The sequence below is a fragment of the Equus przewalskii genome, chromosome 32 (genome assembly GCF_037783145.1).
Source record: "Equus przewalskii isolate Varuska chromosome 32, EquPr2, whole genome shotgun sequence".
NCBI classification, from domain to species: Eukaryota; Metazoa; Chordata; class Mammalia; order Perissodactyla; family Equidae; genus Equus; species Equus przewalskii.
Genome location: NC_091862.1, coordinates 16,461,263 through 16,533,351, shown reverse-complemented (window position 1 = coordinate 16,533,351; position 72,089 = coordinate 16,461,263). Strand labels below are relative to the sequence as shown.

General features: G+C 44.4%; 1 protein-coding gene across 2 annotated transcripts; it reads left to right on the top strand.

Annotated features, from left to right (window-relative positions):
- Window positions 1-30,289: 30,289 nt before the first annotated feature.
- IYD (iodotyrosine deiodinase) lies at window positions 30,290-46,799 on the top strand. 2 transcript variants are annotated; one of them, XM_070602706.1, is made up of 5 exons: window positions 30,290-30,573; window positions 37,888-38,079; window positions 40,694-40,853; window positions 44,422-44,578; window positions 46,348-46,799. In XM_070602706.1, the coding sequence occupies exons 1-5, from the start codon at window positions 30,390-30,392 to the stop codon at window positions 46,528-46,530; spliced, it is 876 nt and encodes a 291-aa protein (XP_070458807.1). In that variant the 5' UTR covers window positions 30,290-30,389; the 3' UTR covers window positions 46,531-46,799. The 2 variants fall into 2 exon arrangements, with proteins under 2 accessions (XP_070458807.1, XP_070458808.1); XM_070602707.1 differs by lacking the exon at window positions 30,290-30,573 and having other exon boundaries at window positions 37,888-38,011.
- The last annotated feature ends 25,290 nt before the right edge of the window (window positions 46,800-72,089 follow it).

The window sequence follows — 72,089 nt, the reverse complement described above, 5'->3', positions numbered from 1 at the left end:
GGCTTTGGGGAGAAAAAGGAAAAAATAAAATCTTTAAAAAAAAATGTTTTCTTCATTGCTTTTTAAAAATTAGGAACATAGTACGTTCTTGTCCTGCTCGCTTTCCCCTGAAAGGGCGCTAGTGGTGAAAGAGTGCACGTTTCTTCCCGTGATTGCTGCTGCTCTGTCCTCACCGTCTGCGACTGGGTCAGGGACACAAATCTCATTTCTTGAAGCGAATCTGCTCGGGGGCCGGAGCTGCCTCGTCTCCCCTTCAGGTCACCGAGCTGCAGATCCACCCAGGGCTGCCCCTGACTGAGGTGGCTGTTTATTGTCCCGTGAGCATTCCAGAAGGACTAGAAGATGCCAGGGGCACTGAGAGTGCCCATCCACGGGGTGGTGGGACCACAGCCGGGCATCGCCTCACCCGGAGCCTGGCACGGGAAATCTCAAGGATGTCAGCGACAGTAACAATTATTCAACCCATTGATCTCAAATGGGGACAAGGCACAAAGTGGAGACAAAGAGATGCTAAGACCGTATGTCATGCTTTCTGTGGTCACCTCTAAGCCTACAACCAGGAGCCATCACAGAACAGTGGAGCTGGCGGCCTCGCCAGTCTTCTGTTAGCCAAGCTCCCTCTCCAGAGCCGTCACAGGCTCTCGGGGTTCTGTTTATGCCCTGTTATGGTGTCCTGCAGTCTTGGGCATAATTGTCCCTTTGCATCATCTCCAAACCTGGCCGATGCCCTGCTGTCTGCTGCTGGCAGGTGGCAGCAGCTTCTGCAGGTGTAGAGCATGCTGAATGACCTCAGAAGAAGTGCGTTCATTCAAGTGAATGAATGAAAGACCGAGAACAAGAGGGACCAATCTCCTCCACATCTCGGCTTCCTTGAGGTGGGTCTCCTTTTAATCTAGCCACGGAGACCCTCTGAACGGAAATGGGGAACAAGGCTGCTCAGTGGTATGCCTAGTGCATGCGAGTCATGTTCCTGTTGTGGAGCCATCCATACGGTACAACCAAGAAACTCAGAACAGAGGGGACCGGAGGTGGACAGGAGACAAGCCTGCCCGCTGGTGAGCAGAGCTGGGCAGAGCGAGAAGGGAGCTGGGGAGAAGGAGAGAGCAGACAGGCTGGGAGCCCCCAGAGCCACACAGACCCCACCGAACTGCCTGCTTAGCTGCAGGCACAGCCCCCTCCCAGGCCTCGTGGCCAAATGATGGCTGGTTCCTGCCACAGGAGGACAAGCCAGTGATGGCCAAACTCAGACTTTCACAGGCGAACCCACGTGATGCTTTGTTCAATAGCTTTCCTCTGAGATTGCAAAGAACGGAAACAGCTTGCCATGCCCAGCCTCTGTTTTAAGGACCCCCTCACTGCTAAATTGCTTCTTGTCACATTTGAAGTGTCCAGAGGAGCAGAGCGTGGCAGCCCCCTCTTCTCCTCCCCTTGCTTGCTGCAGGCCGGGGGCATCCAGGACAGCACAGTGCACGCTGGCCTTCCAGCGGGAAAGCAAAGCAACTCGAAATGTAGGTATTGTTGTGTTTTGAACTCCTTCCAATCTCAAAAATGTATTCACCTTTTCCCACCTACACCGTCTGGTTCCAAGGAACCAGGAACTGTCCCAGGGGGACATGAAAAAAAAGAGTTGACAAAATGCAGAAACATTTCTTGCCCTCATAGAGCTGATGACTTGATGGGAGAGACCAACAATAATGTCACATGGTGACGCGTGCTACAAAAAAGTGAAATACAGCAGGGCTGGCCCAGGGGCATAGTGGTTAAGTTCAGCACACTCTGCTTTGGCGGCCTAGGCTTGGTTCCCAGGCACAGACCTACACCACTTATCAGCCACGCTGTGCTGGTGACTCAAATACAAAAGAGAGGAAGATTGGCCACAGATGTTAGCTCAGGGTGAATCTTCCTCAGCAAAGAAATAAAATACAGCAGAGAAAGGGGTAATGAATTTAAAGAGGTTTGGGGTTGCAGTTCTAAGTAGAGTAGTCAGGCAGGACCTCAGTGAACAGGTGACAATTGGGCAAAGACCTAAGAGTGGTGAGGGAGTGAGCCTGCAGCTGTCTGTGGCAGGGAAAGGTAAACTTCCAGTCAGAGGAAACAGCACGTGCAAAGGCCCTGAGGTAGGAGGGGGTCTGGCATTTTCAGGGACACCCCAAGGAGGCCCAAGCACTGGAGCCAAGTGAGGAGGGGAGAGGAGGAAAGGAGGCAGGTCAGGTGGTGAATGGCCCAGGAAAGAATGTGGGGCCTGTAGGATGCTGGCTTTTGCACCGGGCAAGGTGGGAGGCCATCCAACAGCTGACAGAGTGTCATGATCTAAATCATGTTTTAAAGGGTCATGCTGGCCGGGGTAGTGAGACTAGACTAAGGGCAAGGACAGAAGAAGGAAGAACAGCTAGGAGGCTACTGCCTGTGGATGGTGACTTGGCAAGTTTGGGAAAAAAAAACAGGAGTTCAGCATGATCAGGGTTGGAGATGTCGAGCAGGCCCTGGCAGCGTCTTAGAATATTCTTCCTCTTGATCTGCTAGGAATGACACTCAGAACCAGCACGGAATTCGAGTCCTGCTGTCTTCGCGTAGATTAAGCATAACGATTTCAGCCTGTGTATGTGGAGGTCCAGGAGGAAACCAAACCAAAAAACGCTCTCTGAGGCTCCCTCTGGCTTCTCTCCACCTACCACACTCGGAGTTCAGATGACCCCAGAGGTTCCTTTCCTGGAAGCTTGGATCAGAGTTTGAACCTATGGCAACTCTGGCGTCTCTGTAGTTAAAGAGCTGTGGTGGGGAGGGGCCCCTGGTGGACAAAAGGAAGAGGAGAGAAGTGGCTACTGGAGAAGGGCTGCAATTGGACCAAGAAGTTACTGTGAAATGGGCTAACAGTCCAGTCCATCCTCATCACTCACGGGCTCCACGTTTGCGAGTTTGCCTACTTGCTAAGGTTCATTTGTAGCCCCCAAATCCTTCCTCACGGCGCCTTTGCAGCCACGTAAGGGCTTCTGCAGAGCAGTGAAAGACTTAAGTCCCCTGATGCGCACATTCCCGAACAACGGCAGACAAGGCAACCTCTGCCTTCACGTTCCTGCTCCGGTTCTGAAAACTTGTGTCCTTTTTTGCAATATTTCCTGACTGCTGCACTTTTCGAATTTTGCGTGTTTTTTGGTGATTTCGCTTTTTAAAATGGCCCCAAGCCTGGTGCTGGGGTGCTGTCTGGTGTTCCTAAGTGCAAGGAGGCTCCGATGTGCCTTACGGAGAAAACACACGTCTTAGATCAGTTTCATCCAGATCTGAGTCATAGAGCTGCTGGCCAAGGGTTCAGTGTTAATAAACCAACAGCACACATTCAATGAGGTGTCTTCACACAGAAGCGGGCATGACACATGGCTACATCATGAGTGGCTGATGGAAATCTGAGCCCGACCCACAGGAACCTCCGCCAGCGTGTCCTCCAGGAGCAGTGGCTCAGGATCCGCTAACTCAGCATTCGCGGAGCTTAACACGACGCAGCTCCCACAGAGAATGAGAACGGCCTGTGCTTGTCCTCCCCAACTCCAAAGGTGGTTGTCGAGATCCAATGAGCCGCTAAGTGCACAACCACTTTCTAAAGCATAAGCACCAAGCAGTGCGAGGCAGTCACGCTTGTTAGCAGTTGACTGCATACAAAGTACTTCGACATTCACGATCAGTCGAACGCCCCACATCCCTGTGCTGCAGGGTCCTTTGCGCTTGCTGCTGCGCATGTTCCTAAGACAAGGAAACAGCCGAGAGAAGCGGGGCGCCCACCAGCGGGAGGCGGCGAGCATCAACTACGCGTGAGGCTCCGCGTGAGCCAGGTAAAATAAGGGATGTGGTGTCTTCCTGAACACCTGCGCGTGGCCCTCGTCTTCCTGGAGCATCCACCTCCATCTCATCTGATGCATTTCTTCCAGCCTGGGAGGGTTCGACCGCAAAGAGGAAGCTTTCTATGTGCGTCTCCAGATGTCCCTCCACTCAGCGGTGGCCGCGGGGATTATACTTGAGATGAGCTGAGAAGCACACGGAAGTCACGTGATCCTGCCCTCTGACTAATTTGGGCCCCTGAGAGAGGCTGATGGTAGGCTGCCCTCCCCCAGGCGAGGGGAAGCCGAAGAAAGATAGCCAGGTGTAGTCAAGGGGACGAAGGCTCCCAGGAATGGTTTTACCAGGCTGCCCTGAGTTTCTGAAGTGGCCTTGGAAGGACCCATAAGCAGCTTGAGTCACCCGTAGTTCCTGCCAGAGGAGAGTCTGCACCCCGGGGCGAGGCAGCCTGTGTTAGGTGTGGGGAGTGGCTGCCCTCTGGACCAGCTGGGAGTCTCGCCAGGCCTTGAGGGGTCTCGCGCACTGGGATGTGGGCTGAGGCCTGGCAGGCTGAGGCAGCGGGTGACAGACCTCATTCCAAAGACCTCATGGCCAGATGCCCCCAGGGCAAGAGGAGAGAGGCAGTGGAGGGGACAGCCACCTAAGAGGCCAGCATTTTTATCTCAGAGAGGCTGAACGCTGCCCCCACACGGCCTGTCGCAGAGCCTGTCAAAGGTTAAGGTGCATGGAGGTCACCTCGGGATGTTATAAAATGGGGATTCTGATTCAATAGGCCCAGGTAGGGCCTGAGACTTGCAGGCGCTCCCAGTTGAGGCCAGCGTCACTGGGCTCAGACCACACTCTGGGGAGCACAGCTCTACGTCAATGGATCAGATTACCCTTTTCTTTTTTTTAATTATTTTATTAAGGTCATATTGGCTCATAAAACTATGTAAATTTCAGGTGTACGTCATTATATTTCAGTTTCTGTATAGACTGCGTGTTCGCCACCCACAGGCTAGTTTCCATCAGTCGCCGTACACATGTGCCCCTTTACCCGTTTTGCCCTCCACACACCGTCTTCCCCTGTGGTAACCACCAATCTGTTCTGTTTGTCCGTGTGTTTGTTTATCTTCCACATAGGAATGAAGTCATATGGTGTTTGTGTTTCTCAGTCTGGCTTATTTCACTGAGCATAATACCCTCAAGGTCCATCCATGTTGATGCAAATGGGATGGTTTAATCTTTGTTATGGCTGAGTAGTATTCCGTCGTGTATATACCACATCTTCTTTAGCCGCTCGTCAGTCTATGGGCAGTTACCCTGGAACTGAGCTGCAGTCTTAGCTGTTTCTTCTTCTTCTGAATAAGGACTAAAGGGGATTCAGGAGGAGAGCGAGAGCGTCGCAGAACACGCTAACATTTTCTCCAGCGTGTCTGAGCGGCAGAAGGCCCATCTTCACACTGAAAGCCACAGGGGCCCACACATCGCCCCTGCCTCCAGCTGCCTCTACATCACACACCTCAGAGCCCAGCGCAGCCCTCAACTCCGGGTCCTCTCACGGCCAAGTTCATGTGCCTCTCACTCCCCAAGGGTCCCCAGGGGCCCAGATTCCAAAGCCTGGAGGAGTACCCCACTCCAGTCCTTCCAGAAGGACGCGGCCGGAGGGAAGGACCCAGGGAGAAGTTAGACAGGGGGGCGGTGATGGAGGCAGGATTTGACAGCTGGGACCTGCTTCCTCGTGATGATGAAGACCTCAATTCAAAAAGCTTTCCCCAGCCCCTTTCGGGGCAGGCAAAGTCCCTTCAGTGTCATTGACGCCATCGGGAACACAAGGACGACAAAACAGAGTCCCGTCCCAGGGCTTCCTATCTAGCTGGGAGGATGGGCGCACGAGTATTCACGCTAGCAAGGTTCTTCTTTTTTTATTTAATTTAATTAAATTTTACTTTATGTAAAACTTTGGGATAGGAAGGGTCGTGGTTTAGGTAGCATCTAATCAGACGACGTAAGATCAACTGCCTTAGTAGTCACTGCATTTCAACATTTCAGGAAACGTCCCTGCAGCGTCGGTTCGGTCCCGATTGCACTGCTCCTGCCCCATCTAGTGGCCGTTTCCCTGAATTGCAAGGTCAGCGCCTCGCGCCTCTTTGAAATTGAATCTGCAAATCTACGCGACATGAAACGTTGCTCGTTCCTTCGTGTCTCAGAGAATTCTCTGTTCGCTGTTGAACGGAAAACCTTTCCCGCTGTGGAACCCTGGAAACTCGTCACTGGCATCGTGCGCCCAGCTGTTATTGCATTTGTGAAAAATATGGCCTTTTGGCTCCGGAGGTTTTAGTGAGCTGATTTCTAAAGAGCAGAGGAGAATCTTTCAAAAATGTTTTTCAATCTTGTTTTGATGCACGGAAATAGCCAGAGAGAGGGAGACCTAATGAAATGTGAACAATGAAAGAATTATTTCTGAAAGTGCTAAGTCTTAAATAGCACCGAAGTGAAATATATTGCTCATAAGCATGAAAATGTATATGAGACCTCATTTTTTAACCACCATATATTACTATACATTTTCATAATCAAGATAGATTTATTAGGTGCCTTTTGTTTCTGGCGCTAGGCACTGTAAAGTGAGCTAAGCCGATTGTCGTAACACCGAAGGTTCCAAGTAGCCATACTATTATTAAAAGTTACTGCTATTCCAGAAGGGGGAGAGGACACAGAAAAAATCAGGAGTTTGTTTTTCGGCATAAGTAGAGACAACAAAAGTTCAGATGCGGTTGGTGCCAAGAGGCGGGGAAAGGGACCCATGGCCTTCCGTGTCATAATCTTCACCAGCCCATTTCTCCATTATATGATGTGGACATTTGACGTTTTCTGCACAAAAGCAGCTTCCAACCAGATTGCTATTTCTCTGCTATATAGAATTCTATACAGAATAAGCTTCTTCCACATAGAATAACCCCCTAACTCTCTTCCATATAGAATTTGGGGCCACTACCTCTGAACAGCCAGCCTACCGCTTCCACAGGTCAGCCGAAGGTCTCCTGCATCTGGGTTCATTGATGTCATTGTGGTCTCTGCAGAGTGCCGAGGTTTATGGGTCAGTCATCCGGGTGGGGGACTGCAGAACTTTCCAGCAGGTGGCTGTGGGCACCACTCGACAAGGTGCACATCAGCTGGGCGAGTGAACTGGCTAATGCCACCAGTGTGACTCAAGGGCCTGCGGGTCAGGAAACAAAGCAAGCCACTCAACGTGTTTAACCACGTGAGCTGCCAGACTCAACCCCAGGTTAGTTTCCTGCGGCTGAAAATTGCTTGCAATTCAGACGTCTCATTCCCATGACCCTTAAGACTGCAGGCTAAAGCGAGGTCAAAAAGTATTCCAGATTTCAGGTGGGAATGCCCAATTTTCACTTAGAGTGAGACTCAACAAAAAGAAAAGAAGGAAATTATTCAAATGAGGTGGGCTGACTGTAACACCCACAAATGAATTCAGTGGGAAATTCACAATTTAGCAAGAGGCCCCTGAGTACAAGCCCTCAAGACTGGCGAAGATGGGAGGGTTAGAGAAACATGATCCAGAAGGTCACTTCACCACTTAACAGAAAATATGTGTCTCATTGATAGACAATAGATATAAAAGCTAATTCATATGGGCTCGCAGAGAGCTGAGGAGAAAGGAGGCAATGTAGCTCATTCATTCATTCTTTCAGCATTTATTTATTGAGTTTATTTATTGACTTCCTTCTCCGATTTATTTACTTATTCATTCAGTTCAGCATTTATTTGAGTGCCAGATTCTATGCTCCGGGAGAGTCATCAAGCCAGATAGTCTCTGTGTCTACGGAGCTTACAGCCTAGAGGGGGAGGTAGGCGCATGACTATTAAGTTTCAAGTGGGACAATGGCTACCAGGAGGGGTATACTGTGCCATGAAATATTTTAAAAAGGAACAAACTGGCTCAGAAAGGCTCGTGAGGAGGGACACTTGAGCTGAAAAGGGTTAATTACTAGAGAAGAGGGTAACAGTCTTCCAGGTAGAGTAAACAGCATGTGCAAAGGCCCTGTGGTATGAGGAGCCCAATGAGTACAAAGGACTGTGGAGAGACCAGTGTGGCTGCAGTGCAGGGAGGAGGCAGGTGGTGCAGGCCAGCAGAGGTGGGTAAGAGCTGAGGAATGCAAGGCTCTGGAGGCGATGTTGGGGAGTGGATGGGTAATATGCTATGCTCCCCTGCCCACTTTCAGATGCCTAGAAGACCTCGTGCTCATCCCTCAGGAGAGGAATGTGACAAGGCAGAAAGCAGAAAATAACTGGCAAGACTCTTCCTGCCTTTGGTTTCCATAAAAATGTTGGGGGAATGCAAAGGACTCTGAACTCAGGCAAAATGTTTAGAGAAATATGAGATGAAGAAAATCGCCTTCCCTCAAACTATAAAAAAATTCCCTGGGGCCAAGGAAGGAAGAGAGATGAAGGAAGGCGGCAGGATGATGGGTGCTGAGGATTCTGCCTCGAGGGACTCAGTTTCCCTGCAGAACCCAGGGGTGGGAGCAAGCGAACACCCATGGGATGGGCGGGCAGGTGGGGCCTCGGACCGTCTCGAAGCATGGCCGGGGAGCAGTGGAAAGAGGATGCTGGGCCGGGCAGGCCAGGTGATCCTGCATGGGCAAGATGAGGGACGGCTCAGCCTGGGAGCACCAGTGGCGGGATCGGTGGCCTAGCATCTGTCAGGACCTGTCCTGCACGCACTGTGGGAGTCCCGTGGACTCTAGACCCAGTTCCAGGGAAGGCAGAGTGGGGTGTGGGAAATCTGCAGATTAACTGGCATTCGGTTGCTGCAGATACAAAATAAGATGGAGAGGACAGGAGCGGGGGCGAGGAGAGCTCTACAGTCATGCTTAGGGAATCATAGAAGCCTCTGGAACACCAGGCGAAACTGGTTGGCTGTGGTTGTCTTTGGGGAGAGGACATTCTTCACTTTGTCCTGTTGAATTTTGTGTCATGTGCATCTCTTACCTATTTTAAAACACGTGAATATGTAAAACCCCAGCTCTAGATGGAAATCAATTTGTATATTTTTGTGGGCTACTCTATTTGCTTCACCAGATAAGAAAACTTACAGCCCAGTCTTTTTACCAAAGGGCACCAAGTGGCCTTATTCTGGGGTCTGCTAGTGCAGATTACTTTAGGTCCAATCTGCCCTTTTCTCTCCTTTTGTTTAGTATCTTCTTGTATCTTTGTACTTACGTTGATCCGTAAATTGTCTCACATTCCTTTAGTAGAACATGTAGTACAAAACTGCTATCAAATAAATAATATTATATAAACTTTTTATTTAAAAAGTTCCTTAAGAGTTCTTGAGCCATTCCAGGTAAGTGAAGACATTTATATTCCTGGTAATGATGGGGATATCAGAGGACTTTTTTGGCTCTCGTATAATTCCTACTCCAATTATGGTGGTATTTTCTCATTCTATGCCAGAGTTTGCCTCAAATCCTTGGAAAGTGGTGGAGGATTGTCATTTATATTCATCGTTCTCATTTCTAAATTGAAACCTCCATATCTATGGCATATGCTTTTAAAAAAATATGTATTTATTTACTTTATTTTTATTGTCATTGAAGTATACGGTTTCCAAATTTTCCAGTTAAATTAGAATACACGAAAGCAAATATTGATGGAAAATGCTAGCAAACATCTGTGACATAAGGAGGAGAATTTTGTAGCATTGACCTTTAAAGAAGGTTCTGGAACTTTGGCTGCTTATTCTGGGAGGGACACTTTACCTGCTCTGGAATTAGCAACAGTGATGTTGGAGTGGCTCAATAGATAGTTACTGACTGACTGATGGATGGTGTCTTAGGATGAGATTAGTAGGACTGACTGCCCTTGGGTGGGTCTCAGATGATTTTTTTAGTTGATAGAATGGACCTTTATCTCAGAAGTGACCTCCAGAGTTTAAGTCATTTGCAAGTGATCTGAAAAGCCCGTGATATGTAGCAACATTTAAACCGGCTGAGGCTAGGAATTGGTGTGCTTTACAGCTGGTGGGCAGGAGCAAATCTCTGAGCTAGTGAGCGAGCCTAGTCAACTGCCGGCACCTCCATCTCCTAGGGACCAAACCATTCTCTCTATGTTGCCTCATTTGCCTATTATGGCAAGCCTTGTGCTAGATGATCCCCACTCTCTGCCTTTTTAAAGTATTGGAATAAAAGATAACACACACAATAATACTTCCTTATTATTTTGGAACATGTTTTGAAAATGGAAACTGCTATTGGAACTATTTTACAGAGAGGAAACTGAAATCCAGGGAAGATAATATGTTACAGTAACTGTCCTTTCTCTTCCGTTTTCGGCGAAGATGCAAGCCTGGCTAGAAGGATAAGCTGCAGAAACAATGAAGCAGGAGACCCCGTGAGTGTCCCCCCTCTTTTCTCTTGTATCCTTTGGCAGGTGCTGGCTGACCGGCAGAGGCCATGGAGCTTGAAGGAAGTGGTAAAAGGGAAGTGGCGCCATGTTTCTTTTTAGGAGATTTGACAACAAATCTAATGGAACCAATTCTGATGTGTCTACTGTCCCAGCAGCCTGACAGTCCTAACCCATGTCAAACTCTGCTCATTAAGATATTTAAAGAAAAAGAAAAAAGGCCCCAAGGTGGTTGTGTATTTTTATTAGCATCTTCCTGACGGAGCTCCGGAGCCCTGGAGCCTACCATCCCATCATTCATCAGGAACAGAGGGAAGTCCCGCCCACAGAGGGCAAGTCCTAATAATACCTTCCCTTTGTCAATGTGTCTGCCCATCAGGATCACTTTCTTTACAGATCTCTCTTGAGCTTCACGACCATCCTGAGGCAGGAAGAGAGAAAAGATGTTGTTGTCCTCATTTTACAGATAAGGAAAACAAGAATGGAGAGTTTCAGTGACCTGCCCAAGGTCAAACAGCCTGTAAGTGGTTGAGCAGGAACTGAATCCCAGGTCTTCTGATTCCCAGGCTGAATGGGGAGAACATTCCAGAAAGCTAGTTAATGTTTTAGATCTACAGGTAACTAGTGGTGCAACCCTTGTAAGCCACTTGTCAACTGGAGAGGGAGAGGTTGGGTTACCTGCCGGTTGCCTAAGGTTTGCCATTCTTCATGCTGGTGGGAAGTGGGGCCGTCCACTTTTCTTTTCCACTGATCCCCAATAAATAATTCTCAGGTATGGAAATTAGGAATACAGGATAATACTTTTCAGTGAGATTTCATGTCTTTCCTACAAGTACAGATATGCTGAAAAATTAGTGGGAATTCAGCAAAATCCCTAAGTATCCCCAAACGTCCTTAAGTAATTTGTGCTGCCTTAATCAACAGTTAAGCTCTGGCTTTGTCGTGAGCTGCTGGCAGGCTGCCTGTGTATTTGCAACACGGCAGGAAACTCTGATATGTCTTGCAGAACGACAATTAACTTGACCTGTAATTTTGTCTTAGGATAGCTGTCATTTTACGGTGAGAGCAATGAGAAGGGTTTCAGAGCTTGAATTCTGGATGTTGTGGTTCCTTTGGACTTTGTGTCACAATTCCTTCCATAACCTTCCTGCTGGTGTTTCTGACCCTAAAAACCAATCTTTTTCCTGTCGGTAATGAGATTCAGCTTTCTGAGTATTGTCTTGATTTCTATGCTAACCTCCCCCCTCTCCCAGAAGGGAGACACACAGAAGTATGTTCGCATCCTGTAAGCTCCATCTCAAACACATGTGAGCAAATGGATTTTTTGGGGGGAGGCAGCCCCCACCATCACTCCTGGGATGCCTGGGTCTGCACTTGTGCTCAGCAACACTCCTCTCCTCTCCAGGGGCGATCCTGCTTTTAGCATCTCTCTGTTCTTCCTCGTTTTACCAAGGAGCAGACGTAATTGATGTTGGTGCTCTAGTAAACAGATGAAGCGATGAGCCAGAGCATCTTAGTTAAAAGACCATTCAATTCTATCAGGCTTGTTGAAACACTTTATCCTCTGATTTAATTTTATTCTACTGGGATCCGGGTGGCGGCTCCCGCTTCTCACTCTGTTGTCATTCACACAGGCACACTCTCTAGAAAATAGGCAAGATCGCTCCCTTGCCCTTCTTCCTACTCAGATGAAGGATGTGAGGTGGAGACACAAACAGCATCCATTGAGGGGCCTTGTCTTGTGAGTTCTCTGCTGCCCACAGGCAGATGGGGTGAGCAGCCTTGCTGGCAGGCTACAAGAGAGAAAAGAAATCATTACTGCCTAGTGAAGCTTGAAATGGTGTTGGAAGCTCGGTCTGAGGCTGTGAATGCAAACTTGAGCTTTCTGGGGTTTTCTCTGAAATGCGATCTGAGCCTTTAACCTCTTCCTTTCTGGTCAGACACCTGAATGTAGAATGATAGACACTTATCATATACCAAATACAGTATCCAGACTAAAAAGAAGACGAAGATTACGGTTGGAACAAGTTTTTTTAGAATAGTTTCTTTTAAGTAACACTCAAGGGGAGCGTGTCTCACACCATGGGCCTGGGCCCTCAGGACGCCCTACGTAGACTGTGGCTCTTCAGAGGTCTAGTCGTTTCTGGAAGGCATTGGTTGCTGGCATGGAAGGAGCTGCCTGGTTTGTCCATTTCCTAGGGCTGCCTTAACAAAGTACCACAAACTGGGTGTCTTCAAACAACAGAAATTTGTTGTCTCACCTTTCTGGTGACCAGAAGTCTGAAATCAAGGTGTCGGCAGGGCCGTGCTCCCCTGAGGCTTGTAGCCGAGGACCTTTCCCTGCCTCATCCAGCTTCTGGTGCTTGCTGGCGATCCACGGCAGTCCTTGGCTGGCAGACACATCACTCTAATCTCTCCCTCCATCTTCACAGGCGTGTCACCCTGTGTGTCTATGTCTCTGTGTCTCTCCTCGTATAAGGACACTGGTCATACTGGATTTCGGGTCCACCCTACCCCAGCATCACCTCATCTTAATTTAATTAATTATATCTACGATGACCCTATTTCAAAATAAGGTCACATCCTGAGGTCCTGGAGTTAGACTTCAGCATATCTTTGGGGGGTGGTCGTGCACAATGTAACCCATAACATTAGAGGGTGCAGAATCCAGGGTTTCCCCGACTTAAACACCCAGAGAACTTTTTGATTGAATGGAATACTGCGGAACTCATGACCTGGGGGGCATGTTTGTAAAATGATGCCCTGAGCCCTGCAGGATGCCTGCTCATGGAGGTCTCCAGTTTACCCTGAATGTTACCGTCAATGTCACTTCCATGTCCTTCAGGCTCCGACACCACACTTCTTCCATTTCAGTTTCCCGGAGAAACATGAAACTTGCCGCCACGAGAGGAACAGCTCCTGCATTGGCGTGAGCCTGCACAGCGGGTCTGGCCCTGCCAAGTTCATGTATGGCTCTCCCAAACTGATACTGGACCCTCTCCAAGGGCACGCCTGCCATCTTGTGGTTGGGTCTGCCTCCCCTGGCAGACTTTTATTAAATACGACGAGCGTTTCGCCTCTGTGGAGATTGATCTGCTTCAAAACCCAAACCATCTGAAGCAGCCACTCACTCCAGCTGCTCTCTGCCCTCCTGGGCCAACCCTGGCAGGCTCTGCTCTTGACGCTGGTCTTCGTAAGACTAGACCATGTGGTCTTTTGCCTCTTCTGTCCCTACTGTTTCTCACAGGTGTCTCTGACCCCACTGACATCTATAGGGCATCACAGCCCCTTGTCCCTTCTGCCCTACTCTGAGTTCCTCCTTAAGTCATCTTTTCTGGTCTTGGGTAGTTCACCCAATTTGTAAATATCAACCCACGAGATCAGTGGCTTTAGAACTTCTTTGACCAAGATCCACAGTAAGAAGTTTGCTTTTAATCTTGAGCCAATGCACACATACAAAACCATGTTTAGCTCCATTAAGTATCGTGAAACAGTATTTACTCTTACAGAAAGCCACACACTCAGTTTTCTGTTCCATTTTATTCCATTCAAGCCTAGCTTAGCCTATTTCATTTTAAAATGTGGTTCACAACTATTGAATTGGTTTCACTAGTCACGAATTGGCTCCAACTTGGGTTTTGAGAGGCAGTGACCTACGTTAGGCAAACATCTCTTGAATATTCTCGCTGCTTCTGCAGTCGTGTTCCTCATGACAACGCTGCAGTCGATGAAGGACCACACGTATGACAGTGGTCCCCTAAGATCAGTACCACAGAGCCTAGGTGTGTGGTAGGCTCTGCCATCTAGCTCTGTGGAAGTACACTCTGTGACGTTCACACAACGACGAAATCGCCTAACGACGCATTTCTCAGAACATGTCTCCATCATGAAGTGATGCGTGACTGCAGTCTTACTTCTCTCTAATCTACTTGCCACCCAGCAGCAAGAACAATCTTTCACAAACCTAACTTAGACCAGGTCTCTCTAGTACTTAAAACCCTCCAGGGTCTTTTCATTCACTTGGGATAAAACTCAAACTTCTTGTCACCTAAGTTCCAGTGTGGAAAGGCCCATCTCAACTTCATCTCCTCCCACACTCAACCGGGATCAGCCACTCCAGCTGTGTGGGCTTCTTTCTGTTTTGCAAACACCCACTAATCCTGGCCTTTGACTTCTTGGATGTTTTTTATCTCAGTCCCAGCGTTATCTCCTCGGAGGCCTTTTGTGACCACCTGCCCCTGTCCTGTCACTACATATCAATTTTCTCTCTTTTATGTTCCTCCTAGTACTATCATCTTCTGAAGGTACTGACTGGTTTGCTTGCTGGTCTGCTTTCTGGCTGTCCCACTAGGATATGAGCTCTCGGGAGCAGCACTGTCATGATTCTGAGGCGGAGGTTACCAAACAGGCCTTTACCAGGGAGCCCTTGGCGTCAACGCTGCGGAAGGGGAGGAGACACGCAGGACTGGGCAGAGGGAGACCTTGGACCTCATGCCATCACGACAGGCAGCTCCGCACACCCGACAGGAAGTTCTGAAGATGGGTGACCCTTCAGAACTAACCAGATTTGGACTGGAGGCCCAGGCCTTTGGATCTCTGGGCTATTGATAATTGGATGTGCGCTGTCCCAGGAAGGAGGCGTGATGTTGGGCAAGACCCACTCGGAGTGACGGCTGGACTGAGTGCTGGCAGCACCCCAGACTCCCAAAGAGGAGCTCGGTACATCGTCCGTGATGGGTGCCATCAGCCTTTTCACTCACGGCCACAGCCCAGCACAGGGGACAGTACGGTGCTTAGTCGTCTGTGTTTGGGTGGCTCTTGTTCTCTGATCCCACTCCTACTAGGTTCCCATTACCAGCCTTAAAGTCACTTTGCTCTGATTACGTGATTGTCTCCTTGAATGTGATCTTCCCTTGAATGTGATCCTGCTCCAGAACTTGTGGGATCAGGAGCAGACCTCCCTCCGCCTTCTTTGGACACATCTCAGCATTCCCTGCCTGGCAGCCCACGTAGAACAACCCTTCTCCACTCGCGACAGTGAGGAGAGGCCGTCGACACCCAGATCCTTGTGTTGCCAGCAGATGTCGTCCTCGATCTAAGGGCAAAATGAATCAGAGCATTTCGATAAAAAGCAAAGTGGCTGATTTGGGATCTGCTCTCATTAACACCTCCTCGCCCGTGGTGTTGAATGATAATACTGTGTCGTGATAATATGATGATGATGATCACAGAATGTTCACAGACTGACTGATATGTTCACAGGCTGGGCAGTCACTTGTGACATTTGCAATACTCAAGGAAAAGCAGCGAGAGGAAGCCTTCCTTTATGGGAACGTCACTATTGAGGTTTTTTGGGGGTGGAGAATATTAAAGATGTCAAAGAACTAGAGAAACAGGCCTTGCTTTCAAGGAGTGTGCAATCTAATCAAGGAGACCTCTTTCTTCTTTTTCTATGTAATAATAGCTATTTTTCATAGGGCCTGCTCTGTGCACTTTACATATATTAATTCAGGTAATCCTCACAACAACCCCAGGTTTGGGGACCATTATTGCCCCCGTTTTGCAGAGGAGGAGACTGAGGCACAAAGAGGTTAAGTGACTTGCTCAAGGTCACACTTCCGGTATATGGCAAATCCAGGACTGGAATCCTGGCAGTCTGACCCGGAGTATGTGTACTGGCCACTAGCTGACACTACTTCTCTTTTAAATCATTCTAGACTCTAGAACATCACTAAAGGAATTCTTACGGATTCAAGAGTGTCTTTTTAACCTTTAAAATTTATAGCAAGGGGCCAGCCCGGTGGTGGCGTAGTGGTTCAGTTCATGTGCTCTGCTTCAGAGGCCCTGGGTTCACGGACCGAGCACTGCTGGTCAAGCCATGCTGTGGCTGCATCCCACATAAGATAGAGAAACACTCGCACAGACGTTAGCTCAGGGCCAATCTTCCTCAAGCAAAAAGAGGAAGATTGGCAACAGATGTTAGCTCAGGGCCAATCTTCTGCACGCGCGCGCACACACACACACACACACAAATTTATAGCAATATTACACGCTGGTTCTTGAAAATATGGAAAATGTTGAAAATATAAATAAGAACATTAAAAACCAAGTACCAGAGATCATCAGTTTTACTATTCTGATGCATGTCCTAAATTTTTTCTATGCATATTTCTACTATTAACATGCAGTGTACTTTAAAATTTGATATTATGCTATAGCTTCTATTTAAAGTTTTGTAATATAATTTTTTCACTTAATGTTATTTTCAATTTAATGTTATTTTATTTATATATTTTTAATTCATTTCCCCATATTATTAAATATTCTTAAAACATAATTTTAATTTGTTTTTTAATAGTCTATCACAATTTGTTTAATCACTTGTATATCTTTGCTGTTTATTGTTTTCAATTTTCTCTTATAAATAGTAGTGAAATGAACCTTTTTGTACAATTACTTTTGTATTTCAGATTCTTTGGGGTTGATTCTTAAAAGAGAAATTCCTGGTTAGAATCATTCTTCAAAAGATATTTAACGAATATTGGAAATTTTCTTTTTATATGCCTATTTTGCCATTAGATTATATGAATCTTCATGATTTTCTTGTATCAATTTGTACACACTTTTAATATGTAAAGACTATTTTCTCTTGGTCGTATTTATTATAACTGTGTTCTGATTTGATTGTCTTTTAATTTGCTATTTTGATATATAGATGTTTTAAATTTCCATATAATGCATTTTATCAAACTTTCTTCTCTTGATTTCTTCTGTTACTCTTATAAGTAAAAAGAGCTTCTTGGTCCTGGTGCTCCGAGGAGAGGCGTGCCCACAGCGTGATCATGAAGTGGAACACAGCTCCGACTTCCCCCCTCCAGCCCCCTTCAGGCCTGCCCTCAGTGGTACCCTCAGCAGCCTGTGACTGCTGGGGTTCACCCCTGACAGGACAGCTTGTTGATCAGGAGTGAGATAGTGCCAGTCCAGCTACCTTCTGAGGTTTCTACTTGACTCAGAGGAAACCCACTCACCCCGGCAAGTGTAGGCTGCTCCGTGGGTGTCCCCTAGGAGGACAATGTGGCAGGCTGATGAAGATGTGGATCAAAGGAATCTCTTACCAACAAAGACTCTCTTTTTTTGTTTTTTGTGGGGTTGGTTTTTTTTTTTTTTGGTGAGGAAGATTGGCCCTGAGCTAACATCTGTTGCCAATCTTCCTCTTTTTCTTTTCTCCTGAAATCGCCAGTATAGCCTAGTTGTAAGTCATTCTAGTTCTTCTATGTGGGATGCCACCACAGCATGGCTTGACAAGTGGTGCATAGGTCTGTGCCCAGGATCCAGACTAGCAAATCCTGGGCTGCCAAAGTGGAGCATGCGAACTTAACCACTCAGCCATGGGGTTGGCCCCCAAAGACTCTTCTTGCCCATCCTTGAGTCAGGCTCCTCTGAGCCCTCTCTAGACTAGGTCCAGACCTTGAGTTGTGTCCTTAGCCCTCTTAGTCCAGTAAGAATCTTGATGAGTCAGTTTAGCGAAAATCCCCCACCCTTGCTATCTTCTCCAATTCCTAATCAAATTATTTTAGTCCTCAGTAAGTTTCCCTCCGTTGACCTCACCCTTCTCTTTGTTATCAATCCACACTTGTCCCTGTATTCAGAGTTGAGCTTGATCTCTATCCTTTAGTGCAAAACTCCCGTTGCAATGGTCTCTTGAATAAAGTCTTCTTTACCATCTTTAACAAGTGTCAGAATAAGTTTTTCTTTAGCATTGTACTCTACTAATAAGACTCTAGACTGACAAATGCTCTGGAAGCCTGTCTGGCTTTATTTTGTAAAGCTGGGTGTTTGCCTACCCCATGGCCCAGCAATTCCTTTCCTAGGATACTCTTTCTAAGAGGCACCAGGACCGTTGCAGCCACAGTGTGGAACAGGAGGTTGTGCACTGTGCAATTTCAGGAAGGCGCTGTTCACATCACATGTGCCCAGCAGGTACGAACACGGGGACCTGTCTTGGAGACATAGCCATGCGTGCTCTCTTATGTTGCCTAATCTCCCCAAGCCTCAATTTCTTCTATAAAATAAGGATAATAAAAACGTCTACTGTTGGGGTTTGAGTGTAATCACTTATGGCTTCTCTCTGCTGCTTGGAGTTCAGAGATAGATCCAGGAGTTCGATAGACGGGAACAAAAATGTTCGTTTATTACTGGTAAAACTCAGCTGGAGAATGTAGCACCCATGTTCTGATGACCTAGTGGGTATGTTAAGATGTCTCATTCTTAATATCTTGACCAGAGTTTCCAGAGCAAGAATACTAAAGAGTAAGCTCTCTTTGTCCCCCTCCCTTTCTCCCTCTGTCCTTCCTTCCTTCCGTCTTTAGTATGTTGATTTCTAGTTTTAATGAAATCGCCTCTAGTGTTTATCATTAAAAATGTTGTTGATCCAGTTTAAGATAGATTTTTTTGACCATGTTAAAGAAATGTTCTCAAATTGCTGGCTTCTAAAAAAGTTCCTAAAAATTAGGTTGGGTATTAAATAATGTCAGATACTTTTGGGAAATCTTTAAAGATTATGATATAATTTAAAAATTTGACCAAGTATTGTAATATAATGTATTTATAGATTTTTCTCATATTTAATTATCCTTCATCCCTTGGATAAATCTTATTTGAATATAAAAGCTACATTTAAAATATGTTGATAAATTTATTTATTTTTTAATTGCAGTAACATTGGTTTATAACATTATATAAATTTCAGGTGTACATCATTATATTTCAATTCCTGTGTAGATTGCATCATGTTCACCACCCAAAGACTAATTACAAATGTTGATATTACAAATGTTGATAAATTTAAATTGCTAACTCTTTCTGTAAAATTTACAGGTCAGATTTATAAGTGAGATTGATTTTTTTTCTCTGCTATCTTTGTTGAACTTTGTTGATAACATTATACTACTTTTGCTCAATAAGTTGGGCAGTTTTTCATGCTTACATATATTTTGAAACTTTTTATTTGGCCTAGGTAATATTGTTCTTTGGATGTTTGAAAAGTTCACCATCTGAGCTAGGATAAATTTTTCTTTAAACATAAAATTCTTTGATAATATTTTAGCTTTTTATCAGTCACTGATTGTCACTTTTGGAATCTTGCTTGTTTTTCCCCCAGAAAATTGCCACTGAACTGTGCCTTTAAAGATGGTTAAACTGGTGAATTTCCCATTATGTATATTTTATCACAATAAAGAAAAAAAGAATAGTATGCAATCAGATTTAGGCTTAGTTTAGACTAATTATTTGTTAAAAAAACTGTATCACAACTCACTTAATATATTAAGGGGTGGATGCTGGGTATTTATCCAAAGAACTTGAAAACATGAATGCGTAAAGATACCTGCACCCCTATGTTCATCGCAGCATTATTCACAATAGCCAAGACTTGGAAGCAACCTAGGTGCCCATCAAGGGATGAATGGATAATGAAGATGTGGTATATATACACAATGGAATACTACTCAGCCATAAGAAATGATGAAATCCGGCCATTTGTGACAACATGGATGGACCTTGAGGGTGTTATGCTAAGTGAAATAAGTCAGAGGGAGAAAGTCAAATACGATCAAATATGATCTCACTCATAGGTAGAAGATAAAAACAACGACAAACAAACACATAGCAACAGAGATTGGATTGGTGGTTACCAGAGGGGAAGGAGGGAGGGAGGAGGGAAAAAGGGGTGATTAGGTACATATGTGTAGTGATGGACTGTAATTAGTCTTTGGGTGTTGAACATGGTGTAATCTACACAGAATTAAAAATGTATTATGAAGTACACCTGAAAGTTAGATAATGTTATAATCCAATGTTACTGCAATAAAAAAAATAGTAATAATAATAAAATTAAAAAGAAAAAAATTTAGAAAATATGTATATATATATTAAGGAGTGGAGTAACAGCCCACGCTGATGCTTAACATGAAGTGTTAGAAAGATTTTAAAGGCCGTCATTTTCTAAACAAACACTGGCTAGCTTCCTTTGTCTACAGAAATACTCTTAATATGTTACTATTTCCAAGGAAATATTTAAAATGGGGAGATTATCCCAGATTATCTGGGTGGGCCCAGTGTAATCAGAGGAGCCTGCTTCCCCTCTCCCAGTGGGTCTCCCAGTGGGTCTCCCAGTGGAAGAGGGAGGCGGAGGTGGAGGTCAGAGTCATGTGATACGAGGAGGACTTGACCAGCTGTTGCTTGTGACCGTAGTCACATCACCAAACTAATCAGATTTTAAAATATAAGAAATATTAGAATATATAACCTTTGGACCTCTGGCCTTTCCAGAGTCCAAGGTTGGATCTAGACATACAAAAACTGGGGTCTGGTCTTCTCACATTTGTACTGAGCAATCTAAGTCCCAGCTGGGCAGGCTAGTCATCGACGAGCCTTCATCCCCAGCAGGGAACTGATTCCAAACAAGTCAGCTGAGTGAACACTTTTGTCCTCAAGGAGAGAGAAATGAGTGCAATTTCTTCTGCTCCCCTCGCTTTGCAGTCAGAAAGACTAAAATCCTGGAGACTCTCTATGATTTGATTAATGTCACACGATTAACTTATCCCCATAGGAAATAGGCTGAAGTATCTTTACTTCCGTTTGACCAGGTGTTATGGGTTGAAATGTGTCCCCAGAGAGATGTGTTCATGTCCAACTGGAACCCATGAATGTGACCTTATTTGGAGATAGGGTCTTTACAGATGTAATCATGTTAAGATGAGGTCAAAGTGTCAACGGAAATAACCCATAACCAATCTATAAATGAAAATTGGGGTGAGTTTGTTTTGAGCCAGATCAGAGGACTAGCTTAGCCCAAGGCCTTCCTTCCCCAAGGAAGGAAGGGCACCAAAGAAGTGGGGTGCACAGAGCGGTTATATACCCTCAAAGAGCACGTATCACATATGCTAGGAATGTTCTTTTATGATAGTCACAAGATTGCCCTGTTGGACAGCGATCATTGGACACAGCAGGGTGGCAGGTCTGTTGTCTCCAGCTGGGTCGTCACAGCGTGGGTGCAGCAATCACTTCCTAGCCTAGGGAGAGATGCTTACCCTTAAGGAAATGCCAATGTTGGGGAAGTTACACCTTTATCTTACGGGCCTTTGTTCTCATCTTTGGGACATAGCAAATGCTGAAAGTAGATAGATAATGCATGCTCAACGGCCATGGCAGACCCTTTTGGAAAAACAAGGTCAGGCTAAATTAGGTTTACACTAAATGGCTTCCTCATATACTCCAGTATATCCTATTGCTTGCCATTTGTTTGTCATTAGGATGGGCCCTAATCCAAAATAACCAGTGTCCTCATCAGAAGAGGAGAGAACACAGAGACTGAGACCCACAGAGGGAGGTAAAGTGAAGGGAGAACACGCTGCGCCTGGAGGCAGAGGCTGGAGTGCTGTGTCTACAAGCCAAGGAGCATCCAGGACCGGCGGCATCCACCTGGAGCCAAGAAAAGGGCCTGGAGCAGATGCTCCCTACAGCTGTCAGGGGGAGCACGGCCCTCACAGCACCTTGATTTAGGACCTCCAGCCTCCAGACCTGTAAGACGATACATTTCTCTTGTTTGAAGCCACCCAGTTTGTGGCACTTTCTCACAGCAGCCGCAGGAAACTAGCACCAGGCATCACCTTAAAGGCCAAGCAACCATTGCCTTTCTCAAGAGTGTTCTGTCAAAATCGTGCCTCGTCATTTATTCTTAGAGGAGAAATAAGATTGAGAAACAATCACTAGTTTCGATGATTTTTTTTTATTTTGCAGAAAAGCAATAATGAATCTCTATACGAAGCAAATATAGTATTGGTAAATGCTACATAATATTGCTCTGGAAAATGTCATTTTTCTGTTAAAAATATTTTTGATAATATCACCATAGAGTTTTCATCCTCTTGTCTAGAATGCATGTCATTCTGTTTGTGGCTAAGCTCCTACATATAAAGGCATGGTTTACAAAAGACAACATGATGCAAGGGTTGGAGAATTCTTGTCATTTTTCTCCTGTGGGCCCCAATCCCTGACCTGGCTGTGCCACTTGGATATTGCTTGGGTGAGGAAAATAAACGTTTGGGAAACCGTCAATCTTAGAAGTCCTGTTTTGATAGAGGCAGAGACCGAGACCGTCTCACTTGGCAAATCACATTCCAGAACAATCCCCAGCTTGGTGAGACCCATATTTTCTTTCCAGCTTTTTTCTGGGAGCTCTTTCTAGCCAAGAGCCCTCCAGGGAACCCATCGATGGCCCCACTCAAATGCTCATTGAGTTACATAACACATGAAGCGAAGCCGTGAAATCCCAAACTCTTTCCCCAGGGCAAGCAGGGAGTGAGACAAAATACAGACTGGAGTATGTGATTGGCTTGGAGAAAGGATGCAATTTGCAATGCCCGCTCTACAACCCCCCATGTCTGACCTTCTCACTTCCACCACCTCCAAATTGTATGCAAACATTTCCTCTTCCCCATCCCACAATTTTCTCCCCAGATAAGACTCTGTTAACTCTCACCTGAACTGCCCGATGGTTTTTTGACTGACCTCCCCAGCCGCAGCCTTCATCATTGACACCTGACTCTCTGGCCAGAGGAATCTTCCTTAATATAGTTTTAAAAAGCATCACTTCCATTCTTAAAACTTGGAATTTATATCTACTGGGAGTTTATTACGTGTGAGTTACTGTGCTTTATTGAGACACCATGCAGGAGAGAGTTTCGATGAGCATTTGATACTTACAAGACTTTGCTCTTCTGGATGGAGTAGAGGGTTTCGGCTTGGATCTGAATTTGATTAAATTAGGGAATGTGAGGAGAGAGCCTTCTTCCAGCCCCCTGGTTCTCAAACCTTAGCAAGCACCAGAATCCCCTGGAGAGCTTGTTGAAACACACATTGTGAGGTCCACCCCCACTGTCTCTGATTCACTGGGTCTGGGGTAGGGCCTGAGAATTTCCATTTCTAACCAGTTCCCTGGGGATGCTGGTGGTGGGGATCCACGACCACACTTTGAGGACCCTGTTTTCACTCCTTCACTGTGCCTTAGTCATGGTGTATCAGCTCTTCATTTTCTTTCTTTTCAGGATGGTGGAGTTCGGGGTTTTTTTAATTAAAAAAATTATGGTAAAACACAACATAAAATTCGCTATCTAGCTATTTTTAGGTGTACAGTCCAATGGCATTAAATGCATCCACACTGTAGTGCAACCATCACCACCATCCATCTTCAGAACTCTTTCCATCTTGCAAAACTGAAACTCTGCACCCATTGGACAATAACTCTTCTTCTGCCCCTCCCCTAGCCCCAGTCAACAACCATTCTACTTTCTGTCTTTATGAATTTTGACTACATTAGGTAGATCATATATGTGGAATTACGCAATGTTTTTCTTTTTGTGACTGGCTTATTTCACTTAGCATAATGTCTTCAAAATTCGTCTATACTGTACCATATGTCAGAATTTCCTTCCCTTTTAAGGCTGAATAATATTCCAGTGTTTGTATATACCACATTTTTTTGTTTATCTATTCATCAGTTCACAGACTTGGGTTGCTTCCATTTCTTGCCTATGATGAAAATGCTGCTATGAACATGGGTGTGCAAATATCTCTTTGAGACCCAGCTTTCAATTCTTTTGTGTACAAACCCAGGAGTGGAATTGATACCAACCCTGATATCAGTTTCCCTATATTAAACCCGGCATATATGGGGTTAAAACCAAAACACTCATTCCCTGCTTACTCCCTCACTTCCTGGCTCCAGAATCCACTGTCCTCTGTGGAAAGAGACATCACCAAGGACAAGCACCTGGATTCATTATCTCCTCCCCACAAAGAGATGCAGGCTGGTGGGAAAGCTGCTGACCAGCAAGGTCACAGGCTTCCTCCTCTCTGCAAATAGTCTCAAGGCCAAAGACAGGCTGATAGGAAAGCTCCAACCAGCAAGGCCATATGCTCCCCCACCCCTCCCTAAAACCCCAAATAAAAACCCTTCCTTTTAGCTTTTTGGGGACTTTGGGATTTCAGCGTGAGCTGCCCTCTCTCCTTCCTCAGCATTGCATAATAATAAAATTCCTGCTTTCTTCCACTACCCCTGGTGTCAAAGATTGGCTTGCTGCGCAACAGGTGAGTGAACTCAGTTCAGGCTCGATATCAGAATTGCTGGAGCAGTCAAGTTTCTTATAAAGTGCCTCATCCTGTGGATTAAATGGGGTAACGTAGATAAAGGGTGACACAGTGCTAGCACAGAGTAACATAAATGTCTGCATCATACAGTCCTCTGAGCAACTAAGTATGTAGGTAATAAACACTCTCGGATGGTGTTGACGTTGTTACGGAGCACGGACTATGTATAGGTGAGCCAATTAACTTTAAAAACATTTTTGAATCCTTCTTTTTTCCAACTTCCAACTTGAACCGAGCTAAGGTCATGGAGTACACACGGGCACATCCTATCTAAAGCCTTTCACTTGAACACTCGATGTAGCACTTGCTCAATGAGCACTTGATGGAAAGGCTTGATACTGTTTGCTTGTGTGAACCATTAGAACTGTTACCTCACTAGAGGCCCAAGAAGAATCTTTCCTGGAAAGTTCTTCACATCATTTGGCTTCCCTGCCAATACACTGGCGGGATGTTAGGAAATCAGGAAGGAGGTGGGGAGAGGGGTAATCAGATTTAACATCAGCATTGAAAGCTAAAGATCATACCTGTGACTGGGGAAAATGCATTTTCTGGAATAGTGTTGTTCACGGTGTGACCTGCAGACTGGCCAGTCCATCCCACTTGATTACCAGTCTCAAAATGACATATGGAGCCTGCACTAGAATATAAATTCAGGTCAATCAACCATGTCACCACCCTAGGTCAGCTGACTATTTTTTGGTAACAAGGCTTTCTAGAGGAAGGGACCAGCGCATTGATCCCACTCTGGCACAAGCCCCTTGGGTAGCATGTCACAGAGGATGTTTAGTTTGCAGTGACTCAGCAAAAGCTTTATGTCCTAGTGGAGTCTTGTCCTGTCTCAGACTTAATGGGGGACCCTATGTGCACATCTCATTGCTCTGTTTTGTAATGGTCTTTTAAAAACATCACAAAGTATCTATTTGGTATCTATTTTTTAGTTATAAAAACAGCACACTCTAAGCAGTAAAAAGAAATTCTGATACATGCTAAAACACAGATGAACCTTGAAGACATGATGCTGAGTGAAATAAGCCATCACAAAAGGCAAGCACCGCATGATACCACTTGTATGAGGCATCCAGCAGAGTCAGAACCATAGAGACAGGAAGCAGAATCGAGGTCACCAGGGCGGGGGAGGGGAAGAGGGCAGCTGTGTGTCACAGTTACAGAGTTCCAGCTGGGGAGGATGAAACCGCTGTGCAAATAGTGGTGATGGGTGTACAACATTGTGAATGGACTCGATGCCACTGAACTGTACACTTAAAAAGGGCTAAAATGGTAAATTCTATGTTATATTTTATCACAATGAAAAAATACAAAAAAAATAGTACATGCTCATTGAAAAATATTCAGATAATATAGACTTATATAGGGCAAAAAGTGAGGGACCTGAGATTGTCAATTCTCCCCCAGTCTCCAAATCCACAGGAGAATATCCCAACAGCTCCAAAGGGGCGTGGAGATTGGTTGAGAATGAGCCAATCAGGAGGCCCTGTGATCTCACTTGGGGGAGACAGAGAAGTGGGGAGACTGAGGATGTCTCATGGGAGGCAGCTGGCATGGTGCCTGTCGCCTAAGACTGTGCCCTGCATCAGAATCTAGCAAGAAAGGGGCCCACACCAAGGCCCAGACGCTTCTCCTGGGACATGCCAGGGGTACCGAGGGAAAGGAACGGCAAGAGAGAGCTTTCTAGTTGTCTCCATTGTAAAATCGAAGGGGTCGCATTGTCTTGGTAGCAAAATTAAGTTTTCTGCCATCAGTGGAAATGAATACGATTAAAATGAACAATGAATCTACAGTAACACAAAGTTATAAAGATAAATGATGTAGGAGTATCTCCTACCATCCCTGACAGCATCTACCCTCAGCATGCATTCCCCTCTCCTAACTTGCTGAGGAAAGAGTGTTGGGACAACCATTACCCCAGGATGCTTCAGAACTACTCAGAGTAGAGTGGGGTATTTGGGCCCTTCAAAAATCAGCAATATGGCGTCTCTCTGTCCCCACACCACAAGCTCTGTCTCTAAAGTAAAACTGATGAGAAACCATGGCATGATCAGGAGCCTTTACTAGAACGTTTGGTGGCGACCATGAAGAATTTTGCTGTCTTGACTCTATCATGAGAGGGCGGCCTGGCCCTGGAGTTTGTGTTGTTTGGAGAAAACTGTGAAGACCCACTCGGTCGAGCTCAGATGAGTATAGCAGGAATTCACACGGAGTGAAAGGGGGTGGGCTCATGGAAATCTAATAACAAGAGCCCCGGGAAGGCTGCACTGTGCTGAGACCAGCACCGCAAGGTGCTTTGGGATCGAAGGCCCTTGGGTCCCGAAGCTTGGGAACTGCATCTTCCTCCAGGCATCGCCGTTAACTGACTTGGTTCCTCCCCACTGTTTTCTCCTCTCACTATTGACCTGATAACAACTGCTAATTTCTTTTTCTCTGGGCTGAACAGGTTTTGGATCCTCTGGTCCACATCCCTCCTAAGCTGAGCATGAGCCATGGGAAGATATGTCTTAGCTCAGGCTGCTATAACAAAAACGCCAGGCTGGGTAGCTTAGAAAACAAAATTTGTTTCTCACAGTTCTGGAGGCTGGGAAGTCCAAGATCAAAGTGCTGGTAGATTCAATGTCTGGTGAGAGCCCGACTCCTGGTTCATAGGTGGCCACCTTCACGTGGTGGAGAGAGAGCTAGCTAGCTCTCTGGCCTCTTCTTATAACGGCCCGAATCCCTTTCATGAGGGCTCCACTCTCTTGACCTGAGTACCCCCCAAAGCCCCCACCCCCAAATACACATTAGAATCAGAGCTTCAACATATGAATTTGGAGGACACAAACATTCAGTGCATAGCATCCCACCTTCCACTCCCCGATCAAGCCAGTTTGGCTCCACTGGGTTTTGGGCTAATGGTTCCAGCTTGCTATGAAGAAGTAAACGACATGGGGCCACTTTAGGCTGACACTCAGGGGTTATTTCTGGCCTGTTCATATAACACTGACTTGGCATATTACTTAACCTCCATGTGCTTCATTTTCTTCATTTGTAAAATGAGGATAATTATGGATTATTGTGAGGTATATACCAGTTAACATGTATCAAGTTCTAAGAAGAAAACCTGGCACCACATGGTAAGCACTCAATAAGTGTAGGTTATACTGACCTGTCATCTGCTCCCCACATTCCATTTAGGGTAAAGAAAACAATTTATTAATGTGACATACAAAGACTAGCTTCACTAGCATTTACTTATCTCTTGGCGTCAGCCGGCTCCCCACATCCCCTGGATCTGTCCTCCTCCCAAAGCGCAGGCCTTGCCCACACCTTCCCCTCTGCCTCTAAGGGGCTTTTCTCCTCTCCCTTCTTTTTTTTTTTCTCTCTTCTTCTTGTCTCCAAAGGCCCCAGTACATAATTGTATATTCTAGTTGTAGGTCCTTCTGGTTGTGCTATATCCTCTCTCTTCTTAACTGACTCCCACTCATAGTTCCAACCTCAGCTCAAGCATTTTTCCCCCTGGGAAACCTCCAATCTCACCGACTAGCTCAAATCATGCTCTATTCTCCCTAACTGTTCTTATGGACCTTGAAGTGTGATATTAATTTGTGAGATTTGATCCTGTCTGTCTCCTCCTTTAGCCCAAGGCTCCAGGAGGTCATGTGCCATCTGTTCTGCCCACCATTTTATTTCTAGCACCTAATGCAATGTCTTCCACATTGATCCTCAAAAATATATGTTAAATGAATGAGTGAGTGAATGAATGAATGAATGAGGGAACAAATGATCACTTTACTTTTCTTCTCGGCCTTGAGCCAAACAATTCAGGATAAGAGTCTTTTCTTTTCCCATTGCAAGTTGCCAAATATGATGAAAAGCATCCATCCAGCATGGTGGTCCTTATATTTCTTACCCTCTAGGGTTATTGGTGGTTTCAGGACTCCCCTAAAGACTCATTTTGCTGGACACACGGTCTGAAAACAGGAGATTCAAGCAACACCTTAATCAGCCAACCAACCACTGCACACCATAGACTATTGGTATTCCATCCCGAGATGGAGGGGCTGCCCACACCCAGTGCCCACCAGTGCACTATAATCCGTTCCCATCCCCTCAGTTCCTCTGGGTTTAATCCCATTCGTGGCACTGACTTGAGTTGGGCTCTGTGTTTACAGGACGGAAGATCACTCTGATCCTTTGAGAATAAGGAGCCACGTGGTCTGACACAGAACCAGACCTGGGACCTCCAGGGACTGCAGCGTTCGCAGCCAATGGCCCCTCGCTCTGTCTTTCCTCATGGCTTTTAAGGTGCTTCCTCCCAGGTCTCGCCTCTCTTGCTACTGAGTGCCTTATTTATTCTGTACTTTGGTGCGATGAAACGATGAGCTGGACATAGCATGAGCTGCTGCCTGAAATATGGACTGGCTGTCTTGGGTCAGGTGTGGAGATGGGTCAAATGGGACCAGACATGGCCACCTCTGATGTCGTTTCAGGGGATGATGAGAGGACGCTTCCCTTAGCAGAACTGTGGGCACGGCAGGCAGTGCCACCACAATTACACTGTCTCCTCCAGACTCCAGTTTTTCCATAATAAACTTTGCCTATGATCTTATACAGTTCTCTGCAGTTAGAACCAGTATGACATACTTTAAAAGAAATAGTCATCTATCATAAAGAGAAATGTTAAAATATATAATAAAACAAAAACATAAAAAGGATTATTAAAATAAATAACATTTATTTAATTTTTTGAATAGGCAATATATTGGTAATAGTTAAAAATTAAAAAGTTATGGAATGGTATACAGTAAAATTCTTCCTCCCACCTTGTCCCCCATGTATCCAGTTACCACATGCCCTCCAAATCAAGTAACCACAGTTGTTTTTTAACTTTTTATTTTGAAATAAATACAGACTCACAAGAAGTTGCAAAACTAGTACAGAGAAGTCTCAATATAACCACTGTTTTAAATTTATAGTATAATCTGTCAGGAAATGTTATGAATATAGAAGCACATGTAAATATATGGTCTTTTCCACTCTGTTTTACTCAAATGGTATCATATCATACATAATTTGGTACCTGGCTGCTATGGACTGGACGTTTGTGTCCCCCCAAATTAAGATACTGATGCCCTAACCCCCAATGTGATGGTGTTAGAAGGTGGGGGCCTCTGGGAGGTGATTAGGTCATGAAGGTGGGGCCCTCATGCGTGAAATTAGGGACCTTGAGAGAGAAATACTCTTTCTCTTTCTCCGCCATGTGAGGACACAGCAATCCTCACCAGGAACGAAATCAGCCAGCACTTTGAACTTGGACTTCCCAGCCTCCAGAACTGTGAGAAATAAATTTCTACTATTTAAGCCACCTAGCCTATGACATTCCTCTTATAGCAGCCCAAACTAAGACATTTGGGGGTAAAAAAAAAAGTCCTACTTAAGTTTTTATACAATTAATCAAACTGTCATTTTAAGGTTTTTTGTATCACTTTTCCTAGATCAAAATTTTTCTCTAATGCAAAATATGATCATTTCTTAATGTGTTGGCTCAGCCTTCATTTTTTAAAAAATCAAAACCTCAGGGTAGTGTTTCACAAACAAGCTGTTTGAAAATGCAGATTACAGACCTCTTTCCTGGAAATTCTCTTTCAGCAGATCCGAGTTGCTGTCTGGAAATCTGTTCTTTTAAAAACAAGTATTGTCTAAGAATATATTGACTTAGGACACAATTTAAAAAAGTGAATGCACCTGTGCATTACCAGACCCACAACACTTAGCGAACACACATGGCTTTGATCTTTGCTCCTTTGCAAAGTCCTCGCAGAGTGAGAGAGGTACTTTGCTCCCTCCTCCCTGCACACCTCTCTCTTCCTGCCTCCCATCCCCCAGCATTCCCCACTCCTGTCTCTGTTTGTTTAAATATCGGGCTGGGAAGTGTGTGTACAGTTCAGGGCAGTCTCATGACCATGTTTCTCCTGACTCCAGTCTTGGCAGCAGTTGTCTGCATTTTGATTGTGTGGCTCTTTAAAAATGCTGGTAGAAGCATCGAGAGAAGAAAGGGGGAGCCTACAGGCAGGGCCGAGGCTCGTCCCTGGATGCATGAAGACTTCAAAGACAGCACTGACCTCTGCCAGGTGGAAGAAGGTAAAGGCACTAGGAATGCTGCATAGCTTCCACCTTTGCGTTTTTATGATGAGTGCAACTTATCGGCGGGGCTTATGGAGAGGAAGAAACATACACAGGTCAGTTTCATCATCAGCCTCTATGGTGCAAGCAAATTGGTGAGTGACAGAGACAGATCGTTTCTCTCCGGTGGTTAGTTTGTCACCCGCTGGCACCAACTTCCCTTTATTCCTGGATACTCTGTAAAAAGCTCTTGAGGGGCTAACGTTTTCTCTGGCTCCAATCCTGTTCTGGCTGCTAAAATCTTTCTGAAGGGGCGCATCACAGGCTGGTGGTGACTGTGGGGTAAGTGGTCAGGTTCTGATCAAGCACTTTGAAATTAAACACTGCCATCTTTCTGGGGACTTGCTGCCTTTCATTGTGCCAGGCCCTATGGGTTAGAGACAGGAGTGGCCACTGTCCTCAAAGCTGAGTGTCCAATTCAGTAAACAAGACAATAAACAGGCAGCCAAAAGAGAGAGCAACAAAGAGACGAACCAAGGGGAACTGATCATAAGGAGTTTTGAGAAGGCATCAGGGCATGGCAGGGCAATTAGGAAAGAACAGACCAGGCCTGGCAGATTAATAGGATAGGAACGGCAAGGGTAGGAGGCATCTCCGGTGAGAGGAGCTGGAAGGGTGTAAGTGCAGAGACAGAACCCGTTGGAAAGATGCTGAGAAGATGGGAGGACTGCACTGACCAGGGAAGGGGTGAAAGGAAATGGGGTACCAATGGTGGGCCAGGTCACAGTAGCCTGGGAAAGCAGAGGTGACAAAGGAGGCAGGCAGGAAGGGCAGGTTCTGGAGGAGCCTTGAGTAATCTGTGTTTGAAGTTTGTCTCAGGTGGGTTTGTGGGGTGGGTTTGATTTGCAAGGAGCTCAGTGATGCTCAGCTGGGCTCGTGACGGCCCACCCTCCAACAGAGGCCGCCTGGAAGTACGTGTGCATGCATGTGGGCATGTATGTGTACGTGTGCGCATATGCTTGTGTGTGCACACGTGTCTGCATGTGTGCATGTGTGTGTGTGTGTGTGTGTGTGTGTGTTCTGAGTTGTCCTAATCTCAAGACTGAGGGGTTAGATGCACAGCTGGCATTCAGTGCTGGGAGCCAGCAATGCCGAATGTACCACAGAGGAGTCCAGCCCAGGCGGCCTCTGAGCAGAGCTGCCTCTTACTCTCATACGTAGAAGGACATCCCCCCTGAGTGCCCATTATGCCCAGCTGAGAAGCACTTCCCTTGAACACAGAGATATCCATTATGAAGCGGGGTGATGACGTGTTCTGATAAGGGTGGCCTGGGTGGTGGTGGAAGGGGAATGCAGAGGAAGGAGTGAATCAGGGTGAAGTTAAAGATAGAGTAACAGGCTTGGTAATAAATTGGTTATTGGAAGAAGAAGGAGAGGGCAAGATCTGGGGGCTGGAAAAGGCAGAATGGCACTATCATAAATGGGTGAGGGAAGAGGAACCAGTCAAGGGAGAAGATGTTGAGTGTCATGAAGGACATGTTAGATTTGAGAGGATGGTCACACACCCAAGCAGAAAGGGAGAGAAGAGTCTAGGTGAGTGATCCCGGCCACAGAGACTGAGTGGAGAGTTACCAGCATAGGGGTGACACTTAGAACTTGGAAAACTAATGAAGTCACTAAGGGAGTATTACTAGAAAGGCGGCTCAGGAGAGAACTCGGGTGGCACCTCCAGGTCAGAGGAACTGTGGTGGGAGAAATGGACTACAGAAAAGAAGATGTGGGGAAAGGAGCTCCAGGATCATCATAGTAACAAGTCCTTATGTAGCACTTACTGTATGCAGTGTCATGTTTTACATATAGCGAGTCATTTAGTCTTCATAACAATACAGCGAGGTAGCCGCTATAATCATCCCCATGTTACAGATAAGGAAACCGAGGCTGGAATAGGCTAAGTCACCTGCCCTGGCAGGTCATGGTAGAGCCAGGACCCAGGCAGTCTGGCTCCAGAGTCCAGACAGATAGCCCGTTTACTAGGCTGCCTTTCCAGTAGGAGAATGACCTAGAACCGAGGAGGCAGGAGATGGCCAGCAGGATTAAAAATTCCCTGACAGATCAGAGGTAGTGCGCATTGAGGAAAGGCCGTGAATTTGAAGACCCAAGGGGTTGGGGGATATGAGAGGGATTGATGAGGCTGGTGGGGAATCAGAGACCTGGGGACAGGCCTGAAGGCTGGGGAGAGAGGACAAAGCTGTATGGCCCAGTTCTGGTTATCTGCCTGATGGTTCATTTTTCAAAATCCTGTGCGTTCCTCACACAGAGGAATGAATTGAACACACGGTGGCCTCCTCAGCACCCATGAGCACATCTTCCTGAATACAGAGTTCTCGGTCTCCTGTTGGAATTTTTGTGTCTACATAAGCGATACCTGCTGAGGTCACACAGGTGGTAGGTGAGAATCAACCTTTAAACTCAGGGTCCTCTGCCACCCAAGTCCCAGCTCCCAACCCTGGACGGGTGGACATGATCCAAGGCGGATCCGCTGCTGGTACTGCAGGTTCCAAAGGGGGTGTAATTGGAGAAGAAAAAGGATTCCGTTACCAAGGAAACGTGGAGATGGTTTTGATGACAGCAAGTGGATACTGGATTCAAACCGTTTTGCAAATTAACACTAAGAGACAAAACAGTAACATAAGCATTGTAGGCCATTCTAGCATGAGTTAAGGAAAATATGGGTTCCAATCCAGCCTCCTGCAGCTCTGATTCACAAAGAATTCCTACTGCACATTCACAGATCAGGGGATCAGCATGCGTGGGGTCAAGTCGGGGGATGGTGGGGAGCGCAGAGAGGCCATTCTTATCAGATGTCAGACACTGACTTCCTTCCGACCAAACGTGGTGTCCTATTAACATTTTCAGTTCCTTGTCTGCAGCAGAGGTCTAAGGAAGAGAAGTTGCTGGTGTTTACCCCAAAGTGGAAACCTCAGAGTGTCCCCCTAAATGAACCAAAAATCCTGCACAAACATTTTCTAGTCAGGTCCAGATTCACGGAAGCTCATGGAAATGGAAACAGGAGGCAAAGATATAAGGAACACATCTCATCAAGATGAGTCTGTTTCAACGTTGGCAGGAATTTTTCTTCACTTAGCTTCACTGGCCGTCCGACAGCTATTATTCTAACTGAAAGCTTGATTGTCCCGGGTTGTCCAATCCCTGCTAAGAAAGGCCTGTGTTAAAATTTTTATCTAATGTGGGTAATGCTTGAGAATAAAAATGTTCTCAAAAACTTGGGAAAGGACAGATTTTTATGTACCCGTGGTAACAAGCAGCTGTCAGAACTGGTTTCAAATCCATTGTCTAATGGATCAATGACAACTCACCTGAGTAAAAGCTCCTGAAAGCCAACCAATCAGTGGCAGGCTCTTGTTTCTGAAAACCAGCCAATCAGGGAGGGACTCACTCCTGTCCCCGCCCCTCTGAGTGTCAACCGATCAACAACAGTCTCAACCAAGTACCGCTGTGCCTGCAGATGACATCAATCTGCCTGCACCCCTGGAAGTACACCAATCCCTGAGCTCCATGCTTCCCAACCACGTGGTGTGCCAGGGCCAGCCTCTGGGGCCCGGAAGAGCCAACTGTTAAATATTCTGGCATTCCGTGGGCCTTTTTTTCAATCATCAGTAGCTTGAAGTCAGGCCATGATGGAAATTGGCAAGTGCTATTAGCCAGGGCTCTTTTCTTCTGCCTCAGAGAGCTAGTTAGCCAGCACATCATTGCCAAAAACACTACATAAGGTCTGCATTCTATTGTGTTCACAGAGACTGAGCTCAACCAGCACGTGGCTCTCCTTTGCTGTAGGAAGCAATAAATTCTGCTTTGTCTTTTCATTTCATCATCCTTTGACACACTCACCCATTAATTAATAGGTTTGCATGGCTAATTTTATTTGTTTTTAAGATTGCCACCTGAGCTAACATCTGTTGCCAATCTTTGTTTTTCTTCTTCTTCTCCCCAAAGCCCCCCAGTACATAGTTGTGTATTCTAGTTGTATGGCCTTCTGGTTGTGCTGTGTGGGATGCCACCTCAGTATGGCTGGATGAGTAGGGCTAGGTCTGCGCCCAGAATCCAAACTGGCGAAACCCTGGGCCACCAAAGTGGAGCACACAAACTTAACCACTCAGCCACAGGGCCGACCCCTGCAAGGCTAATTTTAAAAGGTTGGCTTACCAAGACTCTCATAAGACCTTTAGGTTTTAGGTAAGGTCAGAGGAGAGAAGATTAGGAAAGGGAAAAGACGCGGATGGAGACACTGTCCTTGAGAGTGGGTCTGGGCGGATCCTACTAGGCGAGAGTGAAAATCAGCTTGGGGACACTGGGGATGTCACAAGAGATGAAGGGGCTCAGAAACAAGTTCTGTCAACTTCACTCAGGATAGCATTAGTCTATCCAAGTTCTCTGCATCTGGACACCCTCAGATTCTCCAGCCCCCACCCACCTCGGGAGCCGCTAGTGAAACAGTCAATCTATACCAGGGCTAGGAGTTCAATGACTGAGAGGCCCACAGAGAAGTAGAGCCATGGCCGAGGGAGTTGAGAAGGAGGCATTCTCTGGCGGGTGCTGGGCCCTGAAATTGCTCCCGTCCCCACCTTCAGACTCCGTCTACTGCAAGAGCTGCATCCCCCTCAGCCTTATTAATAGTGCTCCTCAAGCCTCTCCCAAAATTGCAGGGAGGGAACAAGGATGACATGACACAAATTGGCCTTTCAGTTTCATAGCTAGAAAATATTTGAAAAGATTTTGAAGTGGAACTGCAAAACACAGAAGCAGTTTACGTAGAGATGCAGCCAGAAAAATACCTTTGTGTTCAACATTAAAGCAAAGATGTGGCCTAGAATTACTTGGCTGTTAAACCTAATTATGGTGCAATTTAAGATTCCTTGGCATTAAAGCAAGGATAAAAGGCAAGTTGTTCTTGGTGTTAATAGCAAACCCCAAGTGTGGCAGCACAAATTTTTTATATATGTGTTACAAAGCAGACCATAGTAGCATGCATTTGTTTTGGAATACATGGGCTTTAGAGCTTGAATGAATTCCCCAAAGTGGCTGGGCTGGTCTAGGGTGGAGACAGGACAACTATGGAGTGCACAGAGGCTGTTCTCTTCCCTCTCGGTGTGGGCCGCATTCCTCCGGGCAGTCAGAAGCTCAAGGGCAAGGCAAGAAGTGGTGCCTTTTGAATTGGTTCACTGCCCTGTGCTTCCCTTGGTGTTTTCTCTCCAAGTCTGGCTCTGCCTACTCCTTTCCCCAAGTAGGATGTACACCTTCTGCCCTGGGAAGACTCCAGGATCAGCAGCCCCCAGTGCGCACAGCTCGGAGAGCGCTCAGGACAATCCAGCCCAGCAGATATTCGGACCATTTGTCTGCCCAGCTCAGAGATAATGGTTTCACTGATAAGGCTCAGGCAGCAGCCCCTCATTCTGCTGGATTAAGAGTGCTTATCCTGGCCTTTAGAAGCTGCAGAGATTGCCAGGTCATGCACCTACGCTGCCTTCGTTTAGGCAAATGCTGAGTGGATCTGAAGAGTTGGTAACTTCCTTTTCAAAAAGTCAAGGAGGCATTTGATGCATTGGCTCATTTACCACGTACTGACTACAGAAGGTGCCAGACTTCTTAACAAACGATGCAGAAAGTATCACTAGAGGTGAAAGTCTTTATTGACACGTTTGATAAAGTTCAGGGTTGATATTGATGACGTCTGGGGTTGGTTCAGAATTGATTGCTAGAAAGGTGAGAGTGTTTGTTGCCACTCTTACCGAACCACGTTTGTTTTTGCTTGTCTCCCCGAGAGCCAAACAGCCAGACGACGAGATTGCAGCAGAGAGGAGGTTTTATCACAAGGCAGCCAAGTGAGGAGACGAGAGAATGAGTCTCAAATCTGCCTCCCCAAAAGTGGGATCTCAGGGATATTTATGGGATGGGGGCAAGGTAGTCTGAAGTGTGGAAATAGATGATTGGAGGTGAGGAGAGGTGCGGTAATTGATGATCTGTGCAAGCGTGGTCAGACGCTATGCCTCTTCATAGGACCCATGTTCACAAGATGGTGGCATGAGCATGATCTGAGGGTAGAGTTTTTAGTCTCTTGACATCAAAAGGTTGCTTCTCAGCCATCCACATGGGCCCAGTTGATGAATTGGTGGTTTCAACCAGACTGACCTGGACAAGGGATTCTAATTCCTGAAAAACAGCTCAAACACCCAATACCATGGTGACTCTTTTTTAAGATTTTCTTGTAAGTTTTTATCTTCTTCTTCACACCAAGTTGCCTGTGGAAATGATTCTTTTCTGTCAGTGATTTCCCTACTTCCCAACCAGTCACTCACCGCATTAGCATTGGGGGCAGCCCTTCCTTCCTTCCAAAGGTCGTTTGATTCTCTGTTGTGTAGGCCTGGCTCTGGGCTTTCCTCCCAAATTCTATTCCCCTCACTTCATCAACCAGGGTAACCTAGCTCCTCTTCCAAAGGTTCACTCCTATGCTCTGAAAAACAGGAGCCATCTACTCCAGGAACTCGGCCACGCAGAAAAACCATTAGGGGGTTAAAAGTGTGCATCCTCTCTTCTTCCCTCCTCAGTCTTGTGAGGAAAAGTGAGCAATGTGGAGATTTATTTCCCACTGATTTGAATTACTCTACTTTTCTCAGAAGGCAAAAGTATCTATAGACAGTTATATTTTTGCTTTCAAGTTCTCATTCATTGTTTCAACTTGAAATCTTTCTTGAAGGCATTGATATTTTAAATATGAAACAGGAATATTTTAAAAATTGGTTCTGCTATTGTACTTTGAAAAATGGCTCACATGGGAAGAAATCCACTACTTGAAATTTTGCTGCACTGGGGAAGTTCAAGTGTCTTTCTTTTTCAGACATTCTTACCTAACAGCTCTAGTCAGTTGATCTGCTTTTGATTTCTTTGGTAATTAAATTCTATGGTCTTCTCTTTAAAAAAAAAATTGTGAAATGTAATATACTTACTGGAAAAGTGTATGATATACGCCTTCTCCATTAACAAGAGTTTCTTGTGGTTTAAAAGCATCCTTCTCTTCCTGGTGCAGAGAGGGACACTCACGAATGGAGATTTCCTTTATAAAAGTAAATGTCACTAACAAAAGGGTGACTTCTACTCAGGTTTTTAGAGCCTCTCCTGTGTCTGCTGTTTCTTAAAAATAGTGAACTCAAAGTAATCCTCATACTAAAGAGGCGTGTTTTGGGATGGCATATTCTGCTCCCCTTCATAACCAAGAGACATCATTTAATTTGCTGCCTTTCTTATTCTTATTTGGAGATGCTGACGAATCGCAAGAGTCAGAGGAAAACGTTGAACACATCGCGTTCTCTCACACCCGGTACCCTGAGAAGGAAATGGTTAAGAGATCCCAGGAATTTTATGAACTTCTCAACAAGAGACGGTCTATCAGATTCATAAGTAATGAGCAAATCCCGATGGAAGTGATTGATAATGTCATCAGAGCAGCAGGTCTGTAATTGCACACTGGGTCTTGGAGAATGTCAGCTGCAAGTGACGATATTGGAGCAACGTCAAAGTTCAAACACAGTGAATAAAGCCTGGAGTGATAGATTTATCTATAAAGTCTTACCCAGGTGTTCACTGACTGCCAGAAACATAATGATTTCCACTTTCTGCAAACTTCTGACTATTACAAACTTCTTGGGAGCAGATGTAACAACAGTTCAAACTTCTGACATTATTTAATATAATAAATTTTTATTGAAAATAAAAATTTCTGAACATAGTATTACACATTGCAAAAGAAACCTTCTCTTACTTTTGTCTCTCCTTAAAACACATGCATATGCACACATTCACTTACTCGTATTTCTCTTTTTGGAACCAAATTTCTTATACACACCATGGTGCTCTAGTACCATATTCTAATGCACCAGCTAAATTTACCCATATGAATTTGCAAAGTAAACCAAAGCAAGGCAAATCCATTTCAATGCAATGTAGTATCTCCACGGAGAGAAAAAATGAGAATGACAGAAAAACAGGGAGGAGACAGAAGAATGTCGATCAGAGAGTCTCCTCTGATGGGAGTCTTCTTTTTTTTTTAGGAGAATCCAATATCATGTTCTTTTTTTTTTTTTTCCTAAAGATTGGCACCTGAGCTAACATCTGCTGCCAATCTTCGTTGGTTTTTTTTTGTTTGTTCTGCTTCCTCTTCTCCCCAAAGCCCCCCAGGACATAGTTGTATATTCTACTTGTAGGTACTTCTAGTTGTGCTGTGTGGGACGCCACCTCAGCATGGCTTGGTGAGCGGTGCCACATCCGCACCCAGGATCCCAACTGGCAAAACCCTGGGCCACTGAAGCAGAGCGCATGAACTTAACCACTTAGCCACGGGGCTGGCCCCTGGAGTCTTATTCCTATATAAGTCACATTTAAGTTCATTTGCAGAAATTATTGCATAACCATTGTGAATCCATTGCCCAAGTTAAAAGGAAGCAAGAATAAAACATTTCCTTTCAGTTAAGAATGCAAATGTAGGGGCCAGCCCAGTGGCATAGTGGTTAACTTCATGTGCTCTGCTTTGGCAGCCCAGGGTTCACGGGTTCAGATCCTGGGCACAAACCTACACACCATTCACCAAGCCATGCTGCGATGGCATCCCACATACAAAATAAAGGAAGATTGGCACAGGTGTTAGCTCAGGGCCAATCTTCCTCACCAAAAAAAAAAAAAAAAAAGATTACAAATGTGCTAGATTGTCTTTTATCTAACTAATAGCAGTAACTTCTGTGTATATACAGTCATGTGCCCTCTAATGACATTTGGGTCAACAACAGACCGCACATACAGCAATGGTCCCATAAGACCAGCACCACATAGTCTAGGTGTGTAGTAGGCTATACCACCTAGGTTTGTGTAAGTACACTCTATGATGTTCGCACAAAAACAAAATCACCTGACGATGCATTTCTCAGAACATATCCCCATCGTTAAGCGACACGTGACTGTGTCTGTATCTACATGTGTGTGTGTGCATAGGACATTCAGATAAACTTTGCATAATTGAAAACATTAGGGAACAATTTATTTCTCATGTTTAGTGACACTCAAAGAGTCAGCAAACAGTGACATGAATTGGAATCACTCTGTTCAGAAATTTGGTCTATATGTTTAGCTTTTGACTTGAATTTCACAATCCAATTTTGCCTTCTCCACCGTGGGGCGTGGTGGGTGGAAACAAGAAGCCCATCAAGGCTGACAGGCCTGACCGCCCCCCCCCCACCCCAGCAGGTAGAATTCCTGCCATTAAATTACTAGGAGGAAAGCGATGGTTGCTTCTGAAATGTCCCACCAGTGGGTCACTGTTCCTAGCAGTGGGCCATCTCTAGGACAGAGGGGTGACACCTGATCAGAAGCTGGCCCAGACCCTGGATGGAATCTTAAAGGCAATTCAAGATCCTTGGGCACTGTGATGCTCTGGGAAGCACTGTCCCCAGACACTGGGACCCATCCAGGTGTGGGCAGAGGGTTCCCAGAGTCCGCAAGACCGGAAAGACACGCTGTCATGTGGATTGAGCGCCCGGGGCCAAGAGTTCTTGTGCGTCCCCAAGACCACAGCCCCCACCGTGCCACACTCAGAGCTTTGACAGAGGTGCTAAACCATTTATAGTTTAGTTATCTTTTGAGGAGCATTTTAAAAACCATTTCACCATTTAAGTTTTACCATTTTCAATAAGCTTCATGACTTTATCCTTTTGCAAGAATATCAAAACAAAAGATGTTTTGGAGAATTTTGGCTGCCAGAATTTCCCCTCAGTTCTCTCACTGGTCGTGGTAGTTACTTAGGGAGCTTTTCTCCTCCATAATTAAAGAAGCACTGATAAATTCCCGCAGCCCTGGAACTACTGGCCTTGATATCAGTTAGCTGGTTTGGAGACCCCCAAAACTGATGCTGAGGGAAATGGAGTCGACAGCAGCAGGCTTGTCTCCTGCCAAGCCCCTGGTTTGCTGGACGATCTAACTTCATTTGAGCAAGTGCTAGTCATTACATTTATTCTTAATTAACATTCTCACTTTTCCCTGCAGTTTTAATTTCTGATCTTAATTTAATGGATGATAGGAACAGCCCCAAGTGGGGCCCACACAGAGCCCTGGACCTTTGTGGTCGTGAAGGACCCGGACACGAAGCATAAGATTCGGGAGATCATTGAGGAAGAAGAGGAAATAAACTACTTGAAAAGAATGGGCCACCGATGGGTTACAGACCTGAAGAAACTGAGGTACAAAGTTGGTGCAATTAGGGACGTTTGGTTTGGCCTCTTGAAATGAAGTAACTATGACTTCAGTTTCCTGGTTTTGTTTTGGGTGTTAAAAAGTTTGATTCTGCCTCTGGGAGGAATTCTGGAAGTCAAGTCCGGCTTCTCCACATCCGGTGGAGTGGTTGGGAATGCCAGCTAGAATCAGATCTGGCTTCAAACCTTACCTTTGGTTTTTCAATTGTAAGGCCTGAGGCATTTATTTACTCTCTCTAAGCATATTAGTCTGGATTCTCCATAGAAACAGAATCAGTGGAGAGGGAGAGAGAGAGAGAAAAGACGTAAAGAGACAGAGAGAAACAGAGATGAGAGATTTATTTATTTATTTTTAAACGCCCCCCCCCCCCCCCCCCCCCCCCGGTACACAGCTGTATATCTTAGCTGCAGGTCCTTCTAGTTGTGGGATGTGGGACGCCACCTCAACATGGCCTGACGAGCAGTGCCATGTCTGCACCCAGGATCCGAACCCTGGGCCGCCACAGTGGAGTGTGCTAACACAATCACTCGGCCACGGAGCCGGCCCTGAGAGATTTATTATAAGTAATTGGTCCACATGATCATGGAGGCTGAGCAGTCCTAAGATCTGCAGTCGGCAAGCGGCAGACCCAGGAGGGTTGATGGTGCAGTTCTAGTCTGACTCTGAAGGCCTGTGAAGCGGGAGAGCCAATGGTGTAAATTCCACTCCCGGGCCAAGACGCAAGGCAGGAGAAGACGGATGTCCCAGCTCGAAGACAGTCAGGCAGAGAGAGAGCACGCCCCTTCCTCCACATTTTTATTCTATTCAGGGCTTCAGCAGACTGGATGAGGCCCGCCCACAGCGAGAAGGGCAACCTGCTTTCCTCAGTCTACCCATTCACACGTTAGTCTGGTCCAGAAGCACCCTCACGGACACACCCAGAATATTGTTTAACCAAATCTACGAGCACCCGGTGGCCCAGTCATGTTGACACACAAAATTAACCATCATGCTAAGCTCCTGTTTTCTACCCAAAATGATATTGTTAAAAGCTTGGTGTCAGGATTAAATAAGATCGAGACTAAGAGTAGGTCCTCCAAAGCTGGACGGCTGTGGCTCCAATGTGAGGTCTACCGCTTACCGGCCTCTCTGTACCTCAGTTTCCCCTTCTGTCAAGTGAGAATAAGTCTAGCATCTACTTCATTATGAAAATTAAATGAGTTTTTAAGCGTGTAGAATGATAATGCCACATAGTGAGAACCATAAGGATCTTGGGTAAAGAAATAGACTCCGACCCACATAATTATTAGTAAATAAAACGTCAAGGACTTACTTCCCTTTTCTCCCATCTGGCACGTAAGACTGTGAAATATTTCTCAGGATCTTGAGTGAAGTATATTACAGCTTGCTACAGAGATCGCATCTTCCACGTGATGGCAGAGCAGGCTTTAATTTTAGTACATGTTTAGTAAAAGTACAAGTTTAGTACAAGTGTAAAATCCATTAGGTGTTAGTAACTTTGTGGGCTTCCTTATCTCAAGAAAGAAGTGGATTGGAATTCCGTGTGACTAGTTATACTGTGGTGCCCCAGTGTGTTAGGGGACGTAAATACACGGTTTCATTTTTTCCAGTGGCTACAGCTAGCTATGCCTTGCTGAACCCTCTTTCCCACTGAGAGGCAGTCGCCCTTCCTAACATCTCAGAGAGATTCCAGAACTTCTCAGTCACTTTTATAATCAAAACAGTCCCCTTCCACTTTCTAGACAGCCTTGTCATTTTAGAACTCTAGTCACAGGGTGCTCTTTACAAATACTCACTCCCCACAAAAGCCATTTCCTTTGCCTCCAATCTCTTCTCAAGCTGAGCATGAGGCGGGTTGGGGCAGAGATATTGGTCCTGACCTCTCAGAAGGGAGGCTATCTCGACTCGTTGGCACTTGCAGTGCAGAAGGACTCACGCGTCTGGCTGTCAGCTGTGGGCCTTGAGTGGCCAGTTCTGACACGGGCCATCCAACACTCCACTGTGATGCAGGCTAAGAAAGGGCGACTGCGTGGCAATCTTGGAGGGTGGTGTGCGACTTCTCATCGAACAGTCAGGACTGGGGTGAGGAGAAGTCGGCCTCTTGGCCCTGCTGCTCTTTCGTTTATTTGGCCCCAGAGAATAATTTTTTCCTCAGATATTTAAACCCTATCGAAATTGATATCTATGGAGTTATCACAGTGCTCTGGAAGAAGCCCCGGACATTAATAACGAATATCTAAATCTTACTGCATATTCATGGGAAAAAAGTGGGATGAGTAAAAGCGGAGTTGCGTCTCTAGCTTTAGAGAGATGTGCTCCGGGAGGGGGCAGTACCGACGAAATACTGCCAGCCCCGTCACTGTCCCCTCCGAAGACAGAATTAATTGCTCTCTCAGCTCTGTGCCCAAAGCACCTAACATACACCTCCCATGCATCAAAAATAGCCATTAGCACATAGTATTTTAATAATTGGTTTCCTTTTCTTTTCGTTTTATAGGCCGTATCCTAGAAACCTTTGTTGTACACCAAGATACTCTTGAGAATCCAATTAAAGCTACAGACTTTCTCTGCAGACAGTATGGACACACGCACATATATATAAACTCTAGGGGTCGAGGGAGCTCCAGTTTAAGAAAGTCTTATACCATCTAGCAGAGTGCTGATGCATTGTGGGTAAATGAATAAATGTTTGTTAAATTGAATTGCAAATAAGCATGTGTCCTGACATCCTGTTTGAGTCAACTCTGAAGCCCACAGCTGTCATTAAAGGCTCAATGATATGGAATCTGGGCCCAATCTACCTGCCAAACTGTATCTCTTCCTGCATGAGCCCTCCACCAGGCAGAAGGCGCTACTTGTCCTTGTTTAACAGGCCTTGCGCCACGTTGCTCTCTTTTAGTTAGCTCCACTGTGATGGCACAATAAATTCTTCTAAAATTGAACAAGCCCAAAATATTAGATATCAGTGTACACCTAGGCAAAATAAATAAGTACAAAAAATCTGTAAAAATTACTAACTTGCCTTTGAACGTAGGTAAATTAGTTATTCTTCATCTCGTATTTTAGACATTTTTTTGTTATTCACTATAAAATAATATTAGTAATAATCATAACACTAGCTGACACATACACGGCACTATGGACTAGGTACTATTTTAAGCACTTTTTATATTTTAGCTGATTACACCCTCACAATAATCATATGCGGTGAGTAATGTGAGGCTCCTAATGCACTTGACTTCTATTTCTTTCATAGCACTTTCCAAGGTTTATTTTGCCAAATTTGGCTTATTGCCCTCTTGGTTATAGGATCCATCTTTGCATCTTTCAGCATTTCATATGCCTTGCCATACTAGGCCCTTATTAATGCATTTATTGAATTGAATGACCCTGGATAGAAAAAGATGAACAAGACACAAACAAATATACGGCTCCTTTTCAATTTAAACACAAGACAAGTAAATGGTTTTATTTTCAACGTAAATACGCTAAGGTAGTACAAAGATAAAAATCATTAAAAGCAAATATTCTCTGGAATATTTTTTTTCCCTTCAGAACCAATTGGATTAAAGAGTACCTGGACACAGCACCTGTTTTGATTCTCATTTTTAAACAAGTGCATGGTTTTGCTGCAAATGGCCAAAGAAAGGTCCATTACTACAGCGAGATCAGTGTTTCCATTGCTTGCGGCATCCTCCTGGCTGCCCTGCAGGTACGTTACCCTCCCACCCTGGCCAAGAGAGAGAAGTGATCCTTGGGGGCCAAATGGTGGCCTTATTTGCAAATCCCAGCTGAGTTTCTAGCTCAGGGACCTGTGGAAATTGTTTATCTAAAGTTAAATTCCTAAGTAAGGTAACTCAGTGAAAAATGACTCTGGAAGCCAGGATTGGTGAGTTTGATGGTTCAACAAGCTGGCACTCTTCCTGAAAATTCACTTACAACGTCATTTCAGGGTCAGAAAAATGGTTGTTGTATTCTCCTTCACCTGTAACGACATGGAGCTTCAAGGGTTTGGGCCGACACGGGAAAGGGCATCAGAGCTCGAAGTTCCAGGGACTGGTTTCCTAGCTGTGTTTTCCATTGTTGTCTGAGCCGATGGAATGATTAAAAAGCTCTAAGGAGGACTCTCCTTTCCTGAGAAGTTGAGTTTACATTGCACTAGAAAGATGTCCATGTGCTTAAAAAAATTCCAGCTACACAGTAGCTAGAGCAACGCGAAGCATGAAACGGAGCAGCACTGAGGGACGCCTCTCATGGGGTTCAATTCGTTCCCTCAACAAATATTTCCCTGGGAGGCACCGGAATGGTGGCTTCATGAACTGGTGGGGACTGGAGTCCTGGGATGGAGAGTGACAGTAAACAAGCAAAATAAAGATTATAAGAGGGAGTGATCCCACTTTCAAGGGACAATCAATTCCAAAAACACATGTGCTTCTTCACTAAAAGAAAAATTTGGATGCTGAAAACATCGTACAAAATATAGTCATTGTTACACAAAAGAGGAATGTGTTTTTTTAGATTGCTTGAAAAATTGTCCTAAAGGAGCTGGCATCTTATTACCTTCCTAATTCTGTAAGCGGATAAATAAAGGAATCACTGCGCAACATCGAACCACAGGGCGCCCCCATCCATCTTAGAGTCCCTGAAGAAGCTGTTTAGACCTTCAGAGAGCTCAATTCACAAGGTAGCTTCTGCACCTTCAAATCTGCAGCCTTTTTCACTTTAGTGTTGACTTTGCTGCCCTCTAGCTTTCCATAAGGCTGAGTGTAGCCCATTTGTGAGGGAGGAAAGAAATCTTCCTGAAGCCTCCATCGGAACAGACAGCGTGGTGACTGGACCAAATGAGCTTGTGCAAGACTGTCCAAGGCAGCTCCAGAATTTCATTCCAGCTCAGGCTTAGCAGTGACTGCTGATTGGGAAGGCTAAGGGATGGAGAGGGCCAGCTCCGGAAGTGTCTTGAAGCTACACAAGATTTTCATTAGATGTTTATTATCCAGAGGGGCTGGGGGAGAGGTTGATGAAGTATTTCCTCCCCCTCCAGCGTATCCCTCGGCACTGGGTTCTCTATCATGGAACGTAAGTATTTTCAGCTGGGAACGATGGTGTGCCACCATTGCTGGTTCTATAATCATAGGACCTCCCATTGTTTGCACCATTCCCTTGGTGTAAGTAGATCCTCCAAGTTTCTTCCCATGAAATAACCATGTCCGTTTCTTGAGCATCAGTGAAAAACAAGACTAGCATTTTTCTTCTTCGAGAAGCTTCTCATTGGTTAAAAGAATGTGAGGACTGGGGAGGTTGAGGAGAGCAGGTAAGATTCAAGATACCCATTGCCCCAGCTGGCAGCCTCTTTGGTGCCCGACTTCATGGAAATAATGGGACGAGCAGGTCCAATAGGGAGGAGAATGTCCCCAGGCCAGAAGCAGAGCCGTGACTTTGCCTGCTGACTTCAAAACGTATTCTTTTCCTCTCCTGTTTTAGAATGCAGGACTGGTGACTGTCACTACCACTCCTCTCAACTGTGGCCCCCGTCTGAGGGTGCTCCTGGGCCGGCCCACGAATGAAAAGCTGTTGATACTGCTCCCCGTGGGGTACCCCAGCCAAGAGGCCACGGTGCCCGACCTAAAACGCAAACGTCTGGACCAGATCATGGTGACTGTGTGACCAGCAGGGAGAGGCTGGAAGATGATGCCCCTGCTCGCTCTCCTGTTCCTCTCGGGTCTGCGGGATGCTCTTTCTCTGCGTGTTAGCTCTCCCTCGCATCCACCTCACAGGGGTGGCCACTGTGTCACGACACCTTTCCCCGTTCTCCATCACTTTGAGTCTGATAGACAGCGTGACGAGGCGAATACATAGAATAACAGGTCAGCAGATACATTCTCTTCGATTTCTCATCCGCTTTGGAAATGCATTAAAATTTTTCTAAGAACGTGCCCTGGTTTTTGCGTTTTTAAAATTGTTCCAGAAAAACCACTGGGTGATTTTTTTCTTTGACTTTTTAAAAACTCACATGAAGGAAAATATCGTCAGAAAATTTAACATGGTCCCAAGAATTCAGCAATCTGATGATTCTTGAATTTAAATTTAGACTAATCAAACTGCCTTCTGCCCTCTGATTTCTCGTGGCTTTTAGGCAAAGGATGTGCTTTTGAGACATCCTCTTTTACGGAACTCCATGGATATTCTGCAGATTTTGAATAAGTAACCATCAAAGTAATTAAGACGTCACACTCACAGAATGGAAGAGCTACGCTTGTGTGGGTGGGTCTGACTGGCAGCCGTGTGGACATATAAATGGTTAGCCGCCCTGCCCAGTGGTGTGTTGGAGGTGGCTCTGACCAGCTCGTGGAAGCTGATTGTTAAATATTCAGGAATGTTGCGAGCCAGTTATTAAACCATTTGTAACTTGAAATTGCCAGTAGTGGGATTATTTACACCAGCGCAGTTGGCAGCCACTACAAATGGGGACTTGTTCTCTTTTTCTTAAAGGGAACTGTTCTCCACGCACAGCACTAACCGTGTCTCCCTTCTTTTCTACTCCCTTCTTTTCTACTTCCTCCCATGAAACACATTATCCTTTTTCTCCTGGTGGCAGTCAAGCTGTTTGGAACTGATGGTGTCACAAGGTGCCAGGTTGGGAATGGCAGACCTAGTATTTCCCTGGGAACCTTCTGTCTTCCCGTCCAGGGGCGCTGGACACACAGCGCACTCATGGCTCACATCATTGGCCACCAGGCAACCCTACTCACCTCTTTATCCCTTCCACTGACTTTTCTCTGCTATTTTATTACTTAGTTCCCTCAAGAAAAATTTCTCTTGCTTCTTTTCATTCCATTTTTAAGTCACACAGCTCAAGAAAAGTCCTTAGTATCGTGGATAAGAATCAGAGCTGGTGACGAATCTGCATCAGAGAAAAGGAAGATTTTTTTCCCTTTAAAATACAATTAGACCTTAGAAGAACCCACGCCCTCAACTTCCAAAGGCCTCTGAAGTACCTACAAGTCTTTTTTTAGAGTCTCCAAAAATCTTCCATCTGTATTTTCTTATTTCCCTAAACATACTTTTCCCTGTCCACACTTTTTGATAAATACAAACTTTTACATTTTGTTTCTATTCCCTTTTAAAAAAAAAAAAAATCATGAGTATTAGGTCCTGCACTCTTTATTGGAAAAGAACATTGTTTTAACTACATTGTGGCTTTCTTAGGCTTCTGTGGGCTGGAATGGGAACCCAACCTCTGTACTTCATATTGTTTTTAGTAAGAAAAAGATACCCTGAGTGCAAATGTCAGAATAATACACACACCTTGGCATCACAGTGCAAAGAAATTGGAATTATCTTCCTAAACTTCTCTCCTGTTTCTTATGTTTTGAAACTGTTTGAGCCCGGGGACTACTTTGCTGGTTTTAGTCCACCCTGCTGAGGAGGGCTGAGGTGTGAAGAGAAGCTTGCCTCCTGGGCGTGGGGAGGAGAGGCAATCCGGCCAGGCGGGGGAGGCGGGGGTCTGGGTACAGAGTACAGTCCTTCAGGTATGGAGCCACTTGAGAGCAAAGAGGAAATCCAGACCACTCATGAGTTAGGGGCCCTGGAGCAGGAGATTTCAAAGGCCTGGTCACCCCCCAGGTCACCACACCCAGAAACACAGCCCTGATTTTTCACAGATGCTGAATAAAGGTGCAAAGACATGGATTTGGGAAGTGCTCCAGCCAGCTCTCTCTTTGGGCGATGGAATTGTTAGTAATTCTTAGTCTCAACAGAATAGCATAGACAGGCCCGGATTCGAGTTTCTCTTCTGGTCTCACCAGCTGGGAGGCCGTGGAAAACAGACTGCAAGCCTCATTTTCTTCGTCTGTAGAATGAGGATACATGTAGCACTTCCCTCAGGGCTGTGATGGCGACTGAGTGTGATGGCTCCTGTACAGTTCCTCGCATACGGTGGGAGACAGGGTTAGCTTTCATTGTGGACTCTTAATATTATTATTATTACTATTATTAATACTATGTGCTGTGCACATTTGGCCAAAAAAATAAAATGACGCCCTTGAAGAGTCTTCTCCTTCATGGAGTAAAAATCGTGTTAAAATGTAGAAGAAACGCCATCTCACGTGAGCCAGAGCTGTTTTTTGGATTTAGGGATGACTTCAGCTGTGTCTGGTTGGGTTCTGGGAGCCTCTGGATGGGGCCTCTACAGCGATCTACTTAATGAGAAAGAAAAAGGCTCCTTGGAAAACCTATTTTCAGGGCAGAGAGAGTGGGGACCTAAAGTCAGACCCATGACAACCGATCAACTTCAGAAAGAGGGGCAAATTGAAATGTGGCCCAGAGTCCGGCCCTCAGATGCCAACCCACAGACTCTCACTAAAGGCTCTGCTGGAGAAGCAGCTGGGAGCGAGCAACGTAGCTGCTCCGTGACGATCTCATGATGCGTACACAGCCCTGCCATTCAATCCAGTTACGTGCAGGACCGTGTTCAAAGAGAGAGCGGCTGGTTTTCCTTCTCCAGTAATCCTGGTAAGCAGTTGATATCTTTACTGCCTTCTTTTGAGAAAGTAGCAAAGGAAGATTACAAAACTTAAACCCTCTTTCTCATCTTATTCTCTTCCTAAATATATGTCTAACCAATGTATGACAGCTGCTCCCAAGGTATAGATTTGTCCTCATTTGTTAAATGTCCCCAAATTTTGTCACCAATTTGCCCTATGCAGGCTCTCTTGTGTCATTTGCTCCTTTCCGCTTTCTGTATTTATTTTTTCTCTCTCACTTTTTACCATTATGAATCCAGCTGGTCTTCCTGGCTTCTTTAGTCCTCGCCACACACCCACTCCACCATGCATTATTCTGATCCTGGTAATAAAGGCCTAGGAGTGGCAGGTCAGGGTAGACCTCTCTTAGCAGGTCAGGGAGAGGAGAGGAGACAGTTAAGCCTCATATGGCAATGTCATCTTCAAGGTCATGTCCATGAGATAGTGGTGGTAGGGAAGTATAATGGTTAAACACATAAGCTAAGGAGTCACATAGACTGGGTTTAACTCCCTGCTCTGCCAGAGATCTAAAGGGGTAAATTCTTATTTCCTTGGTGACCTTGAGCTAGTTGCTAAACTGAAGCTCTTATCTGAGGTGTAAAAATGGGGCTAAATTCAAATTTCCACATATTTGTGAATTTTCCAGTTTTCCTCGTGTTACTGGTTTCTGGTTTTATACCATTGTGGTCAAGAAAAGTTGTGTGGCATAACTTCAATCTTCTTAAACTTGATAAGACTTTTTTGGTGACTTATCATGTGATCTACCCTGAAGAATGTGCCATGTGTCCTTGAGAAGAATGTTTATTCTGCTGCTGTTGGATGGCGTGTTCTGTAAGCATCTGTTAAGTCCATCAGGTCTAACATGTAGTTTACGTCCAGTGTTTCCTCACTGACTTTCCGTCTATGCATTGTTGAAAGAGGAGTTTTGAAGTTTCCTGCTATTTATTGTGGTGTTGTCTGTTTCTCTCTTCAGATCTGTCAGCATTTACTCACTTTATTTGGGTGCTCCAATGTTGGGTACATGCATATTTACAATTGTCCTATCCTCCTGATGAATTGACCCCTTTATCATATATAATGACCTTTGCTATGTCTCTTGTTCCAGCTTTTGAGTTAAAGCCTATTCATCTGGTACAAGGATAGCTAGCCCTGCTCTCTTTTGGTTTCCACTTGCATGGAATATCTTTTTTCCATTCTCTCACTTTCAGTCTTTGTCCTTAAAGCTAAAGTGAGTCTCTGGTAGGCAGCATATAGTTGGGCCTTTGCCTGGAGAATTTAATCCATTTACGTTGGGAGTAATTATTGATAGGTAAGGACTTACTAATACCATCGTATTAATTATCTTCCAGCTGTTTTGTAGTTCTCTCGTTCCTTTCTTCCCTTGTAAGTTACAAGCTTCTTTTCTCTTGCTAATTTTAACATTCTCTCTTCATCTTTGATTTTTGATAGTTTTATTATAATGCGTCTTGGAAAAGATCTGTTTAGGTTGAGTTTGTTCGGGGACCTACGAACTTCATGAACTTGGATGTCCAGATCTCTCCCCAGATTTGGGAAGCTCTCAGTCATTATTTCTTTAAATAAGATTTCTGACTCCTTCTCATTCTCTTCTCCTTCTGGGACTACAATAATTCACGGATTATTTCTTTTGATGGTATCCCATAGATCACGTAGGCTTTATTCACTCTTTTTTCTTCTCCTCTGACTGGATAACTTCAAAGGTCTTGTCTTTTTTTTTTTTAATGTATGCTTTTTTGGTGAGGAAGATTGGCCCTGAGCTAACATCTGTGTTGCCAATCTTCCTCTTTTTTTTCCTCCCCAAAGGCCCAGTACATAGTTGCATATCCTAGCTGTAAGTGATCCTAGTTCTTCTATGTGGGATGCTGCCACAGCATGGCTTGATGAGCAGTGCTAGGTCCGCGTCCAGGATCCCAACCAGTGAACCCTGGGCCGCTGAAGTGGAGCAAGTGATCTTAACCACTCAGCCATGGGGACAGCTCCTAAAGGTCTTGTCTTCTAATTCACAAATTCTTTCTCCTGTTTAATTTATTCTGATGTTGGTGTTCTCTATTGCACTTTCTGTTTCGTTCATTGTATTCTTCAGCTCCAGAATTTCTGTTTGAATCTTTTTTACAATTTCTATCTCTTTGTTAAACTTCTCACTTTGTGTATTTTTTTTTCTGATTTGACTGAAATTGTCTTTCTGCGTTTTCTTGTAGCTCATTGAACTTCCTCCAAACCACTATTTTGAATTCCTCACTGGGTAAATTGCAGAGCCCTGTATCTTTGGTGTCTGATACTAGAGAATTATGGTGATCCTTTGGTGGTGTCATGTTTCCTTGATTTTCACATTCTTTGAAGTTTTGCATTGCTGTCTTTGCATTTGAAGTAGCAGTCACCTCCTCCAATTTTTAGTAACTGACCCCTCTGATGCATCCTAACTCATATTTCTTTGCTTCAGTGTTGTGCTGGAACTTCTCTGCTGGACTGCCGAACTTCCACAGTGGTTCTCTCATCTGTGGGTGATTGTCTAAGACAATGTTTTCCAAGGGCTCCTGGACCACAGCTGAGAGGGCCTGGAGCTGGTTCATGGACCATTGAAGGTTCCATAGCTGGGACCAAGGCCTGTATGCTTATTACCTGATGTGTGAGTGGGTGCCTCATGTATGGTGCTGGATCCCACAAAGGCACTTTTGTCCATATATGGATGCAAAATTGTCATTGTTCAGGAGGGGTATGAATGAGAGACAGGTATTCAGCCATCTTGCTGATGTCACTTCCCTCATTGTACTTTTGTTTCAACTTTTCTGTGTGTTTTTCAAAGTAAAAAGCTGAAGGAACAAAAAAATCACTTAGAATCAAATCTGATATAAATAGGTATTTCCTGAAGCAATTTGTCTAAAAATGCTCCCTAAGTTCATCATTAGCCGGCCCTGGTGGTCTCGTGGCCACTCTCGCTGCTGTGGGCTGGGTTCATTTCCCAGTCAGGGAACCACGCCACCCACCTATCAGTTGTCATCCTGTGGCAACTGAGTGTAGCTGTGATGCTCAGAGCTCTGCCACTTGTATTTCAGACACCAGCAGGGTCACCCACAGTGGACAGGTTTCAGCAGAGCTTCCGTAATAAGACAGACTAGGAAAAAGGACCTGGCCACCCACTCCAAAAAAAACTGGCCATGAAAACCCTGTGAACGCAGTGGAGCTTTCTGATAGAGCACCGGAAGGCGAGAGGATGGTGCAAAAAGACTGGCAAGGGTTCCCTCTGCTGTCCACAGGGTTGCTAGGTGTCGGAGTTGACTCCATAGCACTAATGACGGTGTTAGTTCATCGTTAGGTTTAGAGATTTACTGGAGGCACCGGAGAGCTAGTTTATTTCACTGGGTTATCTTGGAATGTCCCCAAGTGGACACATTCAAGACGTGAGGATGGGAACCTCAGGCAAATAAGACCTGAGATTCAACTTACTTGCAGGAGCTTATTGCGTAGTGAAGGAAGGGAAGGGATCTGTGGGAAAGAAATGTGAGAAAACATTTCAGCCCGCCCGCGCCTCGCATGGGCGCCTTCCAGGGAAACCAGGAACATTCAACTCTCCCACTGCCCTGAGCAGACCTCACACTAATCTCTGATGCTGCGTCACGATCGGGGCAGATCAGCCCGGCCCCCACCAGAAGCTGTGCCTGGAAAGGGAAGGATAAGGATAAGTTTCTTTCTTCTCACTGCAGCTTCGAGTTCTTCTTAACTTCCTTTGATGTGTTCATAAAAGTCATGTACCAACTGCATTCAGAGTAGAAAGAGTGGTCCAGCAGGCTTATAGATCCTCTTGCAGTTTTGAGATCCCAAAACAAGGAGGTAATTGAATGACTTCATCACTGTGAGGAAGAATAATTAATTAAGAAACCTGAAAATGATTTTTGGCTCACAGATGGAGCTCCCTTGAAGACTCGTGCTTTGAGGAAAACTGTAATTGAGTGCTGTGTCATCCAGGATGGCTAGAGCAGTGGTCCTCAAATGTCAGTCTGCATCACAGCCACCAGGAGGGGTTGGTCAGGCGCTGACTGCTGGATGTCATCTCCAGAGTGTCTGATTCAGCAGGCCTGGTTGGTGTCCAAGCCTCTGCATTTCTAACAGGTTTCCAGGAGAAGTTGATGCTGCCGCTTAGGTACCACACTTTGAGAACCATGAGGCTGGGGCAATCAACAACTCCAACACTTTAATGACTTAAAATTTAAACTTTTTATACTTAAAAATTTGCTAACAGGGTAAATCTTATGTCAAGGGTTCTTATCAATAATAATAACAAAAACCATAAACAAAGAGGGCAAGAGGAAACTTTTGGAGGTGATAGATATGTCTATGGCATAGACTGTGGTGATGGTTTCATGGGTGTATGCTCATCTCCAAACTTATCAAGTTGTATACATTAAACATGCACATGCTTCTGTTTGTCAATCATACCTTGACAAAGTGGTTTTAAAACAGTAAAAAAAAAAGTGACCACGCTTCTGACAAAAATCACAATTCTAAATTCAGCACGAATGATAAATTTCTTTCAAAGCAAATCCACACAGATAAAGCACTGCCTGGAGGAGAGCCTTCATATAAATGCTTCGATTGGGTGCATTTTTTTCCCAATATATTCTACTTTTTAATAAAAATGTTGCCCTACAGGGGCCGGCCCCATGACTGAGTGGTTAAGTTTGCGCACTCTGCTTTGGCGGCCCAGGGTTTCATCAGTTCACATCCTGGGTGCGGACATGGCACCGCTCATCAAGCCACACTGAGGCGGATTCCACATAGCACAACCAGAAGGACCTACAACTAGAATATAGAACTATGTACTGGGGGGCTTTGGGGAGAAGAAGAAGAAAAAGAAAAGATTAGTAACAGATGTTAGCTCAGGTGCCAATCTTTACCAAAAAAATGTTGCCCTACAAAAACATGTTAATTTTTGATAAAAGTTTATTTCTTAGGCTGGCAAAGTCCCCTGCAGCCCCCAGCAACCTTGTAAGACTGTCGTTCTCCATGGGGTGACTCAGCTAGCCTGTGGCTGCACCATCCAGAACACATCTCCTCCTCAGGGGAAGGAATCATTGGAGACACTCACTCCAGCAATGACGTCGCTTGGCCCAGGAGTGACATCCTCACTCTCACAACCCAGAACTGGTCACATGGCCTCACCAGGAGGATGGGGAAATGTCATCCTCCTGTACCTGGAAGGAGAGGAGACCCAGATGTGGGTAGGCATTAGAAGTCTCTTTCCCTAAAAGCAGTAACTTTGAACTTGGGAAATAAAACTGTATATAACAGAAAAAACAGGGAGAGGAAGGAAGGTTGAAGAAATTGGTGAAATTAGAATAGAATGGTGAAAGGCATAAAGATTCTCTTCTAAAAGGTTAACATTAAGATTCGTTGATATTTGTTTGATACCACTTTTAAATATAGCATCGATTTTGGCCAACAAAATCAACACAAATACACACACAAGGGAATTACAATTCCCTTCTTCCTAAACATTCATGCGTTTGCCCACAAAATAGAAATTGCTATCTTAGAAGGACTGAGGGAAAGTCCCTGTTTCCACTTCTTACTCGCTCGTTCTGATGAAAGGAAGAGAGACTTCTCTGGCTGGTGAAATGGAAAAAAAAAGGATTATTGCACCATGTTCAAACCCAACAAAAGGCACTCCATTTTAAGCCAAATGTACAAATTAGGGGTGATTATTCACCTCAGAAAGATGATCCACCAGTGGATTTTTGTATATTGGAGTTTTCAAAGACTATTTGAACTGATATGACACTAAAAAGAAAATGAGTAAACATTTTTTAGGACTATCTATAACCTGAAGAAAAATGTAGTTATCGACGAATATTCTGCCTGAGAGCCATGAGAAATATAACTGTCGCTTTGCCAGGTAGCAGCAGAGTGCTGATAATTTGGTGAAATGGGAACAATTGTAATGTTTCAATTCACAAGAATCTACAAATAACAAAAAGTCTGAAACAAATGTTGTTCTGCTCTGCTGCTGCGACGCCCTCACGCTCACCGGAGAAAGCAGGCCAGACACTCAAACAAGACGCACTTATCTGCCTTTTAGAGAGAGATGAACAAAGAGAACAGGAGGTGGGGATGGGAAGGAGATTCCTCACACTGGAGTGGAGAGATGGGCCAATGCATCTGAGGTTGAGACCAGACCAGCGCCCACTTTGTGCGGGCTCAGCTGATGTACAGGATGTCCAGGGGCTGGCTCGAGGGAGAATGGCGCTCAAAGCAGACATCCAGCTGAGTTAAATACAGTAGTTCTGATGACACGTGAGATGCTATAATCCCATTATGGGAATTTCTAAAAAGTCACAAGGAAGGGAAATGGTTTGTGTTACTATCATGACTTAAGAGTCATGGCGCAGAGCCAAACGTTCAGGATTCAGTTCAACAGCATTAAAATGTCCTTACAGCAACGTGGAAATATGTTAGCAACGCCTGCAGAGGGCCAAGTAAACATAGAAGGCAACGAATTAATAAGAGAAGTTAGCCAGCTTGGGTGGAGGTGGAGCGGCCGACTTCCTTCTACACTAATTATTAAAAATAAAGAATAAAAATAAAATAATTAAAAATAAAGAATTGTAACAAGAGGTAACTGAATGAAGGTTCTAAAATTAACATCCTCTGAAGGGTGTCCCCTGTTGTCATAGTAACTACGGAAAGGGTCAGGGTGCTCACTTCCCTTCTGACTGGCTCCTAAGCAACCTTGGCTTGTCTGCCATGTCCACCATATTGCTGTCATGAGTTCTTGACCCGGGAACTCTGACTCCCTTGAGATAGAAAATCTGTTCCCTTGTTGAGTAAGTGACTTTCCAAGTCTGGGAATGTTTAGAATTAAATATGGAGATGATGAAATAAATCAAACCCATAATACTGATACTTTCATGTTACGTTTAGGAATAATCTTGTCTGTGTTTCTTACTTAAGTGATTTAAATGTTTTCTAAAAACTTACAATTCCAATTTAGAATGTGAAATTGATTTTAGGCTTGTGATTTTTATGTTGAAAGGTGTAAGAAAACTTGACTTAGCTCATTAACACTATTAGAATAAATTCACTATATTTATAAGTTTAATTTATTAGGCTTAGAAGAGATGTTCAAATATATGAGATTTTGTCTTAATTGATTGTAAACCTGCCAGGTCAATTACTTGAAGTCCTAAAACAGAAAATCAACTATGATAAGCCTATATAAGGAGTTTCAAATGTTTAAGAGATTTTGATAAACGACAGGTACCACACTTTGAGGACCGTGGGTCTGTGACAGTCAACAACTCCAACACTTCAGTGGCTTGAAATTTAAATTTTTATACTTAAAAATTAGCTGTAAATGAGACCAATGGTCTAAGGGAATTTAGCTTATTCAACTTGAGTTAATTAAGCATTAATTAAAGCCCCTCTTCCCAAAAGTGATTCGTTTTATTTTATTTAAGTGTACTAGACTTATAAATATAGTCATAAAATGTGTGTATCAGGTTAGAATATTTTTGGCAAAAAGTAACAAATGAACAAAAAAAAATCCCAATTATTGTGGCTTAAATAAATAGGGTTATTTTTTCCTTATAACGACAAGTTGGGATGCAGGTCCATTGGTTCAATGAAATCAGTGCCAAGATCTCAGTGGCCTTCTTGGCCTTTCTTCATGACCAGAGGATGCTGCTCTAACTTCACCCATCTCAACCAAGCACAGTGCTTGAAATGTGAGTTGACATTTAAATTCTTTAATGTTCATTCTTTCTCCTTTTGTAAATGTTTAAGAATTTCTCTAGGGTATGTACTCCGGAGTAGAGTGGCTGGGTCAAAGCGCATTCATATTTCCACTTTTCTAGATACTACCAAATTGTTTCCTAAGGTTTTTCTTCTCCCCTGATTTTGAGACTTATTTATTGAGTATCTCCCATGACCAGATTGTAAATTCTAAGAGATCTTATCAGTCATGCTCACTTTTAAATTCCCAATGCCTAGAAGAGTGGCTGCTGCATGAATATTTGTTGAGTGGCTAAAGAACTGGAGGTCCAGCGGGGTGCACTGACTTGTCCAGGGTTGCAAAATCATCTCTGTGACAAAGCTGAGATTTGAACCCAAGCTGCTGAGTCCCTAAAGCATGACTAAGTGGACGTGGTTATTGTGAGTACACTCCCCTGGGCTAAGAGTCCAAAGGTCCTGTCCCAGGAAGACAGTCTGGAATGAGTTGACACTGACTCTCCAGGGGACCTTCCCATGGTGTCTGAGCTGGTGTGGGCCAGACACACACTCCCAGTGGAGGTGGGAGTTGTATTTCCCAAAGATTCTTCAGAAGGTGAGGATCTGAACCCAAGAGTAGAGGAACAGAGCTGCTGGGGCAACAGAGGCTGTAGTGGCCGGAGATCCTGGAAGAGGAAAGAGTGTGAGAAGACAGTCCATTGCGCTGGCAGAGGGAATGCTGACCCAGCAGAAGCTCATTGTGGAAGCCCTGAGATCACTTCAATCTTTAAGAGGCAAAGAAGGAATGCCAAGAGACCTTCTTCCCAACTCCCGGGATGTACTTGTGAGGACGACCCTGGAGACTGCTCTGGCCTGAGCTGGAGAGCCCCAGAAGGACAGCTCAGATGGATGCACAGCCTTGGCAGCTGTTAGTCTGACGTCTTTAAGTTTGTGTTTATTTTGGCCTTTCTTTCTAGCCAATTTGTGTTTGGTTTTCATCCCACACAGTCTTGGATCCAGTATGGAATATATGTATCACTCAGGAAGCAAGCTAACAGCAGGGCCACCAAAGGGATGGAAAATAAATCCCCCAAAGTGGGGTTGAGGAAGGGCAAATGGAGAAAGGGGAGGGGGAAGAATGGGCTGGAGCTGGAGAGGAGCTGGGGATATGAGTCACAGAGGCAGTAATAGTGTCTCCTAGTGAGGACCAGCCCGCTAGACTCAGATAGCTGGAGGGAGGGAGAGAAAGAGAGTGAGGGAGAGAGAGCAAGTGCTAGACTGCGCGTGTCTACAGAGTATGTGGAAGAAACCAAGCCCAAGAATCCAGCATCAGGGTGTCTGACCATCGCTCGGGTGGTCTGCTCCCCACCCCATAGGGTCCTGCTTAGTGAAATTGGACCATTTTCTGTGCCCTTCAATTCCCCATGGTTGCCCTCCCTGATCAGACCTAGAATATTTTTCCATGTGACTTCTCTCGGCTTTATCTTCCCATCCTTCAGCGCCCAACCTCCTGTCGCTTTGTTGAAGAAGTCTCCCCAGATTCTCCAATCAGACGTCCACAGGGAGAGACCAAGGCCGGGCTCATCTCTCTCCTGAGCATCCAGTGTCTTTTCCAAGCGCTCTTGCCATCCTCTTCCTTGGGTCAAGCCCCCTACTGGACTCTCAGCTCTCAGAGAGTGGGGACCAAGTCTAGCTCAGCTCGGCGTCTTCTTGGCACCTAGCCCATGGCCTGGCCCATTGCGGGCCCTTGGTAAGTACTGGCTGATAGAATTCACGTGGCAGAGAGTCCCTGCGAGGTGGATGTTATCACTGGATGGTCAGGAGATTTCACCAACACCTTTTCTGCCTTTTTGGTGGGAAACTCTTGGCAAAAAGAATAGCCTGAGTCTCTCAGATTTAGTGGCTAGATAAACCAGCTACAAGAGAGGCCACATCATCACGGGAGGAGTTGGGGGGTGTTTGGAGGGTGAGCTGGCAGGATGGGTTAAGCCAAGTGCGACTTCTGCAGTCTTTGGCACTCTGAGTTTATAACTTAATTTCTAGTCACAAACTGAGAGCGTTGGGCTGATTAAACACCATGTTTCTGCAAAGTTTTGGACTGAAAAAAGAATTGAAAGGCTGTTTCTGGGGCCGGCCCCGTGGCTGAGTGGTTAAGTTCACACGCTCCACTTCCATGGCCCAGAGTTTCGCCAGTTCGGATCCCGGGCACGGACATGGCACCGCTCATTAAGCCATGCCGAGGCAGTGTCCCACAGAGCACAGCCAGAGGCACTCACAACTGGGATATACAACTACGTACCAGGTGGCTTTGGGGATAAGAAGAAAAGAGAAGATTGGCTACAGATGTTAGCTCAGGTGCCAATAAAAAAAAAAGAAAGGCTGTTCCTAAGCCTGTTCTCTGCTCTTGGAAGGGATGGGTGCTGCCCGTCTTGCCACAATCTAAGAAAGGTATTACAGGGCGTATTAGACAGGTCTGGCTAGGTAAACAGATACCATTCTAGGTATTTCCATAAAGGGAATTTAGAAAAAGGAATAGGTTGCACAGGTGATGGGACCCCTGGAAAACCAAAGGAGACGTCAGGCAATGGATGATAAGCCATTCGCCTCCCAACTCCCAGTGCTGGAGAGGTAAGGGGTCGGGGTTGGGGGACCCCCTGGAGGGACCACATGGAGGAAGCTGGGGGCATGGATTACTGCCCAGGAGAAGCTCTTGCCACAGGGCAATGAGGCAACAGCCAGGGACATGGCGTGAGACAGAGATGAGGAGAAATACTCTGACTTTCTCCTTCCTCCCATCCTCCCAGCTCTCACCAGTACTTCCCATTGGCCGAGCCTTCCTTCCTTTCTCCCTCCCTCCTTCTCTTCTTCCTTCCCTATTTGTAAGATAATTTTTTTTCCTAAGAACAGGGAAAACATTTCCAGAGCTTACTGACATATCTAGAAAAGAAAAGAGCACATTTAAAATTAAAAAGTAAAACCCATAGTGCCCTCGGTAGCCCTGAGAACAGCAAGGAGCTGGCGCCCTTCCCTTCCCGACCTCAGTGCCCACATGAACTGCAGGTGGCCGTCCCTGTCTTACTAGGGCAGGCATGGGGCCCGGTGAGCAGGAGCGGGGGTCTGGAGCCAGGCAGCCTGCATCCGAGTTCCAGCTTCACTTCCTAACTGCGTGCTCCCGGGCAAGGGTCGAGCTCTCCATTGAGTGTTCTCATTTTGGAAAGGGGAAAATGATCAGAGCGGTCCCTACCTCGCAGGACCATTGTAAGGATTACGGAGTTGACACACTGAAGGGCCTTTGAACCGTGCCTGGCCAACAATACAGAAGATTCCTAAGTGGTCCCGTGGTCCTCGACTGTTCTCTGACAAAGCTCCAGAAAATAGAAAACCTCCTCCAGCAATCCTCCTTTGGAACTGTCTGGACTTGGAGATCAGACATCATGAATTTTCAGCCCTTAAGCAAACACACTATTTCCCCCCAGTGGGAGTCAAGAGCTGTCTTGGCATCCTGCCAGGTGTCATCTGGGTGGGACCCAATTAAACCAGCAGCAGGAAGGAGGAAAGACAAAATAAGCCCCTCTTTTGTCTCACAATGGCATTTTGAGCCTGCCAAGCTCAGCTGCTGCCCCCGCACAAATCTGGGTTAATGTGCTGCACCTGTGGAATTAGGGCCCTGCGCATCGGCTGGCTTGTGAGACGGCCACCCAGCCCAGGGCCAGAGGGCCTTTGAGTCCCGCCTGCAGGGGCACAACCGAGGGACATGTGGCTTCCTCACTGTTTGCTCAGCAGGTTGAACCTGTTCATCCAGCCTGTGCCTCTGCAAATCGGTTTCTCACATCAGCTGCCCCCTCTAGTTTCTGTACGGGCTTTCTTCTTTCCCTTCTATAGTGTTAATTTCAGAAAGAATCCAAATTGGGCTAGTGATCCCACAAGGCTATATGGCCTTGGACTCAACATTTTAACCACTGAAAACAAAAACGACCATGTCAAACCTATGAGACCCCCCCAAGCATCAATGATTCAGTTCCTAAAACTGAAACGGAGCCTTGCGAAATTTTTAGGACCAACTGTGCACCTAGAAGCTAGTGGACTTCTGATTTTCAATTAGGTGTTTAAATGTAATTAAATTAACACTTTTGCAATTCCCTTAATTGAGGTCTAAGGGAATGAAGTGATTTAACTTATGCCAGTCTGCATCCAGGCATGAATTTTTTCCACGTTGAAAGTAAAACTCAGAGTTTCCTAGCTTAGGGGCAGAAACTAAGCCAGAGCAGGCGTGAACTCGGGCAGTGACCTGCCTGAAAAGGGAAATTGTGGGGGAGAAGCTGGAGAGAAAATAAAGCTTAAAAGAGGCAGATGTCCACTAATTAAAACTCACACGGCGCATGAAAATCAAAGCTAGTAGACGGGAAATTTAATTCTTTAAAAAGACTTCAAATCCAAAACTAGTTTTTGTAGCCAAGTCCACACTTGATGCAATATGAGTGTTTGTTACATGCATGAATCTCTTTTACTTATTTTTTAAATATGTCTTCTTTGTTTTCTATGTGTCACTATTTTTTTCTTTTGTTTTTATTGGGGTAACACTGGTTTGTAACATTATGTAAATTTCAAGTGTACATCATTATATTCAATTTCGGTGTAGATTACATTGTGTTCATCACCCAAAGACTAATTACCATCCATCACCACGCACATGTGCCCAGTCACCCCTTTCGCCCTCCTCCCTCCCCCTTTCCCCTCTGGTAACCACCAATCTAATCTGTATCTATGTTGTTGTTTTGATCTTCTATTTATGAATGAGATCGCACGGTATTTGACTTTCTCTGTCTGACTTATTTCACTTAGCATAATACCCTGAAGGTCCATCCATGGTGTGACAAACGGCAAGATTTCATCTTCTTTATGGCTTCTTTATGGCTTCAAAGAAGATTTCATCTTCTTTATGAGTAGTATTCCATTGTGTACATACACCATATCTTCTTTATCCATTCGTCCCTTGATGGGCACCTAGGTTGCTTCCAAGTCTTGGCTATTGTGAATATTGCTGCAATGAACTCAGAGGTGCATATATCTTCACGCATTTGTGTTTTCATGTTCTTTGGATAAATACTCAGCAGTGGAATACCTGGATCGTATGGTAGCTCTATTCTTAATTTTTTGAGGAATCTCCATACTGTTTTCCATAGTGGCTGCACCTGTTTGCACTCCCACCTTATACCAGTGTATGAGAGTTCCCTTCTCTCCACACCCTCTCCAACACTTGTTATTTCTTGTCCTGTTAATTACAGCCATTCTGATGGGCATGAGATGATATCTCATTGTACTTTTGATTTGCATTTCCCTGACGGTTAATGATGTTGAACATCTTTTTCTGTGCCTGTTGGCCATCTGTATATCTTCTTTGGAAAAATGTCTATTCAGATCTTTTGCCCATTTTTTGATTGGGTTGTTGGTTTTTTTGTTGTTGAGATGTATGAGTTCTTTGTATATTTTGGATATTAACGCTTTATCTGATATATGTTTGCAAAGATCTTCTCCCAATTACCGGGTTGTCTTTTTCATTTTGTTGCTGGTTGCCTTTGCTGTGCGGAAGCTTGTTAGTTTGATATAGTCCCATTTGTTTACTTTTTCTTTTGTTTCCTCTTACCCAGTCAGACATCGTATTTTAAAATATGCTGCTAAGACCGACAGCATCCTGCCTATGTTTTCTTCTAGAAGTTTTATGGTTTCAGGTCTTACTTTCAAGTCTTTAATCCATTTTGAGTTGATTTTTGTGCATGGTGTGAGATAATGGTCTATGTTCATTCTTTTGCATGTGCCTGTCCAATTTTCCCAACACCATCTATTGAAGGGACTTTGCTTTCTCCATTGTACATTCTTGGCTCCCTTGTCGAAAATTAGTTGTCCGTGGATGTTTGGGTTTATTTTTGGGCTCTTGATTCTGTTTTATTGATCTGTGTGTCTGTTTTTGTGCTAGTACCATGCTGTTTGGGTTACTATAGCTTTGTAGTATATTTTGAAATCAAGGAGTGTGATACCTCCAGCTTTGTTCTTTTTTCTCAGGATTCCTTTAGCTATTCGAGGCCTTTTGTTGTTCCATATAAATTTTAGGATTCTTTGTTCTATTTCTATGAAAACTTTTATGGGGATTGCTTTGACTCTGTAGATTGCCCCTCGTACATGCCCTGCCCAGTGAAGGCAGACCCACTCACATGTCTACTTTTAATAAATATTTAAGGCAGGGCCAGTCCTGGGCTGAGTGGCTAAGTTCTCATGCTCCGCTTCAGTGGCCCAGGGTTTCACCGGTTCGGGTCCTGGGCTCGGACATGGCACCACTCACCAAGCCGTGCTGAGGTGGCATCCCACATAGCACAACCATGGGACCTACAACAAATATATACAACTATGTACTGGGGGGCTTTGGAGAGAAGAAGAAAAAAAACCAAAGAAAGAAACATTGGCAACAGATGTTAGCTCAGGTGCCGATCTTTAAAAAAAAAGAAAAGATTTACGGTAGCTGACACTACTGAAACTTATTTAAAAAAAAAAAAAACAGAAAAAACAGGAGAGTTAAAGATAATAAGAAAGGCAACTTTTAGTGAGATATCTTCCTTCTTCCAGCATTCTTAAGTACAAATATATAGATTTTAAGATGAACATTTAAATTGTTATCTCAACATAAGATCTCTTAAAAATAGTCTGAATTTGGAAAGCCTTTTCTAAAGAATACTTCAATGTTTGCCTTCATCATGTAAAACTGCAGACAGTTAATTTTAATATGATGCGTGGCTCATCAGTCATAGAAGGAGCTATAGGTCACAGCCGTGGAGATAAATGGCTCGCTTCAAAATGATGAATTATGTTGAGGTATTAAAACAACTCCAAGCCTTACAGACAAATGGATGTGATTTAAAATGCCATCTTCCTTTTTATAAGCCATATTTCCATGATCAATCATAAAAAGGAAAGCGGAATATGTGCCAGCCAATTACCAGAAGACCTATTCTTTGCAAAGCCAAGGTTAGAAAGGAGAGATTCTGACAGTTAACTGACGTTTCTCTATATGGTAAATTATGTGCCATGTTCACTGTTTCTTATTTGGAATTATTAATTTATAAAATGAAGCCTTATAGTGAGGATTCTTTCTCATAAGTGACAACTAAGAAGCAAATGCAGATTAAAAACTGGTGAGGGGTCAGCTTGGTGGTGTAGTGGTTAAATTCACATACTCTGCTTCAGTGGCCCAGGGTTCATGGGTTCAGACCCCAGGTGCAGACCTGCTCACCACTCATCAAGCCATGCTGTGGTGGCATCCCACATATAAAGTAGACGAAGAAGGGCATGGATGTTAGCTCAGTGGCAATCCTCCTCAAGCAAAAAGAGGAAGATTTGCAACAGATGTTAGCTCAGAGCCAATCTTCCCCAGCAAAAAAAAAAAAAAAAAAAAAAAACCACAAAACTATTGAGCCAACATGGACCAGATAGGATCCTTGGATTACAGAAAACCAGCCATCTCAAGAACAGATGTTGTCAGCTACTCTGACTGGTCAAAAGACTCCTATCCCAGAGTCAGACAACTGCTGGGTTCTTCTTTGGGCCAGTAACACCAGCCATGCCCACTCCTACTGTCCATTGTAAGAATCAAATGAGATCATTTATACTCTGAAGCTTTAAAGCACCATTTATATATTAGTTGTGATAGTCACAATGGGGACAGAGAGATTGGAAATTCAATGCAAACTATTCTTACTCCTAAAAATAATCCAAAATATGTTCCTATAAAATGGAGTCAGTTTATTATTGGTCTCTAGGGTGAAAGATAGCAAGTGAAATGAACAGTTACTCTTAAGTGGAATCAAAATAATTCCATCAACTCTGAAAATCAAAAGACAGCTTTTCCAACGATCTGCAGCCTCAAGACACAATAGATGCAATCATTGGCTTCTTGGAGGAAAATATAAGCAATCATGCAAAATATATTTTAAACATTCAACAAGTACCATTATAATATACCAAAACAGAGTATTTTTCAACAAACAATTTATAATGTCTAGTTCAAATGGCTTAACCACGGGACACAAATTATTAAGTGAATTTGCTCCAAAAAAAAATTACTGGATTAAAATCAAAAGACTGACTTTCACTATCTCCTAAAGTATGGAAATACAAAACAAATTTTTAACATCTTCGCAATGGCTCATGTCTTGGTTTTGATTTTCAAGGCACTATTTCCTGCTGGTCGAGTGGATTATTTCTGGACTATTTCAGCTAAGCAAGCAGGCAATTTCTTCATATACTCTCTAAAGGTAAAAATGAGAAGTGCACAGAGTTTATATCAAATATAGAAATGGCTGACTGCACAGGTGTTTGGATTTATGGAAATTTCAACCCTCTGGTTCATAAGCTCCAACCCAGAGGGGAACATTTTTTTCCTAAGGACCTTAAGTAAATGTCACAAAATCCATCCTACACATCCAGAATAATCCTCCCCAATAAGGGTCTTCAGATCTTCACCAAGAGTCTAATTATTTTACAAACAGACCTCAAGAGCATAGTTCCTTAATTCCCCAGCATATAGTAAATTATATAGGAATCTAGAAGGTGAGAGAAGGTAACAATAACAGAAAGAAGCAACGTTAAGAAAGATGTGGTCATCTACCGAGTAGGCAACTGACAGAAAGATATAAGCCTTGATGCACTATTGATGGCAATCTGGGGACAGTTAATTATCCAGAGTACTTGCAAATTTAGTAGTGTGCAAGGGTGCCACTGTGTTAGAGCATATAAATTTCTGGATGAACATTAAAACATTGGAAATCAAAGGAGGGTATATTAAAATAAATTTTTATTTTTTATCTAGAAAATTTGAAACCTATATGAAAAAAAACTCTCATGAGCCTTTATCTTAGAAATGAATGACTATTAAACATTTGCTTTATTTCCTCCTAGCTCTTTAAACAGGAGCCTCTTGTTGGAGCTCCTGAAAGGAATCCACAGACCCAGAGGGATTCTGGATACTTTCTCTCTCCTAGTGTTGTGAGGTAAATTGGTCTTCTAGAAGAAACTATGAAGAATATTGTAACTATTCTGAAGTGATTTTTTAATTACATTTTTACTGGCTTACGTCAAATCCATTGTGATAAAATGTAAAATCCGCTGACCCGCCTCCTTCAGCTATGTCAAAAAGAACAGTGGCGTCAGCAGTTTCACAAGTGTGAGAACATCCACACATCTGTGGATTTTCTTTTTGCAATATTAATTTGGTAACTTGAAAAGTGTAGGCAATATAAAGAACATAAAAACACACATAAATCCAGCATTTCAAATTCGTGTATATTTACATTTTGCGACTTTGCAGGCTTTTTTTAAAATAAAAGAAACGAATGTAAGACCTTACTTAGTCCCTTCTTGGTCTCAATTTATTCCCTCCTTTCTCCAAGGCAACCACTCCCTTGTGAGTCACTTTGGAAAGAAAGGTATCAATAACCAGCAGAAATCTGTGTACCTTATAGGATGCCAAGCACAGACCCTAGCACATAGAAAAGGCTAGAAAAATATAAGCTATTATCAGGAGAACTTGGAAGATAAAGGAGGATGTATTAGGAAGTGAATTGTTAACTATGCAGGAGGCGTCAATGAATAGCTTTTTTTCCCCTGACCCTGCTTTAACATAGCCAAATAGTGGGGTTTTAGCAGAGACAGGAGGTGTCTTCTGCGTTTGGCAAGGGGTCCCACCAACAAAGCTCTAATCTAGCATTTGAATGCGCGATTCAGTTCAATTGAATTCAACAAACATTTATTGAGTAACTAATACTTACAAGAACAATAAGAATTCAGTCTAATAGTGAGACAAAGCAAACAGGTATTTTATCTGCATAATGGTGCTGCATATGAGAGTGGATCCCATTCTGGAGAGGAAGCTTTCTGTATGATTCGTAAAAATGAATTCGTCAAAGACGAATAAAAATGCCGTTCGGCTTCGTGCTTGACATAAAGCTAAGAGAGATAGTTAGTGAAGTGGAAACAGATTCATGAGTCCAACAGGTTCTAAAAATCTGGAATGATAGGCTAAAATTTAAGCGGTGAGATTTAATATGAATAAATAGGAAGTCCCACAAGCTTTAAAAACCAAATGCCAAAAACAGTAGGGTAACAGCAGGTCATTCAAAAAAGTCCTGGGGATTTTAGCTGATTGGTGCAAACGCAATTTGAGCGAATATATTGTGTTCTTGAAAAGCCATGCAGTCTTAGACTGCATCATTAGAGGATGCACAGTATCATAGTCAAATGATGCTCCCAATGTATTCTTCACTACCCAGAGGAAATTTTGCTCATATTTGAGTGATACATGTTTAGAAGGAGATTGACATAGTTTTATATCTAGAGGAAGGCATCAGAGATGGTAAAGGAATGGAATCCATGATTTTACAGAAAAGGTAAAGGTCTGAAGATAGCTTAATGGAGACAGATATTGGTGAACGGGACGTGGTAGGTGGCTTGATAGCAGTTGAAGATTTTTCACATGGTCTCAAATTTTACAGCTAGTTGTAGGATGACAAACTTGAAACGTAAGGAAAGACATTCTAGAAATTATAAATAAAATGGTAAGCCTTGTGAAGGAAAGAGCTCCTTGTCTTTGGACGAGTTGAAGGAAGTGCTTGCTGTCAGGTACACTGTGGACTGCTTTCCTACATCGGCTGGAGGAATCTCATCTCCGAGAGTTCTGACTCTGTCTCTGATTCTGTGCACGCCCTGGTAGCAGAATATATACGTGAACAAGCTGTGTAATTATTGTCCTCTGGGTTAGGTAAGGTCAAAGTACGTAGTTGACCTTAATATAGAGAGAGGTCTTTTCTATGCTCAAAGATCATCCATTTGTTTCCCAGTGTATATTTGCATTAACACTTGCTTTTAAAAATCAGCCACCCATTAGGATGGCTATAATAATCATAATATTTTTTTTAAACAGAAAATGATGTGTTGATGAGGATATAGGGAAATTAGAACCCTCATAGACTGCTGGTGGGAATGTAAAATGGTGCAGCCACTGCAAGAAACAGCTTGGCAGTTCTTCTGAGAGTTAGACATAGAATTACCATGTGACCCTCAATTCCGCTTCTAGATCTACACCCAAGAGCATTGAAAATATGTGTTTATAGAAAACTTGTACATGAATGTTCCTAACAGGATTATTTATAAAAGCCAAAAACTAGAAACAACCCAAGTGTCCATCAACTACCGAATGTATACATAAAATGTGACATATCCATCCAATGGACTATCAGTTAGCCATAAGGAGGAATAAAGTCCTGTAATTCTCTATAAGATGAATGAGCTTTGACAACACACTAGGTGAAAGAGGTCAGACACCAAAGGCCACATATTGTATAATATCCTTTATACGAAATGTCAGCCTTGGGTTATTTCAAGGATGGCTATGGCGTTTGGGAATTCCTCTTGTCTGCTTTTATTGGCTGCTACTAATACTGTCACTTAATAAAGATAAAAGGTAGATTATTGGTTTCCAGAGGCCAGAGGGGGGGGAACAGTGAATGGCTGCCGTGGGTGCGGGGTTTCTTTGCAGGTATGAAAATGTTTAAATTAGTTTGAAAGGATGATTGCACAAATTCATGAATGATCCAAAAACTGCTCAACTATCCACTTTGGAATGCTTAATTTTATATTATGTGAATTATATCTCAATAAAAATTATCCATAAAAATTAACGTCAACTATTTGGAATAGTTTACTTTCAAAAGTAGAATGTGTTTTAAAAATTCTGCCACATTTCAATTTTTCCCAAGGGTACAGAGGCTTTGGCCCCAGCTTTGCTTTCTTCTGGGCTCAGCTTTTTTACCGTTCTGTACATTCATATGTTTTTATAGATCTACAGGAAACGTGCAATCCTTTCAAAGCAAACTTGTAAGATAAGCTCTGAATGTTCCTTCCCTGAAGATTGTTTTCTGTTTTTCCTCCCTGAGTTTCTTCTGACTCTCTCACTGTGGTTGGTACTGGGCTGCCCAGTTGAGAGTGTAGGTGGCTGAGCAGAGAACTGGGGAAACTGGAGGTCTGGGGACAACCTTAGGTGGGTACTGATGGCCTTCGGAACACTGGACAGGGAGCAGGAGATTCAAGTAAAGAGAGAGGGAAAGGAAGAGAGAGCCAGAAGCTGGTGTGGCTAGGCTTCACATTTAGAGCTAAGATTAGCAGAGATCATCAAAATTTCAGAGCAAGAAATTTGAGTGGTCCATGTCGTCGCTTTGTGAAGAACATCGTCAGCCTTGGGTTATTTCAAGGATGGCTATGGCGTTTGGGAATTCCTCTTGTCTGCTTTTATTGGCTGCTACTAATACTGTCACTACCTCTTAGCACCTTATGAACAGAAGGAAAGAGAAGTCTGTGCTTCCTCTCCTCCGCAGTTAGACTTCTGGAAGGCAGCGACTGGGTCTGCAGAGCCGGTTGGTGTCTTGGGTATACAGCCACGATGCACATTGTGGCACTGAGTGGATGCTTTTAGATGATGAAATCAGGCATTTGTGTGAAGTTCGTGAGCTTTCACTCCCTGATTGGCTCGAGTAATTTGGAAATAGCTGCACATGGAAGCCGTGGAAATACTCTTTCCGTCTCCTTTTATTGTAGTTGATGGGAAATTCAAAGCACTTTACTGAGGCCAACTCCAACTCAAGGCAGTCATTGCAAAACCACTAGATGGCACAGTCACGCTGGATGGAATCAAGACCAGCGTAGACGAAGAAAATGAATCTTACTAGATAATTCCATCGGACACTTAAGGAGCTGGAGTTTACATCCTCCCCACCCGAGAATTTTCCTATGTGTTAGTAATTTATGTCTTCCAGATCATGTAAATACAGATGTGCTAGAGTTAGTCATCTAAATCAGCTGTTCAGGGACTAAAAGGCTGTAAAAATGATTGCTTCCCTTTGTTTTCATTTCAAGTATTTTGACTCTTCCTCTGCCACACATTCCTTTATTTTTCGTACAGTTACATCAATGGCCTGGGTCTCTTATCTTTTGTACACATACTGATGGAGAGGAAAGCTACTGTCTTTCATGTAGTGGAAATTCTCCAGTACAATTTCCTAGCCCTCTTCAAGATGTCGTCCGTTTTATTTTGCACCACGTTAGGGATCTCCAGCTTTTGGAAAGATGTTAGAGAAAAGAAATGTCCCAAGACACAAAGTAAATGATTGCTCTCTCTACTCAGGTTTGTCTTTGTCTTTTGTAAAAAAGAAAAAAAATAGAGGAAATGTTTTATTCATGGTCAGAGGCTGAACCAGCAAGACCAGGCATGTTAGTGAGACCCTGTCCTATGGTCACTTGAGATACACCATCTCCCAGGCTCCCCCCGGCCCCGGCCAGCACCTCCTCTCCAGCCAGACATACTCAGGCTCCCGGAAAAGTTCAGTAGAGCATCATTGGGAGCAAGTCCAGAGCCAACAAAGAAAATAATGGAAGAGACGTAGGGATAAAGAGGAGAAATGAGATTTATTTAGCCTGTGGTCATGTGCCACAAATGTGGCCAGTATGAGGCTCCTCGTGTGGAAGCTTGAACCCAAAACAGCCCACAGGCTTGAAGCCCTGCTGGGATCTAGGCGTTTCACCTTTTGTCTGGGTCTCTGCTGATGTCCCAAGAAATGCTTGAGTTTGGGATCTCATGGAATCTGAAGAAGAGGCCCCGTTGAGGTGGCGGCAGCCCCCGGAGTGGGTGGTGGCAAAGAAAGAGTAGCAGAATCGACCCAAGAAGGTGGACAGTATGGGGTAAGAGTGGACACGTTGCCCATGCTTTCCTCAGTCTCTTTGTGGTACTCATTTTCCACAGGGAGAAGACAAAAAATAACAGAATCTAAATGACAAACAAGGGTGTGATCTAATTTTTTTGTGGGAAAGGGTTGAGAAACAGCCTCAATTGTGCAGACAAGATTTTGGGACTATTTATGGGTATGTTACTGAGGTCTCCAGAGAGGATCTTTATGTCTAAGAGCACATAGTTAAAGATTTTTTTACTGGTCCAATCCTTGAAACATAAAAAGAAACTTTTGGTACTTTGACATTTATTAAGAAGTAGAGTTTTTTAAAATTTTTGACTACATTGGATCGATTTTTATATAGTGTTGCATTTTTCATAACCCTTATTTACTTTTTATTTTTAAACCCCATCTTCCTGTCTGTTCTTTTGACCCAGATGTCATGTAATAAGTTGTGACATTACACATTTGCTCCTTAGAACCAGGTTCTGGTGATTTGCTTCTCTCGTTATCTAAAAAATGGTATGTCCTATGAGAAAACACAAATATTAAAGAAAGTAGACATGAACTCACTTTGTAATAATTAAATTGAATTCTGGGTTGGTAAAGATTTACATATGATTTATGCCTGGAGTTAGTTATGACAAGTAATGTTGGCTGCAGTAACAAAAACCTGGACATTTCAGTGGCTTAACACAATAATGGTTTATTTCATACTCTCGTCACAGTTTGACGTGGATCTCTCAGGAGACAAGGAGGGAGCTCTGTTCCACACCTTCATTCAGGGATCCAGGCTCTTTCCACCTGGTGGCTCTGCCCTCTCCCAGTGCCTTGGTTTCCTCTCCTGATGCTATGAATTCTGTCAGTAGGTGAGAGAAGAGAAGAAGAATAGATAAATCATATTCCACTTAGCTACCTCAGTCTGGAGGTGACATCCATCAATTCTGCATACATCGCACTGATGAGAACTAGTCCCAGGAATCCACGGCAGGAAGAAGAGAATCTGGATATCAGTGTAAAATTTTCCAGTATTTATTTTATGTACGTACCGGCAATACAGAGTTTGATAAGATACAAAACTACTTGTTTCAGGGTAAGAAATGTCATGTTCCACTCCTTGGTGTACTTCTCCAACAGACCCAGCCCACACATACCGTACCCAGTCAGGCATAAGAAAATCTGGCCTGGGAAATAGCTTCCTGTTTCTAGCCTTTGTCTA

Excerpts from the sequence above, each read along its gene's own strand:
- IYD (XM_070602706.1), top strand. The coding sequence starts at position 30,390 with ATGACCATGTTTCTCCTGACTCCAGTCTTGGCAGCAGTTGTCTGCATT. Across the intron at positions 30,574-37,887 it reads CCTCTGCCAGGTGGAAGAAG|ATGCTGACGAATCGCAAGAG; the intron begins GTAAAGGCACTA and ends TCTTATTTGGAG. Across the intron at positions 38,080-40,693 it reads TAATGTCATCAGAGCAGCAG|GAACAGCCCCAAGTGGGGCC; the intron begins GTCTGTAATTGC and ends AATGGATGATAG.